Source organism: Phragmites australis, chromosome 1 (genome assembly GCF_958298935.1).
Source record: "Phragmites australis chromosome 1, lpPhrAust1.1, whole genome shotgun sequence".
Classification (NCBI taxonomy): Eukaryota; Viridiplantae; Streptophyta; class Magnoliopsida; order Poales; family Poaceae; genus Phragmites; species Phragmites australis.
In genome coordinates, this window is record NC_084921.1 from 29649868 (window position 1) to 29721554 (window position 71687).

Sequence of the window (71687 nt, forward strand, 5' to 3'; positions counted from 1 at the left end):
ACTCTGAATCTTTTTTTTTTAATAATCAGATGATAAATTCATTGAGATAACAAAAAGAAGGTGTAGGGTTTGAAATCTTCCTCTTTTATCTTTTTAAGTTTACGAGACTAATGATGTTATTGTAGTTTGATTATCCAATAATGATTATTTGTCCTGCCACCTTTGGCATCCATCGTTGATGGTACCAAGGTTCAAGATGAACCACCAAAGTTTGAGATATGATAGTAGGGCAGATTTCACCTGGGCAAGGGGGGAGAAGGTGCATTATATTTTTTAGGGTGCTCATCCTGAGACTATTGGAGCCGCATTCTTCTCTCTTTGCTTGGGTGAAATTTTCTCTGCATACATATGATTAGCCACCAAAATATTTTTAGAGATGAAGTCCTCTTAAATGATGTTGAGGTATATAAGTTTACATATTAATACATAATTTTTAATTTCTATATAAATGATGAAATATATGTGAACTATATGTGAACGATGAACTGTATGTGAACTATATGAACTATTTTTTAAGGTGTGAAATTATCATTGCCAGTTCATAGTTAAAACTGGAAGTGATAACACAACTATTCTTCAGTTTGAGTCACAAATTGGCAATGATAAGGAGTATCACTATCAATTCTTCAACCAATGATAATCTAATATTATCACTATCGATTGTACAATGTCGATTAAAAAACCAACACTGATAGAGGTTTTAAACCAGTGCTGATGCTGATTTCTATAGTAGTAATTGGTCATTTTCTGCCTCTTGTGTCTCCTACTATCTTGAATTTATGGAATTAACGTATAGTCATGCTATCAAATTTGTGAAACATTTTACTGTTTTTTGCTGTCAGCCCTTGTAATGATTCAACCTATTTTTTCTTCTTTTTATCAAATGTTTACTACCTGGTAGGAAATGGACCTTGACAAAATTGCCAGAGCTACTATATACAAGGCCACTATTGCAGACACTGATGTTCCTATGGACGTTCAAGATCACCTGATGAGTATTCCTGAATTTGAAGAGGAACATCTTGCCTACTACTATGTTTACTTGTGCGAGAATGTTTAGGTAGAAAGGGTGTTCAACAGATTAACCTTGTCTAATAGAATGATGTGGGTTGTGATATACATCAATAAACACCATTCAGATTGCCGACCGGTGTGAAATTTTGTTTTTGTGCTTGTGTTTGTGAAATTCTAGTTCAATCTATAGAGTTGTCTTTGTGCTTTAAGGTTGAGTCCTTGTGCTGACAGCTAAAACATTTCATCTATGGTTTTGCTAGTACAGACTTGGTAACATCCAGAACAATGAGGCGATAATCTGGAATATTATGGACCTGTGTTATTTGTTTGTAACATATATCAGTACTTAAAATATTGAATTGTATGCACTCTTGCATTTTGCCAATTGGTTTTTCTGTCCAAAGTATATTAGAACAGATAGAGTTTTTCTTTGAGATGCTTAAACATGTCCATGTCGATCCAATTATAAACAAAAAGAATATTACCAAACTTATGTAGCATTTACATTCGTCAAATCAAATTTGGTATTCATCTAAAAAGAATCAAATTGGGTCTTATTCACAAATTACACGTGCAAAAAAACTTGATAAAAAATAATATGTAAACCAATTTATGGAGTTACTCTCCAAGTTAGGGAGAAGATTATCAGAGCTAACAAATAATACCAATCAAACAAGATCTTGTATGAGCTCATACCGTCCAATACAACCAAACAAATATAATCTCATATCATCCCATGGACTTAACGAAACATGATACTTGTACCATCCCAATCAAAACGAACCATCCCATATATGTATCATTCAATGATAGCAACTAGGGATGTCAATCGGGTATGATAGGTATGGTTAGTGCTCGCCAATACATATACCTGTAAAATTTATTGTGCCCATCGGTATACCTGTGAGCACCCACATACGTCCATGCGGCGGCAAATCCACGAGAGCGCGTCCAGGATGTCGACGGGCGACAGAGCAGCGAACTCAGACTCGGCCCTGGCCTCGGTGACGACGTCGGAGAGCACGACAGAGGTCTCGATGAAACTCAGCGCGGGGATGGAGGACTCGAAAGTGGAAGTGTTGGCTAGGGCTTCCTCTAGGAATATAGACTGGGAGGCGATATCTCCATGGTCGTGAGAGCTGTGGCCGGGCGATAGGGAGAAGGGGATCGGGAGGAGGGCGGCGAGGAGAAGGGATCAAGAATTCAAGAGTGGAGCGACGCAGAGAATGGATTAGGACGAACTGACGATATGGATGGATGCGGCCGGAGGACCCATTTGCCAGGAGAATTTGGACGGATAAATGGTTGCCACATGCATAAGTAGACCCTCCCAATACCCATGCCCGTATACCTATCGTCGAAAAGTATTTTTCACCTATGAATATGCCTGTAGATATCAAATATAAAACATATCTAATCCTATTAGAGTATTTAACTATAGATAAACGGATAATGAGATATAATTATTATCCCTACTGGCAACCAAACCCAGCAGAATAGGATGCCTAGTATACGTACCATAGTCAACGAATAGTGCCTCTTGGGTCAGGAAAAAAAAAGCTCAAACACAAACCGAAAGAGGGAAAAATAGAGAGGAAAATTTGCCTCCAAATCCTTAATGGGTCAAACAATTAGTGACCCGACCGGCATAGCCTCGTCGCCTTCCTCCCGCATAGCCTCGTCGCCTTCCTCCCGCAACTACCACCGCCTGACCGCCTCCCTCCTCCCGTTCCCGCACGCGCAGAGCCGACACCATAGAGAGAGGGGGGCACCAACCGCCGCGGCGAGGATCACTCCCGGGAGGCAGGTGATCGCCGGTTCCGGCGGCGGAGATGGGCTCGTCGTCGCGGATCTTCGAGTACTTCGTGGTGTGCGGCTTGGGGCCGGAGATCCGGGCGCTGGACGGCGCCAAGGGCTTCCACGGCGCCGACGAGATGTACATGCCCGCGTTCCTCGACCAGTTACCGCCCTCCAACCACGCCCTCTACCCTCCCCCGCCGCCGCAGCTCCCCACCGTGAGTCCGCAGATCCCGCCCCTCCTCCCTCGCCAGCGCCAATTTGATCCGACTTTGATCCGCTTCGGGTGATGGCCGGTCAAACTCTTGCTGGGATGGATCGAATTGGTGGTCACTGTGAAACGTGCGTGTAGTGTCGGCATTTGGCTGGGGTGGCGTGTTGCTAATTTCATAATTTGGAAAGAATCTGATCATTTGAGGTGAGTTCGTGATGCTGTTGACCTGTTATGCAGTGAGCTTGTTAGCATCGTATGTGTCTCTTTCGGACGCACAGGCACAGTGCCGGAGCCAGAGAACTATATAGAGTATGAGCGAAATCTAGACCTCAGAGATTGTGCTTTTGCATTCCACTCACTAGCATTCTGCCCTGTGCCTCTGCCGCTGGCCTGGCTAGGGATGGCAACGGGGCCAATCCTCATCGGGGAATGCTTCCCTATCTCCGTCCCTATTTAGCTATCGGGAGGAAGTTTTCTCCCATCCCCGTCCCTATTTAGCTATCGGGGGAAGTTTTCTCTCATTCCCATTCTTGCAGGGAATTTTGTGAGGATTGGGTTCCCTATAGTGATATAAAATTGAATCATAATTGATTATTTCTATATATTAATAATATGTCCGTAGTATAAATAAGTAATTTATTGATGCATATGAGGATAATTAATACATATGGATTAAATATCATAGGTTAGACAAAAAAATATAAGAGTAATTTATTATTTCTCCTACGTAATGTAATGTTTGTACATTTACATGCTAAGAAAAACATGTATATGTGTGATATCGGGGATATAACGGGGAGCGAGGACAGGGAGCACCCTTCCGTCTCCGTCCCTGTGGGGATAAAATTTTCCCATACCCATCCCCTAACAGGGGAATTCCCTGCGGGTTACCGGGGAACGGAGCCCCATTGCCATCCCTAGGCCTGCCTGCTGGACTTGTGCTGCCGCTTGCCTTCTCAATTGCCTAGTTACCGTGTTAATTTGGATATTTCGATTTGATTGGGTTTGAATCACCTAGTTGCTGTGTTGATTCTGTCATTGGGTTCCTCTCCCTTCGGCAATTGGCATCCTCCTTTGTTGCTGAATGTCATGATTGGTACTCCTTTTAGTGAGGGAAAACACTGAGACGGCTAGGAGGGTGTCCCTTGTCACCGCTAACCTTCCCTGGCAAGTTCCCCGGCTTGTCCAAGGAGCGTATTTGCCCCTGTACTGGTGCCATGGTGTAAGCAGGGAATTTGGACCCAGTATGTCTTGGATTGACTGAACATAGGAGAGTACTGTTACAATGCTGGTGCTGCAATTGTGATCATTTGTTGGCTAGAGGGGCTTGTTGTTGGATCATGCACAATCTTATCCCTGCTGCATGACCATTTTACGTCAGCGCATATTATTTCCACCAAATTTAGCTTGCAGCCTCAAAGTGAAATCATGGTGTAAGCAATATATTGTCAAGGAAAGAAACACGTTGATAAAAGATGCTAAGGGGAGAGGTTTTTCTCTATGCAACCATTTTTATTGTATGTCTCCGACCTATGTTTGATGATAGCATACTACATCTTGGCAGCAAGAACATTTTCTTTTTGGGGGTGGGGGCTTATTGGATACCATAAAAATAACGAATTTGAATATTTGCTACACGACACAAAATTAAAGCGGTAGCAATTGAAAGCAAAGTGAATGTGTATTTCGGCCTGTTGGATGACAACAACACCTTATCTTCGTTTAATTCGCGAAACAAATCCTTTTTTGTGAGTTGTGAATCTGAACCTGTGTAACTGCAGTGTGTTTTGCCAGCGGGAGTAAGAATATACACTTTGGGGCTGGATGCAGATGATGTCTCAACCTATCCACGTAGTTATCCTATAGTTTTAACAGGTACATGCAACAGCCATAAGATTTATTTGCTCCTGTTAAAAACTGATATTTTGCAAACTTTTAACTCTAGACGAATCACCTTTTTAACTTAGTTGTCATTTCTTGTAGAGGGAGATGGTTCAAAAATTTATGTCAGTTGTATTGCATTTCGGGATCCAATTTGTGAAGATATTATTGAAGCTTACCAAATTCCGGTGAATTCTTTCGCTGATAAATGCATCTGCCTTGTGTCCCATTCTCCTAGTTTCCAAGTCCTTCGTGATGCCCTAGAGGAAATATTTGTTCTTTGTTTTTCTCCTGCAGGGTGCAGGTAAACTTCATTATTCATGTACTTTTATGCATGCTTGTTTCAACGACCTTACAATCTAGCTTTAATGTTATCTGATTTCAGAAAGCCTTTGTGGGACATAATATCTCATATGGTATCAAATGTTCCATTACCTACACCGGGAAAGAATCGTGTCTTATTTGCCATTGAGAATTGCCTTCTATCCGCGGAGGCTCCTCCAAAAGAATGGCTTCCCCATGCTGATGTACGGTTCCTGTTTTCCATTTGTTATTACGATATTCAACCTTGTTTCCATTATCATTCCTCCTTTAAATTAGATACATTCGTTTTGTATACATCTGACTGGTTATATCAAGCTTACCATGACTGCAGATATCCTTCCAGCCATTGGTGCAGTGCCTTGATGTTGATAAACTAATACTGCTCTTTACTGCTGTCCTGCTTGAAAGAAGGATACTGCTGCGATCAAATAAGTTCGTTGAGTTCCACCTGGCAACTTTTGATATTCTTCCCTCCTACCAGTTAACACTTATCTCTGCATGTCATTAGCTTCAAAAGTGAAGGAATTGTCATGTTGGAAACATTATCTTGATATGAAAGAGTTTTGACACATTCAACACCATTAATGATGAAAATACTATATGTTTGATGGACTTCGCTTTGATTCATATTGCAGGTATACCCTGTTGACTCTAGTTTCAGAAGCCATTTGCCATTTAATATACCCAATCAGGTGGCAGGTAGGTTAACCAAGTGTCTGGTTTTGTACTCCAAAGTTTTTTCTGTGGTCTCCAAAAATACATTGGAAAATAATTGCTGTAATTGAGGAGTTCATTCATGTTTATTTCCAAAAATTCGTGGTGATGTTATGTTCCTGATCATGCAGCGAATTTATCCAACTTATTTGTTGTGGTGCAGCATGTCTATATTCCAATAATATTCTCTAGTGGGGTTGACTACATCGATGCTCCAACACCCTACATGATGGGACTTCATTCAGGTGTCGACACATCTACAGTGACAATGGATGGTGTAAGTTGTAAAACTAAGATGAGGTTTCCTTTAACCATACTTTTGTCTTGCCTTTGTTCTCTTGGAGGGATATATTTCTTCTCATTTATTTTGTGCCAAACAAGCTTTTTTTAAATAGTTTTGGTCACCTAGATTCATTTTGGACTGATTCGTTTTCCGTTCACAACCGATATTTGAATGCCACTTCTTGATTCTATTTGATTCACAACATAAAAGACTGAGGTGACTGCAATGCACCTTAAGAATCTTCTGGAGTGAAGATGTTTGTTTCACATCCAACCTATTTCAAGAATATGTAAGCGCACTAGTATTTGGAGGCACTATGTTTTCTTCTAGATGTATTGACAATTTCCATGAAAATAATGTGCCTATTTGTAACAAAACATTTTTAAGAGTATCCATTCAAAGTAGTCTTCAGAAGAGAAGTGATTGTTTTTTATTCTGTAGCATACATGCTTACAAATATATGTTCTTATGTTGCATATATTTGATACATTTTCTGACCAAGATGTTGCACTATCCCTCAAAGTCTTTTTCTTGTTTGTTTGCCAACAAATGCATGCATTCCCTTTTTCTTGTCATGTGTCATGTTTTCTCAATTGTATCGCATTTATGCATTTCAGCTTTGTTACGCTAATGCATATGATTGCAGGTAGTGGTGGTAGATCTTGAATACAACCGGATAACAACGTCGGAAGAAATTCCTCCAATACCAGAAACTGAACATAGTTTCTTGCGTGGTGAGATATTAAAACTACTACAACCCAATGTCATGGGTATTGATTATATGAAAATCAATCTTGGCAGTATGGGTGACCATTCTTTAAGGACTGGCTCAAAATCATGGGGGCAGGAGCATGATTTTCAACTTAGGTAATTCTGTTCTGCTTTTCTATTCTTAACCTGCAGCTCTGTACAATTTCAAATTATCATCATGTTTCTGCAATCAACTAGTGAAGGTAGGCCTAGTAGGCTAACTGATGTGGCTAGGGATTTGGAATCGGGTGAGCAAAGGATGGAGCGTACTTGCCCTCCTTGAAGAGGCTCTGAGCAGCCGATTAGAGGGGGATTAGGGATCAATCTTTGCTTGATTGCAATGATGAAGCGCCTGGCATTATATAGTCAGCCTCCTAACAAACGATGGTAACAACTTGACTAAGAAACTTAATCTTCCAGCTAACTAAATGAATCTTAACTCTAACTTGGATGCTAAGCAATCTAACAAACTGATTTAAAGATAACTTGGCTTATCTCTAAGCCGATGCTGATGTGGATGGGGGGTTGATCTGCGCCTTGCGCTTCTTCTTGTGGCTGTACCCTTTGCCAATGAAAGTGTCCACAACACTAACAGTCTATTGAAGGTAGGCCTAGTACCTTGGATAGGAATAGATAATTAGAGATGAATAAGTTGCAGTTAAATTCTGGTTCCTGCACCATCATATGTATTTAAGTTAGACATTTGGACTAGTTTCTTCCGTTTCCTTTTGTGTTTCACATAGTATCAGATTCAGTGGATATCAACTGTTTTGTTACAAGCAGCGCTACTTTAGAACCATATAGAGTGTTAAAACTACTGCAAATTGAAAGTAAAATAAAATATTTCCAACATGAATCAGATTTCCTTAGAATTCTTTGTGATGTACTCCCTTCTGCTTCACAATATTTGACCATTTTCTTGGGAACCATTGTTTCAACTGTTGGTCTGTTGAGGAAATTTAAAATATAGTTGTTGTAATATTTCCACTCTCTCCATACTTCCATGCTGTGAAAAAGGTTAAGTGGTTTCAGCATGTCATTCAGTAGGGGCATGTGGGATCATTTCTCATTAACTGTTTCTTAGAATTGGTGCTTCCTTGATCTTTGTGCATGATTAGCTTGGACAAATATTGAGAAGCAGGGGGAGTATGCTATGGTTGTGAATTGATACCAAAGTCCATCTTGGCTTGACATAATATCCGTGTACAAACTTGATCCTTTGGACTATATTATTCTCCATGTGGTATCATGAAAACAATTTTATTAGTGATTTTCTGTTTTTATGCAGGCTGGTGTTTTTGAGATTCTTTGCACATATTCTGAGTGGCTACCGTAACTTCATTGTAAGCCATCATGTCTAATAAGTTTCCCAGAAGCTATTTACAGTGTTTGTAGTGGTAACTCGGGAGGTTTTTTGTTTTCCTCTTTCCTTCAGGATAACGCTTTACCAAGTGGTTTCAATTCTCAAGCGTTTCTTAAAAAGCGTTCTCGAGCAACTAATCAGCCTGTCGAGTCCATGTCGATGGTATGCTTACAGCATATGTTTACTCTTCTTTTGTTTCATTCGTTTGTGTTGTCATAATTGGTAATGTGTTTTTAGATATTTGAGGAAAGAATTGGTGAACTTGGGAAAGTTTGTTTTGGTTCCTCAACTGATGTTGGGATTTTATTTACATGGTACTCCCTTCGTTGTCTTTTATTTGCTGCTCTAGAAGTTGAAGAGTGTTCTTTTTTATTTGATGTTATAGGATTTCAAGAGGAGTCCTAGCTACATGTTCCTAAAGTGCAACTGCCTCATTTAGTATATTCTACATTTTACAAGCTTCAAACTCTCTGTCACTGGTCACTAATATTAAAGAGGGGTAGTTTAGGAGACAAACAGATATAATGAGAAAGCAAGAGACAAATTTAGTAGGAGCATATGTTCATGTTGGGCTTTTTTCTTAATGAGCGTGCACAAGTCTAAAATATCAAATAAGAACGGAGGAAGTACTATTATGTTCTTTCAACTTGGAGGATCGTACAATTTTGTCCATTGCATTAAAAGAGTTGCAAGATATACTGTCTGTCTCATTTGTCAATTCCCAGAAGGCTTGATTTGGAAATATATCTGAGGTTCAGGTTCAAAATGATGCCTGCATAAAATTTAGGCCATAAAATGGACCTTTTCCTGAAGACGAGGAACTCAAAGGAAGGACTTCAAATCTGCTACTTGTAGCTAACGTTTAGGTCTTAGGGTAATGACCATGTGAACATATCATAATTCGGCCCCAAAAGATAAATAGAGCCATAGCTACTTGCTTTTTACCTGGTGTACTGTGCATTTCCTGAACATGGCAATATTGTGCAAGCTGTTTTATAGCTCATTGACTTGTGGAAGTAAGGATATCCTAAGTCCTGACACTAATCTGGCCATTATTGACATTTGTGTTTGGATCCTTCTCTGTTCCACAAGTTCTGCTATCTGAATATTTGCGGTTGACACATATATTTTTAAAACTGCAATAGGCTGGAAGCTCTTTACCATATGAAATCTTGAATTTACTTAAATTTCATGTGTACATTAATCATTAATTGCTTTCATGATTGTTGATTGATAATTGCTCAGCTCAAATGAATTGTTGATACCTTAGTTCTTTTTGTTACTCACAATAGCCTATCGCAGTGGTGGATTTAGAAAATTTACCCTTTTGAGGGTCAAATACACTGTTTCATGTTTTAGTGGGCCGTTTCTATTTTTTTGTGGATTTATAATTAATTTTTAACATTAGAAGGTTGTTTGCAAAAATTTGTGGGGTCAGTTGACCACCCCACAGCTTGCCTCAGTCACTGGCCTACCTGTTTCGTACTGTGACAGCTCTCCTAGTACAAATTAGTTATGTTGTTTCTCATGTTCCACTTATATGGTTTCTTTCTAAGAGGTTAAGCTTGCACAACTAATTAAGGGTATCCTAACCATGTTTTATACACCTAGGAGTTATTATTTAACATTATTCTTGTATTTCCACTTTGATCTTGGCAAAGTACTACCTCCTGTCCAAAATAGATATTGTATTAGCCAAGTAGTTTTGGTTTTCAAATAGACGTTCTTTACTAATTCGAGGTAAGATTTTCCACCGAACACCCATATTGATCACTTATTGTTAGTGGTGGTGGAGAAATAACATATGATTAGTAGAGGGTAGACTATATAAAAAAACAGTACATTAACCCATTCCTTGTCCTATGTGCATGAAGCAGAAGTGACAAGAAAAATTGACTGGAGGGAGTACTAAAGTATCATGTTTGTTTGGCAGATTATGCAGTTTTTTGAGACTCAGGGGTTCTTGGATTATCTGGAGAGATGCAACAATGCAGAAGAAAGCGGCAACAACCTTCTTGATAAGTTGCAGGATGCAACCGGGAGAGGACAAAACCCTCTAACCATCTTTCCTTCTCAAGTTGCTGATCCTGAGATCATAACAATAGCCGATTCTGAGACTGAAGGTTCAGGTACTTATTCCTTTTTTTCCCTTTTTTTTATACACTTATTCTCTCCATTTTTTTATTGTCATGCTTAATTCTTGTGTTCTAGCTCTACAAGCTCTATATTTGCATCCAGAGTACACTACTTCAAAATAACAATTTCATCCAAAAAACATTAACCATCGTATGTGCGTGTGTGTGTGTGTGTGTGTCTATATCTATATATATATATATATGTGCATTAAGTATCATTTTACCTACTCTTGGGACCATTTGACCTTAAGCAGCATTTATGTATACCCTGCTGCATGTTTCTTATCGACTGGGCTAATGTTAGCATCCTTTCAACTGGGGAAAGGAGGACCCACTTAGAACTATGCAGATTATCATGCATGAAATAATTTATTGGATCTAATACTTCATCATGTGGAATTATTTTTTATGAACAACCAAGTTCGTTAGAGAAATTAATGGAAGGTACTAAATTTGTTTATTAATTAGGAATGCCTGGGGATCGATATAATTTTGAGATTCCAGTATTTTCTGAAAGATAATTTGCCATATATGTGTCTGCAGAACCAGGGAATCGACACTGCTATAAAAGGTTTCCAGCAAATTTGAGAACAGAAGAGCAAGAAGAAAAACGTAAGTCAATTTTGGCGTTAGCTAGTGGGGCTACTAAGCAAGTACAAAGGTAAGATGACATGCCTGCAAAGTTTCTTTGCTATTATTTTTTTCCAGTGTCTATGATTACAATGTCAAATGACATCCATTTTCAGTTCTCCTTCTGTCCAAATAAATGGGGGTCCAAAGGCAGAAAGTCTGAGTCCGAGAGAGAGGGCGGTAAGTCATCCTGCTATGTGAAATAATTTCCACCATAGTTTCTTTACATGCATGACAGAGTAACACTTCTTTTTTTTTTTGCTTACATATTCTCTTTATTTTGGTCAACAGGCTGAGAGAGAAAGGATGGTTCTGGATATAAAAGTAAAGCTCCAGGTAATTATCAGATTCATCTTTATTGCCCCAAAAGCTATTGCGGATTATGGAACTATGCTAGAAGCTGCTGAATGTCACAATTTTATTTTTTCTTAAAAAAATTCTCATTAAATTTAGTAACAACTAAAATATTCTGAAACTAACATGAACCAGAAGCATGGACCATGTCTAAGCTAGAATTTCAGTTGCATTATTTAAATTGGAAGTGTGAAGCAATCAAGCAATTATTACTACATTGCAGTTAATTTATGAGTATTTTTTTTAAAAAACTACAGGTTCTTTGGCATATGTATAAAAACTACACATTTAAGGTCATTTATCAGAAAACTAAACATTTAAGGCTACACGTTTTAAAAAAAACTACATGTCTTAGAATTTCCTTCACCTCCAATCCCACTTGACAAGGGTGGCCCACATGTGGATGTAGCAAAATATTACAGTTTCCGTTATGTTGTGTTAGGCCGACATGTTTGCCAACCTTGTCACATGGGATTGGGGTTGACAAAATTCTTAAACCTGTTGTTTTTTGAAACATGTGGACTTAAATGTGTAGTTTTTTTTATACGTGCCCTTAAATATGTAGTTTTTTATACATATGTAAAAAAATCTGTAGTTATTTTTTGAGATTTACTCTTATTTTATATATTTTTTAATTAGTTATAGGGGAAAGTGCTAAAACTTGATTCTGTTTAGATTCAAAAGGTTTACCTTTTGAGCTATTTGTTTGAGCTTTTCATTTGAATTTAAGAGTCTTTTATTGTTTCAACCCTTGTTGAACCAAAAGTCCAATCACATTCTAGGCTGGGGTAGCAAAAAATGTTTAGAATACACTAATTTCTATCAAGGTCATAATGGACCGCTATTACTGATATTGGGATGTTTGCTGTAGTGGTGTGAAGTTTGTAGTATAGTTTCTCAGGCCCAACATGGTGATAGATTCATTATAAGCTTATAGACTATGATTTAAAAAGGTCATTTTTTTTGCTGTTTCATTTTTTGCCCAACCTTTTATGTGGGCTTCCACAAAGTCCTCTGTTAAATAGAAAGGGCTGTTCTGAATATCACTTCCTACCATTATCGTGTAATCGGTTGCTGCATACAAAGTGCAAATGCTTGCTAATATATGTGTGCATTATAAGCATGTCACTACTAAAGTATGCATTTTGTCTCCAGGGACTCTGGCTTCGTCTTCTGAGACTTGGGGCAACTGAGGATCCCCTTTCATCATTTGAATATGGCACCATTCTTGGTATCTTGATGTTTCAATATTTATCTTTCTGCACTTCTCATGTCCTCCCTATAACTTTTTTTTTCTTTTGCAGCTTTGATCGAGTCTGATGCAGAAGGCATCGGGGGAAGTGGCTTTGTTGAATGCATCAGAGAGCATATCCATTCAGTAATCTGAATCTTACGGTTTTATGATCTGTGAATCTATACACTGCCACTTTTTGATCCACTTTATATCTTACTTTCCTACCTTGTAGGGTTGGCAATGCCGCTTAACCGATGAGCAGTTTATTGCTGTAAAAGAACTGGTGAGAATCTTATTTCTTATTCCCCATTTCCACAATCCTATAGGTATAATTACTAGTTTTCTCTTACAATTGGTGGTATCTGTTCAAGTCACTGGCATGCTGTATCCCAGCTACTAGGATGTAGTGCCATTGTGATAGCTCCTAGATAGGTAAACTGGCAAACCAGCTGGTGATACTCATCAGGTTTAATTCCAAGACAACGTAAAATATTACCTGTGTGCCTGGTGGCAAGGTTACCGGTAAATCAGCTTTTATCTGGTTTAATTTAATGTAAAATATTACCTGTGTGGTGGTTTTAGGATAGTTTTTTTTTTCTCGAACACGCAGGAGAGCTATGTATCATTGTATTAAAAAGAAAAAAAGATTTAGTTACAACACACACCCTTGCAGAATAGTACAGATAGCACCACAATCTAAAGAAAGAACAACCACATAGGCAAACTCAAGCATTATGCTCGATCCACAACTAGCTGCAACAGCCCTTTTGCTCCCGCATTGCACCAAAGTCTAGCTTCTTCGCAGGCCAGCCGCAGGAGTTTTTGGATATTGGGCATCACACCAATGAAAACACAATCGTTGCGGTGTTTCCAAATGAGCCAAGCGCCTAGAATTACCAGCAAATTGAATCCATCCTTCACTTGTTTGGTAAACATATTGCTTGTCCTAACCCACCAATCGTTGAACACCAAATCTTCGGGCTGTGGTGTCACATCTGGGATCCCAAACTGCCTAAACAGGAAGAACCAGACCCGCCTCATGAAGACACACGAGATTAGGATGTGTTGGATGGTTTCATCTGCTTAATCACAGAGTGGACATCTCTCAGGATGTGGCAAACCCCTCCAAGCAAGGCGATTAGCCGTCCAATATCTATTGTGTACTGCCAACCAAAGGAAAAAGTGATAACGTTTCAGAGCCCATGACTTCCAAATATGTTTTGATGGCTCAAAATGAATGGCGCCGTGGAAGAAGGCCTTATACGCCGACTGAGCTGAATATTGTCCAGAATCTGAAAACCTCCATCTATGTTCATCCCCGACCTCCAGTTGAAGTACAAACTCCGACACCAAGTCCCATAGGACAAGGTACTCTGATAGAGCTGTAACAGAAAGAGCACCTCAAATATCTTGGACAATATTCAGAACACCAGATACTGCCTTTAGAACACCAGATCCTATTTTCTTACAATTGCTGCCCGATAAGGAGCATTTTCGTTCTTATGCTATATCTTCCCTTATTTGATTTTCTTTGCCCATTTTTTTCTGCTATTCTTAGTGCACTAAGCATCTGTTTTTTTACAGGCTTACAAAACTCACATGTTTTACTTGCTGAACTAGCAATATGGTTATTTTATATTGTTCTGTGTTGTCTTCATTTTGAAACAACCTCTTTTTTCTCTGATGCAGCTTAAGACTGCTATAACTCGTGCCAACTCCCGAAATGACATGGCAACCATTAGAGATGCTCTTGAAGTTTCTTCTGAAATGTACAGGAAAGACCCAAACAATGTTCAAGACTACGTTCAACGACATCTATTATCGTTGTCAGTATGGGAGGAGCTTCGGTATGTTATACTTAGCGTGATATAATTCGATCAATTTCATTTCGATGTTCAGCTTAAATTTCAAGCTCATGTAAATCAAGTACCCATGCATTGGTAGGATCTTTGGTCCAACAATGTTAATAAAGTTTACACAAAAATTAATCTATAATCAATACCCTTTTTGTATCTGTCAGAGGACATATTGAATTAGCTGGTGGTCAAGTGCTAGTCAGGAGGCATGAAATCCTATAATTGTTCTATTGCTTGTATCGTTGACTTTAATAGGTGTTGGCATTGCAAAGGATAACCAATGAGTAGTTGCCAGTTTCTTTACTGGGATGGGCTGCTTTTCCAAAATTTGGCCAGTTTATGCCGTAGAAACCCCCTGCTCCGTGGTCCCCATTTGAAGTAGAATGAGTATATTATCGTTTATTAGAGCAGAATGTCTCGGTGTCAGCCCACCGGTGAGGAGGTTAGGGCTCAAGGGTTCATGTGGGCATTAGGTTTAGAGGCAAGGGCTTGGGCAGCAGGCCGGCCTGGCGGTGGTGGCGGCCTCGTGACCACGGTGGCTGAGGACTGGTTGTGGGTAGGGTTAGGGTAGAGGCGTCAAACCGACAGCCCGGTACCACTGGGTTAACGTGGCGGCGGGCAGACGCCAGAGATAGGAGGAGATGGGGGGCAAGGGAGCTCGTCGGCGCTGCTTTCTTTGAAGAGAGAGAGGAGCTGCAGCCTTGGCTGGGAGGTAGAAGAAAGTACCTAGGCTGTTGGATTTGAATCCAAAGGTCGCAAGCTGTTGACTGAAATTGTGAAGAATTTAGAATTTCAGTCAACTGACAAGGAGAAAGCCCCCTTATTAGACATGCCCTAACCCCCCAACCATAAAATCTTAGAGAGAAAACACACATTCTTGATTGCGCCATGATGGGAAGGTTTCGCCGTTTTCTCAATGATACTTAGCTCAAAGAGCTCGCCCTCCTCGGCTGTAAATACACATGGTCGTACAAAAGGGACTCGCCAACCTTAGTCAAGCTGGATCACGTGTTTTGCTCCACGGATTGGGAGCAGATGTTTCCAAATTGTCTACTACAAAATGCATCGACGGAGGCGTCTAACCATTGCCCTTTGTTGCTCAGTCTACGGGATAATGTTTTTTTTCTTACAGGCAAGCGACGTTTCCATTTCGAGTCGTTTTGGCTCAAGATGGATGGGTTTTTGGAGACCTCACGGGTTTTGGCTAAAATGGTAGCTCGACCATGCCTGATCGAGACACTCTGCGTCAAATTCAAATCACTCACCAGGGCACTGCAAAGTTGGGGAGAGAAGAAAGTTGGTCATATTCGATCGCAACTGCAATTGGCTAAGGAAATCATACACCAACTGGAGATTGCACAAGACTAGACAACTGTTAGATGATGAACTTTGGCTTTGTCCCAGCCTCAAGAAACACCGCCTCGAGTTAGCTTCCTTAGAGCACACAATTGCTCGGCTTCGCTTGCAGTTGGGATGGCTCAAAGGTGATGCAAATACAACCTATTTTCATCTCCATGCATGGCATCATAAATGAAAAAAATTCATTCCAAAGTTGATAGAGGGTGATCAAGTCCTCACTAGCCATGAAGATAAGGAGCAGGCTGATTTTGAGTTTTACTCCAATGAGCTAGGCTCGGCTGAGCAACGAGAGCTAACCCTCAATCTTAGTGAATTGCAGCTCTAATCTTTTGACCTCGGGGCCTTAGATGCCCCCATTCACCGAGGAAGAGGTGTGGTCGACCATCAAGCATATGCTATCGGACAAAGCTCTCGGGCCGGATGGTTTCACGGGTAGATTCTACAAAGTTTGTTTGGGAATCATAAAAAATGAAATCATGGTGGCCTTGGCAGCAGTGCAACATGGAAATGTCAGGAACTTGTGGCTTTTAAATAGTGCCTTCTTGACTCTTGCCAAAGAAAGAAGGTGCTATCCCTGTCCAAATCAAAGACTATCGGCCTATTAGTTTCATTCACACTTTTGCCAAATTGGTTGCAAAGCTTATGGCAAACTGGCTAGTAGGAAGGTTGCAACATATGGTGTTCCCAAATCAGAGTGCTTTCGTGAAGGGTTGATGTATTCATGATAATTTTTTGTTGGTAGAACAGATTGCAAATTTTCTACACCGACAGAAAGAACCTCGCGTTCTTTTGAAGCTTGACATCTTGAAGGCCTTTGATTCCGTTTCATGGCCGTTCTTATTGGAGGTCATCCTTTTCTTGGGATTCGGCCCGGTTTGACGCACTATACTTTGTGGTTTGCTAGCTATATCAACCACCATGGCATTTCTTAATGGCATTCTAAGAAAGGAGATACAACATCAGTGGGGATTGCGGCAGGGGGACCCTTTGTCCCTGATGCTATTCATCCTCGTCATGGATGTGCTCAATGCCTTGATCCATAAGGCCACTACTGAGGCCACTACTAAGGGTTTACTACAACCCCTCTCCTCCAGAAATATTCAGCATTGAGTGTCCCTTTATGCCGACGATGTTGTCTTGTTCCTTTGTCCAGTCGTTACAAATATAGACATGATTAAGGAGCTCCTACGGGTGTTTGGCATTGCCTCCAACCTTAAAACTAATATTCAAAAGAGCAGCGTCATGCCGATTTAGTGCACTGAATTTGAGCTAAACATAATCACGGATCACCTCTCGTGTGAGATTAAAGAATTTCCATGCAAGTACCTTGAGTTGCCGTTGTATATTCGGAAACCGACAAAAGCAAAATTGCAACCCATCATTGATAAGACTGCAGATCAGTTGCCTGGATGGAAGGCTTGCTTGTTAACCGTGCTGGACGGTTCGTCCCGGTCTAAGTGGTTATGACCTCCATGTCAGTCTACCATGCTATTGCTTTGGACTTGCTGGGTTGGGCCATCAGAGCAATTGATAAGATTCGACGAGCTTTTCTGTGGAGAGGGAGAAAACAAGCTAACGGCGGACACTGCTTGATAGCTTGGCTGAAAGTATGTCGACCACAGGAACTCGGTGGGATTGGAATTCATGATCTGCCTAGACTATGTTGGGCACTACGGATACGTTGGTTATGGCTTAAAAAAACGCAGCCGGAGAAGCCATGGGCGGACTTCACCATACTGATCCAGCCCAACGCCAAAGCTCTCTTTGCTATCTCGGTGGTCACCATGGTCGGCAATGGTAGCAACACCCTCTTCTGGATGGATAGATGGATCCATGGGCAAGCAATTGCCGATCTAGCACCACACCCCTTCGCCTTGGTCCCTAAGCGTTTGATTGCAGCGTGCACGGTACAAGAAGCTCTAGTGGACTACCGGTGGATCTAGGACATCCGAGGGGTGTCTTCTGTTGTGGCCATCTCGAAGTACCTCGATGTTTGGGATTTAGTTGCTGATATTGTGCTCTAGCCTAAAGTACCAGATCAACACCAATGGAGGTTTTCAAAATCAGGTTAGTACTCGGCAAGGTCGGTTTACAAGACCTTCTTTCATGGTGCCATTAGTTTTGAACCATGGAAGCATGTATGGAAATCTTGGGCACCTCAGCGCTGGCAATTTTTTCTTTGGTTGGCCATACAAGGTTTTCTTTCAGCAAGAGAGAATGAGGAAAACCGGTCAAAGAACAGTAGTAGATGCTATTCGTACAACCAGTGTTGGATAACAGATAGGCTAGCTCGACGAGGGCTACCGCACCCGGGAAGTTGCTTGTTATGCGACCAGGATGATGAGACTATCCAACATGTCCTCACAACATGCGTCTTCGCAAGGTAGATATGGTTCTTCCTATTCCCGCGATTTGGTCTCCTGGATGTCACGCCATAGTCTGATGATGAGGTGTTCAGTGATTGTGGGTATAAATAAACAAGAGGCTCTCCAAACCTTTGAGGGCTGGTTTCAACTCTCTAGTGATACTCGACGCTTGGCTAATCTGGAAGCATCGCAATGATTGTGTTTTTAATAGCGCGACGCTGTGTGTTCCGAAGGTGCTGCGCCAAGCTGTAGATGAGGCCCAGCTGTGGTGTGACAGCGGGGCCAAAGGGCTTGCTCAGTTGGTCATAAGTCGTGCTTAGTGCGTTTTTTCAGCCTAGGTGGTCGTTGTCCTTTTTTTCAGCTTAGGTGCTTAGGTCGTTTAAGTGAGTGAAAAGGGGTGGTGGAGTGTTGTACATGAACCTTCTTCTTAATGCAATTATACGCAACTCTCCTGCGTGTTTGAGAAGAAAAAAAACACACATTCAAAATCTAGCAAAAACAGAGGTGAGTTTTTCCTGGATACTTTGTGGAAATGTGGAGCCTCCCTGGTAATGTTTTATAGTGTGGTTCTGGTTTTCAAAGCCCTGGTTGTTTATACCTTTTTCTGTGCCCAGCAGAAGCAATGACCTGGCATTTGCACTCCATTTTCCATGTCGTTCTCCCCAAGTGTTCCCTCATGGGCTTGAAGACACATTAATTTGTCATGTTGTCCAGCTTTGTTAACACCAAGTAGTGCTACTACTTCAGGAACTACAATGCTAAACTGAACAAAGTTGAGGCTATATATGAATCAGATAGAAGTTTGTGGCTTAACACTTGACACATAGCATGAAGTTGAGGGACTGCAGCTGCAATTTTTTGTGAGGGAAAAAAAGAATGCTATTCTGATAAAGGGAACATAATAAAAAGAATCTGCATGAAATTCAAACTAATATGTTTATCACCAGAAGCAAGTGCAAAGTGTACCAGCTATTACTCTTGATTTGTTGATTGCATATGATTTGATTTTCCACACGATCACACTAATTTAGAAGTTTGTAAAAATCCTACTCGTGTTTATTTCGGTTTATTTTCATGTTATTCATTTGAGTTTCTGTTTATGACATGTGACTGTGCTTCTCTTGCAGCTTCTGGGATGGCTACTTTGAATACTTGATGGAAAATTATTCCAACAAGTAAGTTAGATTTAAAATTTGTTCTGCGCATTCTCTGTCTCAAACACTATTGTGTGGGTAATGAAAGAATCATATTCAGTTTACATTTACAATTTTATGCACAAAATAGTATAAGGCGAGATATTTTATGCAATCTAAAAATATCAATAGTAAGAGACAAGTTTTGTGCACAAGGAGGCTGTAAATTTCATATTTTTATCTTTCAAGCACCTTCCAGACTTGAAAAAACATGTAAATCACATACAACATTCTGAATTTTGGATTAATTTGGTTTAAAAGAATGACGGAAAATATTTTAATAGTAGCAATACTCTACTATTTTTTTATGGAGAAAAGTTTTAATACAGTTGCAAAAATCAAATCCCTTGATCTTATCTTTTGTTTCTTCTGTTTTTCAGGTCAGCAAATTATGTAACATTAGTTACTGCACAGCTTATTGTCATGGCAACTCATATGGTACTTGATTGCTTGCATGTTATGTTCTTTCTAAAAATAATTGAATTTGACTGTCCCTAACTTTTATATTGTGAATAATGAAGGCTGGATTGGGATTACCTGACATTGATTCTTGGAATATGATTGAGAAAATAGCTGAGAGAAACAACTTGGGTTATAAGCAGCTTGTAAGTCAAAATGGAATGCTCACTGTTGAGAATTGGCTGCTTTAAACACCTATTTTCTTACAATTCCTTTGAACTTTCCTCAGATCAAACTTAGAGCATTGCTTACACATCTGCAACAACTCCGTATTGGCTATTGGGGGGTCACTACAGGGAAAAGCCAACCACTGCAATCATATGGCATGGCTTCACCTCGTGGGCATGATGTATCTGATGAAAGCCAACAACCTGCTGAAGCATCTGTGTTGGGCCGAAGTTGGGTGCATAGCATGTTTAGCAGAGACAGAAGCTTAAGAGCCAGCTCTTTCAACCGAGCTAGTAAGTATTCAGCTACTACCATCTTTTCCCATTTGAGGACCTAAAGACGATTAAGCTTATCTTAGGGTACACAATAATGCAGACCTCCATATTACCACATTTCTAATCAGGGGTGACGCTACTTTGCATCCCCCCCCCCCTCCAAAATCCAAAATTACTACTAAAAACAGCTACAATAAACAGTATTTTTGAAATTTTATGCGTTTTCAACGGTAGTGCACCTCCTTCATTTAGATCCTAGCTTCACCCCTGTTTCTAATATATACATTATTGCTGTATAATTTCAGATGATTCAAATGCTGTTGCTACCACAGGCAAAACTGACATTTCTGCTGCACAAAAGAAAACTCAAACAAATATGAGGACCCTTAGAGGGCATACAGGTGCTATTACTGCTCTTCATTGTGTGACAATAAAGGAGGTCTGGGATCTTGTTGGTGATCGTGAAGATGCTGGCTTTTTCATCAGTGGAAGCACAGATTGCACGGTTAGCTTGAAGCTTATACTGTCATAGTGATCCTTTTTTTTTTGCAATTCTTGCTCTAGCATCATTGTTCACTTTGTTATCAGTCATAATAGCACCTTTTTAGGGGCCAAATTACCTGTTCTAATCATACTACTGTTCTAATCATACACCAACTCCCACATGCATGATCTATCATTAAATACAAATCGACATATTCCATATTTGCAACTAGTAGTAAATGACATTGATAATATAAATTTTGTTGGAGGGGTACAATTTAGAATCTTAGATATCAATGCCATAATGAAAAGTGGAATTACAAGAGGAAAAAGATAGTAAACATCCACATCAAAATTGTAGAATGACGTGTAGTTAAGAACAAAATTTAATAGCTAGAATGAAATTTATTTGGCAATGGAGAGAGTATAACTTAATTGGGGGTTGTTAATTGTGCTTGTCAGTTGAAGATTTCAGTGACATTTGCATAATGCTTGTTCATTACCTTCATGTTATCGATACCAAAGCCTATGTTTATTGTTCATTTGAATTCAACAAAAGTTCTTGCGCACTTTATGTATGATTTGTTGTCATGCTATATGGTTAATATTTCATGTTCCAACCATTCCTGGGTTCTAGAGCTAATAGCTATGCTGCATTACTATAAGATCTCTTGATCTATCTTTGATGTGGACATTGAGTTAGTAGTTTGTTTTGTACATTTACAGGTCAAAATTTGGGATCCAAGTTTGCGTGGTTCTGAACTTCGAGCAACACTTAAAGGGCATACTAGGTAGAATCTGTAATCCAAATTAGTAGATTTAATGGTCAATTGCACGAAATACTGCATTATCATGTTGATCCTGTTGCAGTTATTTCTTGTCCGAGACACAACAAAATTTAAAGGAACTATCAAATTATCTCTTTTCACTTGTTCAAGCATGTAAATAATTGCAATTATTTGGAGAGACTTATAAATCAGTGCAACTTGAACCATCCATCTTGTAAGTGCACTTTTTCAAGAAGTGTAATTAAATGGGGTTTATATTTAGTGGCTCCACCATTATATTGAAATATTGTAGGTGCCATTTTGCCCCTACCAAGCATGGTTGTGTTAATGGCTAAAGTTGTGTTTATATGATCCAAGGAGTATACTAGCTTGGTGTTATGGATCATAGGGCAAGACTGTCAATTTGATAAACCATCTTCAATTATAAAGTGTTCGCAAGGCGCTCTGTGGTTTCTGGCTGATACATCCATAGTGTACTTCTGTGACATAAACTGACTTGATGTAGATCTTCAAGGGTGTACCTTTTTTGGTTGATCTTTTATCGTTCTTGAGATATTGTAGATTGTCCAGTTCTGTCACACTGAATTTATCTATCCACATTGGGTGTAGATCAACTACAGTAACTCGATTTTTTCAATATTTGCAGGACAATTCGAGCAATTAGTTCAGATCGTGGTAAAATAGTTTCTGGAGCTGATGATCAGTCTGTCATAGTCTGGGATAAGCAGACTTCTAAGCTTTTGGAGGAACTGAAGGGTCATGAGGCACCAGTGAGGATCTTATGAATAAAAGTAGCTTCATTTTAATGACTCCATTTCCACTCCTTAGTAACTACTAAGTGTGTCCATGTGCAATTGATATAGGTTAGTTCTGTCTGGATGCTCTCAGGAGAACGTGTACTTACTGCATCACATGATGGTACTGTAAAGATGTGGGATGTCCGGACTGATACCTGTGTTGCTACTGTGGGTCGTTGTCAAAGTGCCGTTCTCTGTATGGAATATGATGACTCCACTGGAATTCTGGCAGCTGCTGGAAGAGATGTGTATGTTCCTTTTTAACTTCAACAACACATTTTGGATGCTTAATTTTTTTAAAATTTACTTGTGAAACTTGGGTTGCAATTTATTCTGGAGAGTTTATTCCTACCAGGGTGGCACATGTCTGGGATATCCGTTCCAGTAAGCAGATGTTCAAGCTTCAAGGGCATACAAAGTGGATAAGGTAATGTCTACGTTTGAATTGACCTGTTGAGCTCTCCTTCCCTAATTCCTTGGCATTGATTCTAACATAAATTCTTGTTGATTAAAGATCGATGAGGATGACTGGGGAAACCATAATAACTGGGAGTGATGATTGGACAGCTAGAGTGTGGTCCCTTAACCGCGGAACATGTGATGCTGTGTTAGCATGCCATGCTGGCCCCATACTCAGTGTTGAATACTCACCTTCAGATAAAGGAATTATTACTGGTATGTAACTATATCTCATTTTAAAAACAGGACAGCCTAACTCTGGCAACACCGTATCCAACATGCCTACATGTCACATGTGGTGCTGATTCTTAATTAACATGCCAGGTTCCTCTGATGGGCTCATACGATTTTGGGAAAATGAAGGTGAGGGTTTAGTGACTGCAAAAATAATTTCAGTTGCTCTACCACATTGATGGTTTTGTGCCTATCTTAGGGAAATTTGTACTTTTGTAACTTATATCCACACATGATAAGCATTCTATTTATCAGTAGAGACTAAAAATTGCGAACTGTATTACAGCACTGTCTTTCATAATCGCTGTGGTTCCCCTTCTTGCAACTAATTACCCATTTGACGATGGATGCAAAATTACGTAGAGTTAATAACTGGTTATTTGGTATTAGTAGGTTGCAGTTAAGCATAAATGCATTGTACCAATGACTTTGTGACACGTTATTAATATTTGCAGTTAGCATCCAATGCATTGTATCATGGAGCATTATACGTTTATGCCTAGTATGACCAGGGCTAGAAAAACCAATGGGAACTGGCAGGTTCCCACCCAATTTAAAAGCCTCATTTTTTTGTTGTTTTTGCATGATTTTGGAATTACTCAACGAGATATGTTGTTTGGGATATGATTTGTAGAAATTCTAAGAAATCTAAAGAAAATTTGAACTTACCGAAATCAAACTGTTAAGGGTCCACTAACCCAGCAAGTTACCGGGAACTGATGGGGTCAGGAAAATTTCCAAATTCGAAAAGTTTAACCCTGTCTGTGACTACTAGTGTTCAATCTTTGCAAGTATTCAGAGTAGATGCTTTTTACACTATTATCTTACATTTGTTGAATGGCCAGTTTATTCATTTATGGTTTTGAAGTCTATATAAATACTATCATTTAGCTGCTGTATATGAATTTTTTTAAAAAAGTGGTGAAATGGTGATTGAAATTCAAACTTATGTCCTCGTGTCCTCGATTGCAGGAGGAATAAGATGTGTTAAGAATCTGACACTTCATTCAGCATCCGTTCTGTCTATTAATGCCGGTGATCACTGGCTAGGAATTGGGGCTGCTGACAATTCTATGTCTCTTTTCCATCGACCGCAAGAAAGATTTGGTGGTTTCTCAAATGCAGGATCAAAAGTTGCAGGATGGCAGCTTTACAGAACTCCCCAGAAAACTGCTGCAGTGGTATACTTCTCATTTTAACTTCCACACATTACTTTGTTTAGCTCATTCCTTGCCAGTACGTTTCCAGTATTAATCAAAGAGATATGGTATTGACTTCTAGGAAGAGTATCCAGTGCCTCCCCCTCTTGGGTACTCCCCTGCATTTTGCACCATAGCGAAAGTGGGACTGCAGTGTAGAGTAAGATTAGCATTCATCAGTGACACATTAGAAGATCAACAGATAATAATAATAATACACACCAAGTAAATCTGCCTAGGTTTTGGGACGAATCACCATCAATGACGTCCCTAGACCTTTTTTCTTCTGGGAATACTATTGTACTAAATCAATAGTAAACCAACCATGATCGTAAATTCATATTGTAATGTATATATGATGTTTATGTTTGCTTCACTAAGTCAACTTTTTCAAAGCATGATTATATTCCCACAGTAAGATCTGAGGTGCTTGATATACTTGTACATGAACTTGTGAAGGTAGAAGGCTAGACATTGCAGGTTATAGGATCGTGGCTAGCCAAGGTGCACATCAACTCATCATATGAGAAGCCATCATGTTGAAGTTAAAACAGAATTGTTATAATATTACAATAGAGTGTACTTTTCCTTCTTCCTTTTTGCCATATTATGAAATTTCCCCTGTTGCAGGTGAGATGTATAGCATCAGACCTGGATAGGAAAAGAATCTGCAGCGGCGGTCGCAATGGACTTCTTCGGCTTTGGGATGTGACCACAAGTATCTAGTCACACTAGGATATATGTTCATGTAAAGAGATGGCAATTGCCTGTGATGTTGTATGCCATATTTGTCCCTGCTCTTTGTTTGTTCCATCACTTTTTTTTCCCCGTCTCAAACTGTCAGGTAGTGTACATTCTCGATTTGTCATGTAAAATTTTGTTTATATTTTAGGGTTCAGATCACACTACCCGACAAGGCACGGTTTGGTTCATGAAACCGATCATTTTGTAAGAACAATGAGAAACTCTGGAAGTTTTGTGTTATTGCTCATGCAAATGTATGATGTAATACAACACTCCTTTCATATCAACTGCTCACGAGAGCTTTGTTTCCTATGTACAAAATTCCACAACTAACTTATGCCAAGTGCTTGCAACTCACACTAGGGCAACCACTGTGGTCAGATTAGGGCAACGCAGGGCTGCTTGCTTGCTAACCAAAACCTAATAAAAAACTTCTAATCCCCCATGCGATCTCGTCTTTATCTTCCATAAGCACACGCGAACTCGTCCATCGCCAGCGCCGGTATTACCGCTTCAAGTTCAACAACGATTGCATGGCGATGACTGAACCGGTCGCTTCATCGCAATCCGCTCCTAGCTAGGCTGCGACCACGAGCGGGGCCGGGGCGGCGCTGGAGAGAGACGAGGTCGCGTCGTGCACCGCCTTCGTCATGGCCTCGTGGAACGACGCCTCGTTCCAGCAGTCGCCGTCCTGCAGCGATCATGAAGACACAGACGTCAAGTTACTAATAATTGCGTGAAGAAATGAGGATGCATAGTTTTCAATGAATTCCGTGAGCTGCAGTGCAGTATGTATGTGAGACGGTACAGACTTTGTGCAAGGAGATTTCGTATAGCTGTCGTCGAGGATATGGCTGCTACTTGTTTTGTGTCTGGTCCAAGATTACCTGGTTCAGCTTTTCTCACATCCCAGCTAAGGGTGTACACTAAGGATAGCGTGCGGTCTATCTGTTGTCTAGAGATAAGTTTTGGACCAATTCCTCCGTAGCAATCCTGTGGAATTTTTTTTTTTTAACACCGGACCTCTTTTTTACTCGGGGTTTTCATTGGAGACCAATAGGGGATACGACGCCGAGGATCGAACCCCGACGGGCTTGACTCTACCACTGAGCTCCTTGCCCGTTCGCTATGAAATTCCTTTTTTAGATAGTGGAAGTACAACTTAATTTTGGCCTCTTGCACTAACACAATCCATGGAATTCCTGCGTTCTAGACGAGACCTAACTCAATTCGGAGATGCTATGGCACTTGATGAGCTACAAGCAAAAGCAACGCGAAGAGCTCAGTGTTTACCGTGATCTGCAGCTTGATGCTGGCGATGGCCTTGAGCAGCACCTGCGGCGAGTAGGTGTCGGCGTCGACGGACATCACGCTGATCCCACTCATCCACCTGAGGCACTCCAGGACGTGCAGCACCAGGTCCACGATGTCGCACTCCACCATGACCATCACCGTGAGGTTCACCTGATCGTCAGACGGCGCCTTGCTGATCTGGACCTTGGCTCTCCGGTGCGCCGCCATTGAGGCGCTGCTGCCGCCATCCTCGCGGGGGACGTGCCTTTCCAGCTTGGTGTTCTTCTCCTCCAGCTCCGACACCTGCGCCTCCAGCGTCTTCAGGTAGCTCGCCGCGTTGATCAGCACCGTCGTCTTGTCCTTCTGCAATGTACGTATAGTACAAGGTGGTTGAAGTACGAGTAACGTTGTTTTTTGACAAAGAAAAAAAGAAAACAAAAAGAGAAGAAGGTTGCTATGATGCTATAACGGTGAATTTAAATTCTCATAAGTTAGCACCTGATCTTAATTTCCATTTGGATTATGTTGGAAATTGTGTATATTTTTTCCTTCCAAATTAATGGGACGTCAATGACAAAGGCCGTCTCAAACACTGCCACTTTCATGAAAGGATGGTTTCACCTAGTGTCTAATCTGCTTTGCTTGTCTGATTAGGACAGCCCAAGTTGGCACCCCTGTTCTCTGCAACAAGGTTGTTTCGTGGCAACCACTCAAAAACTAGTGTAAATGATGTGGCTTTGTTTGTCTTTTCCAGAATTCAATATTCCCCATCAACTTATTTAGGTTTTTGGACTTTTCGTTCTTGTTGCATCTTCCTCGGCACCTACCGCTGTCAACTTGCATTTTTGTGTGGAACATGTTAGACATGACAGATGACAGCAAGGTCCCCTTCCAATCGCCTTCCTGTGCTGATGTCTTTCCTTGTAACGAAGAACTGTCGACCAGCCAATGCACTAGACTTTCAAGTCCTATTTTGCAAGTGGGCAAAAGTTTTGCTATCATAAAAAATATTTTAATCTTTTCATACGTACTAAAAACACAAAAGGTATCGTTTTTTAGGAGTGCCTAAAGATAATGTTCCAATAATATTATTTAGAAAGGATTGTTTTTCTAGCACTAATTTGAAGTCCCTGAATTAGTAATTGTAGTTTTGGGTTTGGCAGCATATATATTCTGAAGCAGTACAGAGATTCCATATGCTCGCTTGTTGTTTAATGTTCACAACAGCACCATACAATGACCAAAAGCATTCTCATTTGTTAGTAGCAACTTTAAATTAATTTTGATGAAAGCTTTCTCCTGCTCCTGCAATTTATTAATTCACCAATCCTAGCATGGTATTGTTTGTCAGGCAATTAGCTCCACATGCACCTCCTTCAGGATGCTTCCATGCATTGTACTGTACCCTTTCTTACAAATCCAATCTTATGGTGCTTCTAACCACCTTCCTTGTCAATGTCCTTGTCATGCAACTAAACAACACTATCCTTCACAAGGTTGGACATAGTGGCAAGACTTCCATTCTTCCAAGTCACCTTTGAAAATTTGAAAAATCAGAGGATCTATTCTCTGCCTCACAAAAGAAACAGGACTTCGTATCAGCCCTTTTCGACCGTCCGATAGTAAACTAAACATCAAGAAATTCTGACTTACACGCAAGCATCGGTTCTAGATTGGACTGCCTAAAATAGCTTAGCTAATGTTATCGATAGCGATAAATCTATATAAATACAAACATCAAGTTAAATTGAAGATGCATGCCTTTGCTTGAGAGTCGGCAATCCCCCGAAATTGTCCACAGGAAGAGGGAAAGTCCTAGAGATAATCTCATCGGTCGAGTCCAATGAAACAGAATCTACAGTCTACACCACTTATTTTTAGTGTGCCATATTATAACTGTATATATTAATATTTACGTAAATATTACAAATGTTATAATTTTATAACAAACACGACCATTTTTTTTACATTGGACGCTAGAGTTGTGTAGCAAATACGTATTATCTGTAAATCTAGTGCAGGCAATTAGCTAGTTGTTAATCAACAGTAAAAGATGGAAACTAAAGTTATATTGCTCCTAAAGAAGGTTAATTCGGATCTCTAAATAGGAGTAGTAGATAGTGTCGAACTAGTGAGAAAATGATACTCCAACATTGTGGCTGTAGAGATTGGAGAGTGAATGAATGGATCTCAGCATACCTTGGAACACGGGGGGAGGACGGACCTCAGCATCTGGAAGCTGTCATTGAGCTTCTCCCGCCTCTTCCTCTCCGACATCATGTGGTACACCTGGTTACCATTGCTGCCGGCGGCCGTCCTCACCTCGTCCTGCTGCTGCCGGCCGCCGCTGGTCAGCGACGTGGTCGTCTCCTGCGCCACGGCGAGGCTGGTGCTCTTCACCATCAAGTGCCCGTCGTTGTCCCCGCGCGGCTGCACGGCGGCTTGCACGGTGGTGGTGTCCCGGTCCGGAAACAGCGGAGGCGACGATGATTCGGAGGAGGAGGGGGACGCCGAGGACAGGACGGCCATCATCGCCCGCATGATCGCCGCGTCGTCGTCGGATAACGGGTCTTGCGGGGCAGGCGCCGCGGGGTGCGACGAGAAGGCCAGGGCGGCGGGGTCGAGCGCGAAGAAAGGCGAGGAGCCGCCGCTGTCGATGGAGAGGGAGCGCTTGGATGACAGCGACGACGATGAATATTGCGTTGGGTCGTGCTGCTCCTGCTGCTGCATCAGGTGGTCGTCCTGCTCCAAGAATAAGGCACTCGTGTCCATTCCCACCATGCCATCCACCTTGGTTGCCGCGGAGCCCGTGAGATCGACGTCGGCGACGCCGAAGCACGCGCTGTCGCCCTCGAGGAAGCTCACCGCGCAACTGAGTCGTCCATCGATCACAAGTTCACAAGAAGGAAATTAAAAGGTTAGCAATTGCACGACTCATCAACCGTTGAGAAGGTCACTGGACTAAACGCATCCAAGCACTAGCACTAGACGACGTACTCGGCGAGAGCTGGCCAGAAGGGGTCATGGTCATGGTCATGGAGGTTGCCAGCACGGTGGAGGCCTGCGATGTCGTTGGCCTGCAGCTGCAGGTCCAGGCCGCACCACACTTCATCCATGGATCGATGACGATAACCAACCAGGCAAAGAGATGAGAGGAAACCAATGGAGCTAGCGGCGGCGGGCGGTGAGAGTGTGTTGGCGACGAGCGAGGCAGACTAGCTGCTGTTATATACGCAGTGCAGGCGAGGAGGAGGAAAGAGCAGATGCAATTAAGTGGGTGGTTGATTTAGTAAAGAATGGAATAGTCGAAGTTGCGGGGTCAAAGTCGCGGGTTGGGTGCATGTGCGACGCGGATATATAGGACCGAACGAAAAGCTCGAAATTGGCTGAGCTAGTTTAGCTCTGTGTTTGTTTCAAACTCTAACGAGTTAAGTCTGAATTTTAGCTCGTTTAGATAACGAGTTAGCTCACGACCTAAATGAGTTGAGATTATTAATTTGCTTATTGATCATCTTTATTTTTGATAAAAAGACTTCTTATCAATCTACTTAGCTTTTTATTGATCAGCTTATCGTTATGATATAGCTCTTATCTTTTTCCCCTCTCATTAATCATTCCTTCAAACTTTGTATATATAGATAGGTGTGTGGAGAATATTGTTTCATATAATTTTTTAGGAATGATTTATTCCGGTAGCAGAACATATATAGGTGGATATATCTGCTGTTGTACTTCATATGAATTTTAAAAAACATTCAGAAGAGATTCCGCTTACAACAATTATATCTCTGATTAACATGCAAAGAAGAACTATATTTCTAAATGTTATTGTTATTGTTATTATTGTGTATCAATGTATTTTTTAAATAGATGTTTATATTCTTTTCATTCTAGTAACATGCTGCTTTCTTAAAAAAGTAACGAGATGCTCACACGTTAAACGAGTTAGCTCGTGAGTCAAACGAGCTGAGTCGAACCGAACTAGCTGTTCTGCTTCTTATATTAAACGAGCCGAGACCAAATAAATCGAGCTCAAACGAGCCGAACCTAAACTACCCGAGTTGGCTCGTTATCCAATCCTAAACATGGGCGAAGCTGCAGGGAACGCCGCTCAAGTTCGAGAGCACTAACACCAGTTTCGCAGAGATTCTACTCCTAGCTCTAATATACTATTAGCTTTAGCTTTATAGAATTTTGGAGCTAGAAATATTATGTTTCAAAATGTTTTAAAGCTGAAGGTTTGCCAAATATATCATAAATTTACCTTGACCGGCACCCAAAACGTCCTTAGGATGGGGCTCGTCGTCCTTATTTGTTGGGAGATTTAGAAAGAGCGCAACGTCAGAACCTTTAATAGGATAGCACCACCGGTGCATGGTGTTGTTGGACAGATCGATCAAAGAGGAGGCTATCTCTTGGGATTTTGGGATTAGGCGGTCTAGTCCGTAGAGAATAGAGCCTTCTGTAGCTGAGCTCGGCTATTTCTATTGTTTTTGTTTTGTTCATCTTATCCGTTAGGTACTCTTTTTATTAATATAATTAGAAGCTCTTCTATCAATTCATTTTAAAATAAAAATCTAGAGGCACTTATATCAGATTAACGGTGACGGATTCACTGGCGCGGCGTACCGACGGCTCTGATTGGTATTTTGCGCCAGCCGTAAGTCCGTCTGGGTCCTGCCTCCGAACCAACGGAACATATCGATTATGGAGTAAACAGATAGGTAGATAGATATCAGGATATCTAATTCACTTGTATTTATAGATTTCTTAATTTGTTGGTCTACAGTCTACACTACTTAGCAGAACGTTCAAAAGTTTAACAAAGCCCAACGAGCCGTGACGAAACTGGGGTCTTACATGTCAGCGGTCGAATGAGTAAAAGAATTCTTCTTTATTTTCTGGTTGTTGCATACATTGAGAGAGAATTCACGCCATTGTCGTCGCATGCGCCTGGTATTGCGACTACGACCCGGTTCTGGTACTTCAATTCAATACGTAAAAAAGAACATGGGTGATCCATGATAATCTTTATGGATGATGAGTTTTATATTTATTACTTTGAACATATTATTGATGAGTCGTTAGGCGATAGATACATATTTGTCATTAATATAATTTTAAGTGACAGATAGTAACAGTGACATGTTACCTATAACTACATATAAGTTACGGGCTATAACAGTGATCCGTTATTTATAACTGATGAACATGTTTCGTATTTTTAGACACGAAAAAAATGAATATATATATATGTATATATATATATTAATCAAAGAGCCACTCTAATACAGGGTCCATCGCATATGCCTAATCCACATCATTTTCAAACATATTTCGGTTTTTCATTTCATGGGACTCGAACCCACGCTAGTGCCTCGCGTGCGACTCCTTTACCATCTCAGTTATCACGTGCTTATGATAGAAACTGATTATATTATCACTTATGCCAGTCATAGGTGACGTGTCACAGTTATGACCCATCACTGATGATATTTTTTCCGAAATATTAATCCAGAATGCTTTTAGTAAAAATTGTATAACTTTTACATATGGACTCCGATTTTGATATTTTTTTATTCTACAGATATTTAAAAAAAGTTAGATCAGTTTCTCCCCCATTTTGTTGGATTCGGAGAATTTTTCAAGGTCAAAAACGGCTTGGAAGATTGAGTTCTTGCTCTGAAGTTTCTGCACTATTTTCGGAATATACGTTTGTGTCTATAGCCGTCATCCCTTATATCGAACTTGAGCAAAATTATACAATAATTCCTATTCTAGTGTTGCTGAGGTGAGAAAAATAAGAGAAACATAAAAAAATTTAGCATCATATGCATATATATATATATATATATTCCCAAGATTTTATATTATATATATACACCCCTGATGAATAGAGAAAAATAACATAGAATACACACACATATATATATGAGTATATGTTTATACTACTATACATATATATACACACACATGACATAAATCAGAAGTACATGCATATTTGCACCACATGAAATGATAGCTATATATATCGATCATGCACATCTATGAAAAAAACCAATAAATATCGTGTATATATATCTACATAAATCTAAGGATATAAATAACTAAGGGTATATATATACACACAATACATGAAATGATAGCTCTATGTATTGATTAAATCATTGGTGACTGGGTATAACTTGACTCGTTACTAATGACTGGCTAGGATGATTCAGTCTAGCACTGTAGTTGCACCATCGTCTCATGGCGCATATTCAGTGGCGGACCCAGGATTTGACGATTGGGTATTCAGTATTAAAAAAAATGTTCAATCCAAAATACGAGAAGTCCTTAGTAACGTAAATTTTAAAGTATAAATTATTCATAGTAGAGAAGTTTCAACTAATTAAAAGAAATTATAAAGCATTTAAAGAAAATTACAATTTAACTTTGTGTTTCTTTATGGCTTGAAAGCATTTAATGATGTCACTATCCTTAACTTGCACAAAAAATTCACGCTCAACTGCTGATTGCCGAACTGGGTAGTCACAACATAAAGATCATAAATACCTGATGTTTGTTGCTATGTGGGCTCTTTTCAGTTAGGGAAAAATACAAAAATCCTCCTAAAAGTCACTTGGATTTTAACTTTACCCTCCAAAAATTGTTTTGTTGCAAAAAAAAAAACCCCAAAGATTTGATTTTGTTGAAAAACACGCCCAAAAATTTAAAATTTTAAAAAAAATCACAAAAAATTCTAAAAAAAACTAGAGACAACTATAAGACCTTTTGTGAAATTTGTTTTCAAAAATAATATCATTTGCATCATATTATATGGAGAGTAAGTTTGAAAAAAAAACGTACAACTCATTTATTAATTCGAGTTAAATGCATAGTTAATTATTTACTAATCCAAAACTTATGAAACAAATTTTTTTAGTCTTCTTACATGATCCTCTATCTTGTAAAAATACATGAAATCTTGAAATAGTTATTGTAACGTGCAGGATTGAGTAAATGTATTGCAGATAGATTAATTCATAATTAATCCATAACACCCCAAAATTAGTGAAACCACTTTTATTAGTTTACTAAAACAATTAGTTTACGATTTGCTGAGTGGTCTGATAGATTGAAGCAGCAAAGATATATATACATAGTATAGTTGCTATATACTTAATTTTTTTGCAAAAAAGTTGGGTATTCAATTGAATACCCATGCATCATGGTGGGTCCGCCCATGCGCATATTCCATCTTGTAGAAGCAACCGAGTATGGATGTTGTTCATGTAAAATTTGTGGAACAATAGTAAAAGAAGAAATGGATGTTCTTGTGAATTGTTTCATCCATCCTTGTCTTATGTTATAGTAATGGCTAAGGTTCAAAATTACTGACCACCTCCATCTGCATGTACAAAGTCATCAGCTTCCGTCAAACAAGTTTGTAGAAAAACAATAGGGTTTAACATCTGTACAGTGCACCCGTGGAAAGAATAGCAGTGTTCTGTTTCAGTTATGTGTAGCGTTGGTGTTGCATTTAATAAATATGCAGACATTGATGGCACCTAAAATTATAGAAAATTTGTTGAATTGCACAAAAATGTTGCCCCCACGTCCATTCAGCTACACTGAATTTGTTTGCTCTGATCTCTTCACCTGAATGTTGCACAAAAATATTGTTTTTGTGTCATGAGTCAGTGAGTAATCTATTACATATATTATGTGGCCAAGAATTGGAGCAATTATAGGGGCTTAAATTATTGTAGCTAATGTTCATGTGGGTCCCGTATGTGTACACGTACATGTACATATGTATATATACGCATACATATATGTGTCCATGTATATACATACATATAATTTTTTTCAAAATTGCAGAAAATAGTGAAAGAATAATAGTTATATTGATAAATCGACTGAAATAATATAAAATGCATAGAAAAATATCTAAAACTAAAAAAATATGAAACGAATTTAGTTAGGTTCGTATCACTGTCATCTATATGTTAAAATTATGTGTGTTCATGAAAGTACCATTGTTTTTCTCATAATTAAATGAATGTGTTAAATATTGATAAATTCATAAATAAATATTGAGATATCTAAAAATGATGAATCCAATTTTTTAGTCTTCTTTTGTCATGTTCTGTAAAAAAAAAAAGGCACAGCGTAGGTGCGCCAATCCACCTTGTAGATAGGGTGTGGAACTCACATATAACTCCAAAGACAAAAAGACACCTAAATTTTCTTGGTATTAATAGTGCATATCATAGCTTAACTTTTTTTATTTGTAAATCTGCAATGATTCTCCTCAAATGCAACTACCTACAAAGTTGGCAAATTACATAGAATATAGAGTTTGATGTAAATATATATGCTTGCACCACTTAAAAGAGATAATTTGTAATTAGGAATAGAATCTACTTATATCAAGTTAAGTTAACAGTATTAGAAAGATATATTCATGCTAGATATTCTGATTTGGTCTACAACTAAGTGTACTATAGTTTGACCTTTAGATATGGATACTGAAGTAGATTTTTATGCTTGGTACAACACTGGAATCAAGTTAGATTTATAACAATGTATAATAAAATAAATAAAAAGGAAAATGCATGGTTGAATGGTTCATACAGATACATATCTCTAAATATATTCAAGTTTTGATACAACTCAGTATGGTCACCGGAGGTCATCAACATCTAGACAGTGTATATTTAGACTAATTTTAAAACAAAATTAGATGTTTGTTAGGTCCAATTGGATTTACCTGCAGATCTACAAGGATTCTCCTTACGTGCAACTACCTTCTAAACTGACAAATTTCATAGAATATAGAGTTAGATGTAAATATATATGCTTGTTAGCTAAATCAAGTTCACATTGAGGTATGGATACTGAAGTAGATATTTAGCAATAAATAACAAACATAAATAAAAAAAGGAAAATGCGTGGTTGCAAGGTTCATACAGATACACATATATAGTATCTATTCAAATTTTGATATATCGAAGTATGGTCACGGGAGTGCGTGTGTAAGCAAAGCGCCTGGCTTAGCTGCTGTTCAGCAGACTGAGCTGTAAGAATATGACAGTCCGCAGGCAGAGGTGTGTTTGCAAACATGACAATAATTCTTGAGTCATCAATATGATTCTTTTTTGCCCTCAACATAATACAGTAATGACCACATCTAAATGCGCACATTTACAAAACATAGGTTCCTTTGGACATGTTGACCATCGCAAATATAGTGTGTTTTACAGCAAGGAAACATCAGTATAACATCACATACGTAGCATCATATCAATGTAAGTTCAATAGTAATTAACACTGAAGACGTATCAGTGTCGATTCTTAAACTTTCGTGCACGAACAACAGCTAAGAAGATAAAGAACTGACACTGATAATCACTATCAGTATCAGTTCTTGGCTAGAACTAATGATTGCTACTGTCATAGTTTATTTTAACAAATTTATAACTTTTTCACTCAAAATCAGATGGAAAAAAACTTTATATGAACATTATAGCTCTCGATGAGATCTACAACTTTGTAGTTGAAAACTTTTTAATTTTAGGTCATTTAAATGCCCAAATAATTACAATAAAGTTGCAGCAGTGGTCGATGACAGCTCACGTTAAAAAAATCATAACTTTTTCACACGAAGTCGGATGGGGAAAAACTTTATATAAAAATTGTAGCTCTCGATGAGATCTACAACTTTGTAGTTGATCAATTTTTTATTAAAAATCATTTAGATATCAAAATAGCTATTCAAACGTTCGATCAGAAGATGTCAAAAGTATTTATTTTGTTACTATACTCACGAATAGACGGTAGCTGAGATGGTTAGAGGGGTCATACGCACAGGCTATGAGATATTGAGTTTGAGTCTTGGTTGTCATATGCGAGCGATTATCACGTGACTTTACAAATATTGGACGCGATCGGGTGGACAGCCTCTAGTCGGGTGCCTCTGATTGCAAAAAAAAATTAAAACTTTTTTCGGCTAAAAAACCGACTATCAGTGCCGGTTGGTAGCTCTAACCGACACTAATAGTAATTTTTAGTGCCGGTTCCATACCCGACACTGATAGTCAGTGATTATCAGTGCTGAGTAATCAGTGTCGATTCAAAATCTATCACTGATGACGATTTTAAACCGACACTATAAAATATTTCGATGCATTGTACGGTGGGAATAGAAACTAAAAGAGAATAATCTTTTCAGCGGCAGGTTCACCCTCGATGTTACTGCTATAATACTATTTATTAAGACAGCAAGAAAAAAAAGTCTTCATAACTATAGACACCGGCGATTCAAAGGGCTCAGGTTTCGTTCGCACGGGCAACGAATCAAATAAGTGCAGCCGCAGCTAAGGCTAGGCTTTGATTCGCTTGAGCAACGAATCGAATCAGTGAAGGAGGAAGAACGGCTAATCGATCTCAAACGCCAGCCGATCTGAAGGGTAGGTTTTCATACACACGACCTACGACCTACCTATCGAATCACTAAAGAATAATCCCACATGGCTGCTGATCTAAAGAGATACGAAACAAATCAACGAAGGAGGAAGAACGGCTAATCTCAAACGGCAGCGGATCTAAAAGCTAGGTTTTCATACACACGAGCTGCGAATCAAATCGGTGACGGAGGAGGAACAGCAGTTTGAAGTTTTAAGAGATTCACAATCGCGGTTGGGCACTGGAACTCACCTTCAACTACATAGTGGCTACACTTCTCCAGTGAAATCACGATCCTTCTAGACAATGGGCTCCGAACGGGAAAACAGGCCCAATAACTAATCTCGCAGTCCAAGTTCCTGGAAGCCTCTACAAACGATATACACATAGAAACGGTCATCTGCAGCTATCCAGTGCTACAGTAAGTACGTAGCACCGGAAATTGCACTTCAGCAGCTACCTCATCCAGTGCTACAGTGCCAAACAGTGACGCTACAGTGCCAAACAGTGACGCTACAGTGTTGCGGAGGGAGAGCGGGGCTGTGTTTTTCGGATTACTGTAGCAGCACGTATCACTGTAGCAACACTGGTCACATGGACTGACCGTGGGCCTGAGGCAGAAAAACGCGCCGGGTACTGTACCAATACTGTATCAATAGGGTAGCTACTGGAGATGAAAAAATAAAGGATACTGTAATAATGATAGAGGATACTGTAATAGTATTTTGAGGATAAAAATTTAAGGTAATTATTGGAGATAATCTTAGACGGTAGGAAAAATCACTTCATATTTTATAGCGCTGCCCAGATTTCGACACTGGACCAATGGGAATGTAGCAAAGCCACGGCCTTTAGATGTTACTATACTATATATTATAGAATAGATAAATCGATCACCACCACAGCACAATCTGCCATCGTGTGCTGTCTTCCTAGGCTTCTCCGACCTGTTGCACAAAATCGGCCAGGCTTGGTACATACGTTTGAGCTGTCTCCAAGCCACCGCCGCTCAAATGCGGAGGAGCCGGCTCCTTTTGTTTTCCTTTCGAATTTTGAAACCCTGCGCTGATTTCGTGGATCGAGCATCACATTTCGTGGTTAGAGTAGCTCTGCACACCGCCATGGATGGAAGGTCGACGCTCAAATGCGGACACACTCCGATCCAGCACTGCCGGTGGCGCTGAAGCACGGGCGCGACGGTTTGAACGAGTAGCCTTCGCAAGTGCATCTCCCAAAGTCCTCTGCGGTGAGATCCGAGGAGAGAGAGGCCCTCGCCATGGCTTTCCTATTTTCTCTTTCGATGTAGAATTACGGCGTCGACGATGCAATGCGTCATGGACTGGCGATCGTGCCTCAGCCTCCAGCCGTTCCTCCGCTTCAAGCAGTTCATCCATTGAGAATCCGGCCTCCAACGCACTCTGTGCGAAATCAACTGACGACATAGATCCTTGGTCCGCTTCATCAGACTCATCGCTGCCCTGGAGCGCCCAGAGTCGGGACTGCACATTGGCTCCCTGTCGGCCGTCAATGCAGGGGGATCGGAGGCAATCCCCAAAGCCCGAAGAGGATGTCGCCCTCCTACGGACGACACGATAGACCACCCTTCCTCTAGATGCTTCTGCTCCGGTGTACACTCCAACTCCGACGATCTCGTCGGCACCGGCGTAGTCGCCGCCGGCGCTAACGTGAAACGCCTCCGCTCTCTCATGGTTGTTCTTACAAGCCATGCATTTGTTCCCTAGGCCCTCAAACAGGTAGATAACAAAGTAACAAACTCGAAGGGAGTCTCCTCTCTCAAATGAATTGTTGATCATCTATCTTTTCGGACTTGATCCTTGCATGACGATGCGCGTACGCATGCGCATGAGGTGAGATTACAACAAGATTGGCGCTGACAGTCACTGACAGGTGTGCCGTTTACATTTGACACCGATGACGACGAGTTCAGAGTTCTACACGAAGGAATCAAGAGAGTAGTTATTGCATAGTTTCCACTCTCTCCCCATAACTAAATACTTTGAAAGGGGAGAAACGTGGTTGTATCATGTCATTAAATAGGGGTATGAATGATTATTTCTATTTTTCTTGAAACTAATAATTCCTTGGTTAGTCCAAATGGTGCCACCTCCATTTTCAACGTGGGGGCTCTGGCGGCTCCGCCACGGAGCAAGTGCGTGGTATGGCATCACAAGAGGAGCCTGGAAGGGCGAAACACGGTAGCATCACCGATCGGTAAAAATTGGGCGAGCGACTCAAGTGGTAATGGCCCTGGGGAGGAGGCTCATCCGTCAGCGACCATAAACAGTAGCTATAGAAACTTCGTGGCATGAGAAATGGCCAAATATTGGTCCCTTTTTAGGTGGAATTTTCCTAATCTCTCTTAAATAAATAAACATGTTTATTTAAGAAGTGTGAAGTTTTGGGAGGATAATTGGTTAGGTTCCTCTAGTCTAGCCATTTAGTTCTGGGACTTGTATATTCTGGTTAATGAGAAGTCCAGTACTGTTGCAGATCTGTGGGATGGACTAGATCTTAGATGCACTTTTAGGAGGTGTGTAGATGAGAATCTGATGAGGAAATGGGAAGAGGTGTGTCAAATTGCTTCTACTATTAGATTTTCAGACCAGGAAGATGCTCTAGTGTGGCAGCTTCATTCCTCTGAAGTGTACTCCTCACAGTCCTTGTATAAGGTCCTTAATTTCAGGGGTTCTACCTGTTTACACTCCATTAGTTTGGAAGATTTTTGTTCCCCCTAGAGTTCATTTTTTTCTTTGGCTGCTGTCTAAAAATAAAACCTTGACTAGAGATAATGTGGCTAAAAGGTTGAAAGTTGAGGATGCTTCTTGTCTTTTCTGTTGCGAAAAAGAATCAGTAATTCATCTTTTCTTTGAGTGTGTGGTTGCTAAGTCTATGTGGGGCTGCATTTCTGAAGTGGTCAACTTGCAAATAGGCAGTAGTTATGAGTCCATTGCTTCCTTATGGTTAGACAATAGGAAGTTCGATGTGATTAATATGATTTGTGCAGCAGCTCTATGGTCTATTTGGAAGCTAAGGAATAGTTTGTGTTTTTAGAATGGTGTTTGGTGCAGTATGAAGGTTCTCTGGAGGAGGATGGTTTCTATGCTCAAGAGTTGGAAAATTCTCTGTCCTACTCGATGCCTCTCGCACTTCGAGCTGGTGCTTTGCAAGATGATGGAAGTCCTTTCAAGACCAGAGAGGGTGCTTGGCTGAGGAGTAACTCCCCGGAAGGTGCTGGAGCTGGGCTTGTGGCCTGTCAGCAACGTGCGGTGGAGCTGGGAACTCTCGAGCCTAAGGAAAAGGAGGTGGCAAAGGGTGGCTGTGAGTAGATGACTGAAGAAAGTGTTTAACTTCTGCCTTTTAGCTAAAAAAGAGTTGTAAATGGTTGGCTAAGTAGTCGCCTTTTGAGCAGGTTTTCTGAACTGTGAATGTTGGACACAAGGCTGTAAACGTTCGGTCTCCCTTAATGCATTTGGTGACTGGGGCTAGGCCCTTGAACTCTAAAAAATAAAATAAACAAACATGTATAGCATAGCACCGAAATTTCATTACTTTATTATTATATGAACCCAGTGCAGCTGAAGGTTCCCTTGGTTTGTTAGTCTATTTACTACTCCATCCGTTCTATTTTATTCAACCTTTTTTGGTAACTTTTGATTATTACTTCTACAGCTTTATATTAATCTTAGTAGTAAAATCATTATATAACAGTAACTTTCTTAGAGACAACTAGTCTCTAAGCTTGTTCCGTTGTGTCACCAGGTCTATCTATGAACTATGAAAACGCAGTTTCACGATCATAAATTTGCCAGGTGGTTCACGAGAGGTATACCAAGCAAGTCAGCATTTACTCAAGACTGTTTGGAATATTGATCGTCTGCCTACATGGAACCTGACATGCCTATTTGGTGTCGTAAGTACATCGTACCGTTATTGGTGTACTTCTCGTGTACCATGAACCCTTTGGTGAGGTATATCACCAATAGTTAGATGCTGAGCAGCTTAGCTTGGATATCCCTTTTTTAGAGAGTTGTTACAGTGCTTGAGGGAACCTCAAGTTCCTTCTCCTCCAAAATGTTTTCACGGTTGATCTTGATAAGGGCACTTTAGGAACATCATTTGTTCTAAAGGACACTTTAGTAATTGATCCTTTAGCTAATTAAGCCCTCGTAGCACCTCTCTGTCTCTTCTTCCGCCAGTCTTCCTCATCTCTGAACCAATCTGCATCGAGCTCTCATCCTGCTCGAGAGCTCCGGCCGATGGTTGTCTCCTCCACTGCCTCCTTCCCCGGTCATCCTCATCGTGAAGCCGATGCGGCAACGGTTGCCTACCTAGCCGATTCCCGTGGCGAACCCTAGCGGCGGGCAGTGAGGCGTGCGTGGGGTGTAGCAGGACAGGCCTATCGGCTCTGTCTCCCACCGTTGCCACCCTGTGTTGCCTCCATCGGTTGGCATACATGGCCGGCCCTATGCCGGTCGACGATGATGGCCATCCGCCTGCTATGCTGAGGTCGCACAGTGGAGGTCTAAATCGACCTCCCCGTTGCTGAAATTGAGGTCCTCGTCAACAAAACCGAGATCCCCGATGACGGAAACAAGCTCCCTGCTGCCCACATTGAACTCCCCACCGCCGAGCTCCAGCTCCATGCCACCTAAATCTAGCTCCCCGCCACCTAGATTGAGCTCTTTCCACCCAACGACCTCCCCGCCGCTAGAGTGAGCTCATCACTCACCCGTAATGCCCTCGCCTGCTCAGCTTGCCCACCACATGCTGCGGCATCACTCTATCGTTGGTGGGTCACCAGAACTCATGGTGGCCGCAGAGATGGAGTCGTCGCGTGTGCTAGTGGAGGTGCGCGGCGGCGTCTACGCAGGCGAGCTCACTTTTACAGTGGGTTGCTTCACGGAGGGCAGTGGGCTTGGGCTCGTAGACGCTGCCCGCTCTGTCGTGGGTGGGTCGCCGAAACTGGGTGACTTCTGGAGCCATGCATCGGCACGCAGTTGACGCCGAGCACACGACAGCGAGAAACACTAAGAGATAAGCCCCTCTCGTGAATTCAACTAAGGATATGCTAGTACTAAATGACCCTCATGTCTAATTCCACAAGAGAATGAAATTACCAATATACCCTTTAACTTTATCTTTCAGTTGGTACCTGGCCCATGTTTTTTAGTTCTGGTCCCCAACTTAAAATACTTCTCATTGGGTACCTCTTATTTTTTAACCATTGGATTTGAGCAAATGAACGGCTCTCATTAATCCCAAGCATTGTAAAATCTCTCCTTTTTAAGGTACATTTTATATGAACACCACGCTCACACCCCACTCATAAAGTGACACGTACATCAAACTTTTTTTTTCGAAGAACCTTCGAAAAGGGTAGAGAGTTCCTACAATTCACTTAAGAAGAATAGAGTTGACCCAGTTTATGAGGAAAATCGCATCCAAAAACCATATAATCGTACAGTTTATTAGAAGAAAAAACTGACAAAACCCTAACGATGATCGAAAGCTACCGGGACAACTGCCTAAGGCAAAGCACCACCACACACCAAGACATAGTGATCACCTAGATACATTCAAGAAGGAGCATACAACTTATCATCGTTGCCGAGCTACGTCACTACGATGTAGTAGCTCTGACTTCATCAAACAAAGAACTCCTCTCACCCAAGGCAGACAACCACTACGAAGCATGAAGCAGCATCGAGGTGGCCAAGGACGCGGAAGGAACTCAAAGACGTTGTCTCCAAAGAGCGCACGACATTGAAGATGCCGCCACCACCCATCAAGAAATCCGGATATGGGTTTTTGCCCACAAAGTTCCTCTGGGAAGAGGGGGAGGCACCATGATGATGCCTTCAAGAAAGTCAGTGGCGCCCAAAAGCGTTGTCATCATCGACACTAGAAGAAAGCCGGGCTAGGCTTTCACCTATAGCTCCCCATCTCACCCATCACGCAAACACGCCAAGCCACCGACACCACACTCAAACAATGCCCCATGTGGTCACTGCCATCCACTAAGCATCCCACGGGCTAGATCTGAGAGAAGGAGATAGATCAACAAAGGGGAGGAGCACAGCGAAAGCAGAGGCCATAATGGGCAACAACATGAGGTCAGGAGCAGTGGAAGTGGAATGCGACACGAGCAAGGCACACACCAGAGCCATAGGCCTCGCAGAAGCGCACTGGAGCACAGTGGCAACAACTGCCGAAGCAGAGCAGCAGTCGCAACGCCAGCCCAACAGCAGTCGCGGTGACTAACGGTAGCCCAACCGTAGCGACAGGGTGCGCACACAGCATGGTTACCGATGACGCAGTGCACACACAAAAGGGTCGAGGACGCGCACTCCCAAGACCACTTGCAAAAGCATGCACGAAGGCACGCATAGACAACACAGGCGGCAGCACAGCCCCCCCGACCAACAGCGAGAATGACAGCGTGCCTCACACAACCCAGAAGTAGAGCGCAAGAGCAGCAGCGGGCTCGGTGATGGCTCGAGCAGTTTGACGACCTAGAAGGGCAAAGCAGCGCGCATTGCCGAGCACCAACGTTGCACATCGCCATAGCGCCGCCACCAATGCGACCCGAGCCGGCACACAGAACGCCGAAACCCATCCGTGCATGAGCCCCCTGAACCCTATGACTAGGTCACCACCACCCGGCCGCCTCGGCGTCAAAAGGCCCCTGCTGTTGCCCGCGGGAAGCCGCCATTGTCCATCGTCACCGCCATCAACACCACCGTAGGCCAACACAGGTGCAGGGGCATCGGATCTGGTCCGGGGGTCACTGGATCTGACCAAGAAGGCGGAGGATCCAATGTCGCCGTAGGCCAACACGGCCAGCCGCCACCGTGTTAGCCACCACTTTTGCACCGACGGGTTGTAGGCAATCGACGCTGGAGGATCCAACGTGCTGCAGGAGTGGGCGAACGTATGCACACTATAGAGAAGCTAATATTGTTCAAAAGCTGACACCAACACACATGCGAACACAGGGAACACAAAGATCGATTTGTGTTGCAATCATGCCGCAGCTTTTCTGGGTTTTTCTTCCTTTTATTGTTTGCTAACTGAAAACGATCATGCCGAAGATTCAGCCACGATCTGATCTCGCCGTGCCATCCCACAGACTCGAACATGCTTACTCAATCACATCGTGGACTCTTGCATGGCTTCACACGAACGAATCGTGGGTTCATGCACTAATAACATGACTCAAAACAAACAAGCAAGGAAAACTAACTAGATAATTGAACGTGACAGGATTAAGCTAGGACTCGAGCTAACATACTCCCCCTTAAGCCTGTCACACGTTCTTGGTGTCGATGATGCTGGTGCGAACGCACAGGTCCTGAAAACGAACGCGTCCCGGTGGCTTGGTGAGCATGTCCGCCAGCTGCTGATTGGAGGAGATAGAGTGAGCCACCATCTTGTCATCGTTGATGCAGTCTCGAATGTAGCGATAGTGTGTGTCAATATGCTTGCTCCTGTCATGAAGAACTGGGTTCCTGGCGAGAGCGATGGCGGACTGATTGTCGATGTAGAGCGTTGCGGGCTTGATGTCGTGGTTTAGCAGGTCCGCGAGTAGGTGCATCAACCACACACCTTGGTAGCACACGACTGTGGCTGCCATGTACCCCACTTCACACGAAGAGAGTGCCACGACCCTCTGCTTCTGTGACAGCCAGCTCACAGGGCTCTGGCCGAGGAAGTAGAAGACTCCCATCATGCTTTTCTGATCATCAACGTCTTCAGCCATGTCGGAGTCACTGTAGCCGACCAGCGAGGGTTTGTCATTGCTCCGCTTGTAGATGCACCCAATAGAACGAGTGTCGGCGATGTACCGTAATAGATGCTTCACATCACTCAAATGCTCAGTGGTTGGTGCTTCCATGAAGTGGATCACATAGCCCACAGTGAATGCGATGTCCGGGCATGTGTGGACTAAGTACTGCAAGCTTCCAACCACACTGTGGTAGAACGTGGCGTCCACTAGAGGATTGGAACTCTTCTTGCTCAACTTAAGTCGCGGCTCCATGGGAACATTGCAAGGATTGCAATCCGTCATGCCAGCCTTCTCGAGGAGCTTCTCTACGTAGGCCGCCTGGTTCAAAGTGATAGAGAGCTCGGACTGGTGCACCTCGATGCTGAGGTAGTAGCTTAGTAACCCCAAGTTGCTCATCTTGAACAAGTGCTTCATCTTCTCCTTGAACTGCACAACTTCTGACTTGTGCGCGCCCATGATGACAAGATCATCGACATAGACACCGACGAGGAGCAGCAGATGTGCCAGTACCGCGAATGTAGATGGCATGCTCAGAGTTGCTGCAGCGGAGGCCGAGTGACCACAGTGTGCAATCCAACTTGGCATACCAAGCCCTCGGAGCCTGACGGAGCCCGTACAAGGCTTTGTGTAGCTTGTACACCTTATGCGTGCTATCGTGAAGTTCAAATCCCATAGGTTGTGCCACATACACCTCCTCGGCGAGATCACCATTGAGGAACGCTGACTTGACGTCCATGTGGTGCATCTCCCAACCGTGGTGCGCAATGAGGACCCGCACCGACTCCATCCGGGCCACAGGCACGTACACTTCTTCAAAGTCCACGCTAGCGCGCTGAACGTAGCCCTTGGCCACCAAACGCGCCTTATGCTTGACAATGGCACTGTGCGCATCCTTCTTCAGCTTGAATACCCACTTGAGCCCGATGGGTTTATGTCCGTGTGGTAGGTCGACGAGTGTCCATGTTTTGTTGTCCTCGATTGAACGCAGCTCCTCAAGCATCGCTTGCCTCCAACTCTCAAGTGGCGCAGCATCACTGAACGTAGCCGGTTCTTCCCCGGCAGCAAGGTGGAGCTCACCGACTGTAGGGACCGGTGCTGGACCCTTCTCGATGACATTGTCCACAGCTGAAAACGGTGGGGCACATCTTCTTCATCGTTGGCACCCAATGTGGCCATGGCACCGGAATTCAGGGTGGCGAAGTTGATGTCATGCGCTGCAGCTGATGACTCTGCGTGTTCGTTCATCGATGTTGCGCTTGGGTCACACAGCATGCGTGGCGAACTCGGTGTGTGCGGTGAGGATGAAGCAGAAATAGTTCACGTGCCTTGACCCACCTGCACTGTGTACTCGACATCAAACACGTTGCCCGAGGGTGGCTCATACTCCTCCTCCATCGCGTTCCAATCCCAGCACGTCGCTTTATCGAAAATGACAGCACACGTGACATGAACACGCTTGGCCACCAGATCGAATACACGATACGCCTTCGTGACTTCTTCATACCCAATGAGCACCATTAGAGTGCTTTGGTCATCGAGCTTTCCGAGGTTGGGCTTCATCATCTTGACGTGCACGATGCAGCCAAACACCTGCAGGAAGTGCACCATGGGCTTCTTGCCGTGCCATGCCTCGTATGGTGTCTTGTCATTGATGCTGCGCGTGGGAGCCCAGTTAAGGAGGAAGACAGCAGTGGTAACCGCCTCCCCCCAAAACGTAGTCGGCATCGCCTTCGCCTTCATCATGCTTCGCGCCATGGAGAGCATGGACTGGTTGTGCCTATCGACAACGCCGTTTTGTTGCAATGAGTACAGCACTGTCAAGTGACGATGGATGCCCTGGGACGCACAATACTCCATGTAGCTTGCCAACGTGAAATCTCCACCCTGATCCGTGTGGAACACCCGCAGCCGGCGGCCTGACTCTAGTTCATCCCTAGTCTGGATACGCTTGATCGCCGCCGCCGGGTTGTTCTTGGCAGGTAACAGGGCAACCCACATGTAGCAGGTTAGATCGTCGATGAGGAGCAGCATGTACTTGTTCCCGCCAGGTGTGACCGGAGTCACCGGGCCACATAGGTTGCCGCGGACCAGCTCGAGTGGCTCATTGGCGCGATACTTCGCCGCTTGCGGGAACGACATTTGACGTTGCTTGCCGGCAAGGCATGCATCACACAACTAGTCGGTGTGGGTGATGCTCGAAAGGCCACGCACCATGCCCGAATGTGCAATCTTCTGGAGCGACTGGAAGTTCAGATGGCTGTAGCATGCATGCCAGTGCCAGACGCATCCTCGTAGCTGATCGACATACAAACAGGTTGTGCAAGGGTGAGAAGAAGTATGTACAGCCTGTTAGTCATCCTTGTTACCTTGGCGAGGAGTTGTTGTTGCCGGTCCCAGATGCGCAGCACACCGTCATCGATGAGTACTTTGCACCTGACCTCGTCAAGCTGCCCAATGCTCAGTATGTTGCTGCGAAGGTGGGGAATATGATACACGTTCGTAAGTGCACGGTGATCTCCGCGTTTGGACTCAAAGACGACAGTCCCACAGCCCTCGATCTCCACAATGGAGCCATCGCTGAAACGGACAGAACCGACGATGGCGCGATCCAGCTCTGCAAATGCCATTGCGTCACTGGTCATATGGTTGTACGTGCCGGTGTCGAGGTACCACACCATGTCACGAGGACCGTTGTCAGTGTTGAGGTCCACCACGACGCGTTTCTCGTTGAGGAAGACGCGCTCGATGCTGCGTTCCTGTTCGGGCAATGTCGCTGGGGCCATAACCGCCATGAGCAGTGTCGGTTCATCATCCTCGACTTGCGCGAGGTGTGCCATCTTCCTCTTCTTCTTGTGACAATCACAAGCCCAATGGCCCTTTTTGCCGTAATAGCGGCACTCATTCTTGCCGATGGTGTCGTCGTTAGCACCCGCGCCATCATCCTTAGCAGGCTTGGTGTCGCGCACTGCCTTCCTTGCTGCGGTCGCGCCCTCGACCGCGATGTTGTGTTGCACTGCCGGAGCCAAAGCCCTCACCGTGCCACCGCGACTTCATGCGAGCAAGCCACTCTTCCTCCGTGAGGAGCAGCTTGGTGCCCTGCAAGCTGGGAGGAGGAGCAGTCACATCTCGGCGATGCTCCACGGCCTTGAGCTGCCCAACGAGTTCCTCGACAGAAAGGGTTGACAGATTAAGCAGCGTCTCAATCGAGAGCGCGATCTGCTCGTACTTCGGTGGAACAGCCTGTAGAATTTTCCGTACCACTGCCTCCTCTTCCTGGGTTTCGCCGAGCATGTTCAGGTTGGTGGCGATAGTGTTGATGCGCATGGCGAATTCGTTGATCATCTTGCCATCGCGGAATGCCAGAGCGTCAAACTCCTGATGCAGCGTTTGGGCTTGAGCTTTGCGAACGCGTTCGACGCAGACGTACATCATGCGGATCGCTTCCCAAGCAGCCTTGATAACACGAAAAGATCGTGGGTTCATGCACTGATAACACGACTCAAAACAAACAAGCAAGGAAAACTAACTAGCTAACTGAACGTGACGGGATTAAGCTAGGACTCGAGCTAACACACCGGAGCAAGCCGCTGTGGCCACGGCCATTCAGAGAACGAGACAAGAGGAGCCCCGCCGCCACCGTCATTGCGGCTTCCGGCAGCCCGCTTAGGCGGCAGCGAGGTGCAGGGGAGGAGGGAAGGGGGTGACGGCTCTGGAGCACGGCGTTCCACCTGAGTTGCCCATGAGGGCGACGTGGGGGTGCTTCTTCCTAGATACATCAAACATTTGGTGCTTGCAGTAAACAGAAAATGCATAGGTTTGATGTTTAGTTGTTTTGAAACCAAACGGCTCCGAAATCTTGTCAAAGTTGCTAAATTTTGGCAAGACCAACTTTGGCTTTTGTCCCATCATCCCATGTGTTTCTAATGAAGTGCTAAGACCTAAACAAATTGGTGTCATGATGCAATTTTCTTCAATTGTTAGCAGCTCATAGGTTTGGTCACTATAAGAGCAGCCATAGTGTGAGCCTGGAAACGGTGCTTGAAGGAATATTCTCTACCAAGCACTGATGCCCTCCACTGCAGATGCTGGTGCTTGAAATAAAAAAGGCAGCACCCGGATCCAGTACATGCACCGGTGCCAAATGAATATAAAACTATTTCTCTTCCAGCAGCTGATGAATGACCGTTGGGCTCATTTACCTATCAATGGTCACACACAACAATCAACGGTCACACACCACAAGAGACCGTTGTCTCATAAATCTCCTGTATAAATTCATACAACCAGTGAAGACCACATAGCTACATCCTGTAGACATGGAGAACTTCTCTTCACCAAGTTTCATAAATTTGCTCAACTCCTCTAACACTAGTTCTGATCCAAATGATCCAAACCTGCAACACCAGCGCAATTTCCATCCACACCACTATTCCATGAACTATCCACCCCAACAGATGCCCCCAAATTTCCCTGGTTACCCACACAATTTCAATCCCTTTGGAGGCCAATCAAGCTATCAACACTGCTCTTCAACACCAGCAAGCTATAATGGAGGTCCCAATATGGGAAACTACCCACAAGAAGTGCTTGGTGGCTTTGCAACCAATGGTCCATCATCTGCAATTGGATCGATGGCTTTCTTTGGAGCTAGTGGAGGTAGCAGTTCACGAGCTAATGAGAGCAGCATGATTGCTTCAGCTTCTCTAGTGTCCGGAGCGCAGCTTGGAAGTCCTGTAATTCAGATTGCAGGGGAGAGTGAGAGCAGCTCAGATGATAATGAAAAGAAAGCAGGGTGTCAACTTTGGACTGAAGAGCAGAACCTACGACTAGTAAGTTCTTGGTTAAAAAATTCAAATGATCCAGTTCAGGGCAATTCAAAGAAGTATGAGTGGTATTGGAAGGAAGTTGCAGATGAATACAACAAGCATGCACCCAAAGAGCAAAGAAGAACAACAACACAATGCAAAAATCATTGGACCAAGACTATCCCTTTGGTTAATAAGTTTAATGGAATCTACAATGAGATGAAGAGCACATATGCTAGCGGCCAATCTGAAGATCAGCTCATGAAGAAAGTTCGTGCAAAGTACATGTCAGTTGCGAAAAAGAAAATGCCATTTCCCTTTGAACATTGGTGGAGACAGGTGAAGGACCAACCTAAATGGGGTACAGCTTACCCACTTGAAGAAATGCACAAGAGAGCTAGGCTGAATGGATCAGGAGATTACACTTCTTCAACTCAAGACACTAATACTCCTAGACCACAGGGGCAGAAGTTAGCGAAAGCCAAAAGGAAGGGCAAAGGGAAAGGGAAGTCACAATGTTCAGAAGGCAGCAGCTTTACAGATGAAAATTTGCAGCTATTCAATGAACTTCAACTACGGAAGTCGATTGTTGCAGAAAAAATGGCTGATGCCACACTTGTTCAAGCTGAAGCTGCAAAAGCTCAAGCTGAAGCTGACAAAGAAATGGCTACAACTGAGAAGGAGAAGGCAAAGAATGAAAAACTGGAAAAGTACCTACGGCTACTTGACAAAGATAGTTCAGATTTTGATGAGATTGCCTAGGCACGACATGAACAAGTGGTGGCTTACTTAGCTGGAGAGCTTTTTCTTTGAGAAGCTTAATTTGTACTTTACCACTTATTGTGTTGCTAGAAGTAGGTTTCCAGTCTCCAGCATAATTTGTACTTTACTGCTTATTCTGTTGATGATTATGTATGCGAATTGTATGGAATGAACATTTATGTCTTTTTTTTTCTAAATTCCTACATCAGATTGCATTTATTAGGACACATTTAATAGGGAAGTTGAGAGTAAGCTGTTGGGAACACATTTAATAGGGCAGTTAAGAGCTAGCTATTGGAAACTCCCCTCTATACATAGAGGATTCAGCCCACCACGCCCAGACCACTTCCAAACATATTTTTCACTATACTATTCCTGCCAGGAAACCATGGAACCAAACTCCTAGACTAATGTCCCTGAAGATCAGGTTGGTAACACCCAAGAGTTCTTTTGGGATTTCATCAATGATCCAATGGAAGCTCAGATCGAGGCACAAATTCGAGCTCAGGTTGAGGCACAATAGAGAGGTATGTCTAATCAGCATCACAGCTTTCCTAGAAGGCATATAGAAAGAGATCGTGAAGCTGCTAACAAGCGATTGATAGCTGATTACTTCTCCGAAAATCCGGTCTACAATGATGTCTAGTTTCGCCGAAGATATCAGATGAGACGACACCTATTTCTACATATTGTGCAGACCCTTAGTAATTGGTCTCCCTATTTCCGTCAAAGGAGCGATGCATTTGGAAAAGTGGGCTTCTCACCCCTGCACAAATGCACCGTTGCTATGCGGATGTTAGCATATGGAACACCTGCTGATTTGTGGGATGAGAATCTACAAATAGCTGAAACCACAATTATTGAGTGCATGAACCATTTTTGCCAAGGTGTGTTTGCAAATTTTGGTCAAGAATATCTAAGAAGGCCCACAAGTGAAGACATCCAACGGTTACTTCATATAGGTCAAGCTTGTGGTTTTCTTGGCATGTTGGGAAGCCTAGATTGCATGCATTGGCATTGGAAAAATTGTCCAGTGGCATGGAAAGGGCAGTATACCCATGGGGATCAAGGAGTATCCACCGTCATGCTAGAAGCCGTTGCCTCACATGACCTTTAGATATTGCATGCATTTTTCGATGTTCCCGGGTCAAACAATGACATCAATGTCCTAAACCGGTCACCTTTGTTCACTGAAGTACTGCAAGGAAGAGCTCCAGAGGTTCATTTTACTATCAATGGGAATGAGTACAACATGGGGTACTACCTAGCAGATGGTATTTATCCAGAGTGGGCTACATTTGTGAAAAAAAATCCCATTGCCTCAATGTGAGAAAGACAAATTGTTTGCAGAACATCATGAAGGAGCAAGAAAAGACATCGAACACGCATTTGGTGTTTTGCAAGCTCGCTTTGCCATTTTGAGTAACCCGGCATGCATGTGGCAAATGCGATCACTTGCTGATATCATGTATGCATGTATTATATTGCATAACATGATTATGGAAGATGAAAGGGATTCTTATAGAGTTTGGTACGACCACGACTACGAGGGCGAGTATGACCAGGACAGCTCATCTGCACCATTGGCTGGATACGGACATGGGCCAATTCATGGATTTTCCAGGGTATTGCAGGTAGGAGAAGATATTCGAGATCGAGATATGCATCGTCATCTCAAGGAGGACGTTGAGCATATATGGCAGAAGTTTGGAGGAGCATCATTGTCTGAACGAGGAGATCAAGCTTAGCAGCATTTAGTTTGTGTGCATTTTATCATGGTACGAGTGTAATGGCTAGAATTAGATTACAAATAGCTTAGTTTATATTTCTACTTTCATCTCATGCATTCCATTGTTTGTTTGTACTTAACTTATTCAATTTAATCTCATGCATTTCATTACTGGTGCAAGAATCGTCCTATTTGAAACCACAAATCGATAAAAAAAAATCGAACTACTTATTACCCCAAAAGAATCAGCACAAACCTGAGCGCTACTTCTCCACCGACTGTATCAGAGTCTCGAGGACCTTGCTGGGCTGGGGGAGGAGCACTGAGGCATCGCATCCATGGTGCTCTGCGCGTGCCTCAGCTAGTCGTCAGGCACCTCCCCGTGGTGCTGGACTCCGCCTCCTTCGTCCCCATGGCAGCACCCTTCGCCATCTGGTTCATCCCATGGCAGCGCCCTTCCCGTGGTGCCAACTCTACATTTCATTCCCATCGAGCGGCCACCACCAGGCACAACACCTCCTTCCGATTCTGCCAGATCCGTGAGAGAGAAGTGATATGGGACCAAGATTTGGGGAAAGGGACCTCGATTTTGTGGGAGGTGCAGAGATCAATTTTGGGGAATTTTGCTAGGGCTCCTAATGAGGGAACAAAGCAAAGGAGAAGGAGAGTTTTCTCGCGTGAAGGCATGGGAGGGATGAAGCGGTGGTTGAGAAGACCTATATTTTTTTATTTTGCATCAGGCCCAGACGTCGAAGCTATACGTTGTGAGATAGAGACGAGTTAAAGCACCAGGCAAGGTTAAGGTTACCGACCGGAGTTCGGTTACCGAGCTCCGGCGGTAACCGAATTATCGTGATAACCGCGGTTACCGGTCAAAAATTCAAAAAAATTCGGAGAAAATTCGTTCGACAAAATTTGAAATTTAGCCAAAAATTCGAGTTTTTGCCCGTTCGGTAACCGGTCGGTGTGGACCGGTTACCGAGTGGTGTTTGTCACCAGGTGAGTAGGCAGGGGTATGTCACTATCTGTGTCCTCCTCGTCAAGTTCAGGGGCTGCATTTGATCTCCCGGTCTCCAAATTGTCCCCATGCTGTCACACCACATCTTTATCTGTCATCACTTAGTTTGCAATTTTTCTGTAGGAAGAAGAAATCTCGATGGTTAGCCTACTAATACATATGTCCACACGTGTTCAAATCGCTACTCAACTCAATTGAACAAAAATTATCAATGCTTACCCAACTAATAAACTTATTTGAACGAATATTAGCACCATGTACACCTAAATGGCCGATTATCTAGCACGAATATTACCATCATTCGCATGTACACAGACAATTCAATGTAATAAGGTCTATAACCCAGCGAATGAACCGAACTCATCACCGAACAGTGCATTTTACACAAAAAAGCTACTACATAGTCCACAACCGAACTCATAACGCAATGCATCGTTGAAATACCACGAAATCTATCACTACCGATCGTATTACAACGATTACCGACTGTTATGCACACAAAATCGAGCTACAAGCAGCGGTTACCGAAGAGATAGCGACGGTTACCGAGCAAGCGACATAGTCTGGCGACGAGCTGGGGCCGCCGGTCAGTTACCGCAACAATGCGGTTGGTAACCGAGCTCCCGACCACGATAACCGAAGAAAAAGCACCGGATTTGTGCCGGACCTCACCGGATTTGCTCGGGCAGTCACCGGCGCCGCGCGTGGAGCTGCTGGAGTTGCGGTGGGGAAAGTGTGCAGCGCACAACTAGCTCCAATCCGACGCCACCTTATCCACTGGCCGTGGGCTGCAAACGGGCTGGCAGCTACTGTTTATTCAGCCCAGAACACAGACGAGCCCATTAAAAATATATCCGAAGTTTGCCTATCAATTTGGATGTCCAAACGATATTTGTTTCAAGTTTGGTTTTCACAGATACTCTTAAAATTATCTCTAGTTTTTTATCAGATTTTTTTTTTTAGATTTTTGGATTTTTTTTTAAAATCAGTTTGATTTTTTGAATTCGAATTTGGTAACCGTTCGACTTCCGAAACCAAGCCACACCAAGAAAATCGGTAACCGCAATTTTTCATCGATTATCGTCGCATTTTTAACCGTGGCACCAGGTAGATGCGGCGGAGAGAGAAAATTACAAGCTCCATCTACGCTGTGGCTGGCCTAAGTTGTTCTGTCCGCGCCATGTCCAAAGCTGCTGGTACAGGTACACCAGTTCCACTTGGTACCAGCAAAGCATCGCCATGGTTATTGCATGCACTGGATTCATGTACGATCTGATCGACTCACTAGTGATGATACGATCTGCCTTTTCCAAGAAACGATCTGCCTTTTCCAAGGATCTTCAGAAGTGATAAGGTTACAGGCCATTGCCAGGCGTCTGCAACAGATTGCTTTTGCTGTTCAACGTACGGTACGACAATACCTATGCTTCACTGTTATGAGATGCCTACTAATCTTAAAGAGTGATGACACGAGTGCAAAGCAAAGGTTACCGTGCTCCTGTGGGTCTTCCACGGTGATGCATGCGCCTGAAAGAGTCGTGTAATTTGCGTTTCTCCGACGAATGAGTTTTCGACAACGGTGAGATCTCGAGCACACGAGGGTGTTAGGCCGAGATCAGAATCAAGACCAGAAAGAAGATGTCTTCTTTTTTCTTGCGTGATCATCCTGTGGTATCCCTTTGGTGGTGTCGTCAAAAGGAGATCCTAATATCGCTGTTAATCTTTTAGCCACATTGTATTGTACCGTGCTTGTGCTTCTAATCTCTGCGGCTCTGATGCAGCAACTGCAGGCTGATTTTCCAGTGATAAGTTGCCAATGCTTCAGGCACAGTTCTTTCTTAGCAACATGGGTTTATGAGATGAGGGAGTGCTTACGAGCAAGGTTTTAGTTACTGTTGGGTGTCGGTAACCAGTTCCAACAGTAACTAAAAATGCACGGTTGTCGCGATAACCGTTTGAAAGTTAACTAAAATTCACACAAAGTTTATTTGCTAAAATTTAAAATTTGGACAAAAAATATTAGATTCTCCGTTCGGTAACCGGTCGAGTCGAATCGAATCGAATTGGGTACCGAGCAATTTTCTCCATTTATCGAGCGGTTTTCTTGAATTTTTCGTATTATCGGCAACCGTTTAGTTTTGTCGGTAAACGTTCGGTTTTCTCGATTTATCGAGTGGTTTTCTCGATTTTCAGTGAAGTTAAGAAAAACCTAAAAATTGGCTCAATCTTATAAAATCAATAACTAATTCATCTGAGCTTCAAATCAAGTGAAACAAATTTTGTTGGTTTCTTTGTAACATGGTCCACATGATAAAGGTATTTATACTCATAAAAAGTTCAAAATTATCTGTGAGAAAATGTTTTTGTTAAACCAAGTTAAATGCATAGTTTACTATTTGCTAATCCAACAATCATGAAAATAATTTTTTTTAGTCTTCTTACATGATCCTATGTCTTTTAAAAATACATGAACTCATGAATTAGTTATTGTAACATGAATGATCGTGTAAATGTGTTGCGACTAGATTAATTCATAATTAACCCATCACACCTCCAAAATTAGTGAAACCACTTTTATTAGTTTATTTATACTACGCTTTATGTAGTAAAAATAATGGTAGATATGAAAAAGTTAATTACAGTGCTCTTTCTTAACATATTCACTTTATGCTTGTGAACTTTGTAAAAATCATGGAGAAATTAATAAAACTCTAAATGAAGTGAAATCAATTTTAAAGATCCTCTTAAGATACGTCCTACACAAAAAAATATGTGTTTGCATGTTAATCATTTTCTTAATATGAGTTAATAACTGAGCCGCAAACTTCAACTTTTTTTTATTTTTTTCAAACTACCTCCCTATAGAATATGATGCAAACGATATTATTTTTGGAAAAAAAATTCACAGAAGCTCTTAGAATTATCTCTAGTTTTTTTTAGGATTTTTTTTGATTTTTTCGAATTCAAATTCGGTTACCGTTCAGTTTCTAAAATCAAACCGGAGCGATAAACTCGGTAACCGTGAATTTTGACAGGTTACCGTCGATAAATTGAACCCTGCTTACGAGCGTTTGTCGTCAGCTATCGCATCCTATCTGAATTTGTACTTTTGTAGCGATAGGTTGTCTGTTGTCATCTCCACTACCTGTTGTTTCCAACAAGAAGAATCGGAGCAACTTCAAAAGTCTGTTCTTCTGACCTTCAAGTCCACAATCATGATCCATCTGAAGAAAAACAACTCCAAATGCTCATGGATTGTGTTTGGACATGACCTTCTAGAGCGTTCATGATGGGAGTAGGCTGAGTTCAGAGCGATACTGGATCCGGCGCCCTCTGAGGGTCCCAGATACTGTAGCAGTGGCCCCTGTGTATGTATATGTGTATATATGTATATGTATACATGTAGGTATATATGTATACGTATGTATATATACACACATATATATATATATATGTAATTTTCTTTTTCGAGAAATTCTAGAAAAATTGTCGAAATGAATATTAGTTACATTAATAAATCGGTTGAAAAAAAATCTAAAATGCAAAGAAAAATATCTAAAACTCAAAAAAATATGAAACAATTTTTTTAGGTTAGTATTACTTTCACCTACATGTTAAAACTATGTACATGCATAAAAGTACTATTGTTTTCTCTATAATTAATTTAATGTGTTTAACATTAATAATTTCATAAATAAATATTGAAATGTACAAAATTTGTAAACTTAATTTTTTTAGTCTTTTTTGTCATGCTCTACATAACAAAATAAAAACGGACACGACGTAGACGCACCAATGAGACTAATCATTTCTTGTTTAGGAGCACCCTCTTCTCAGCAAGGTTGAAAGCAAACAAAAATTGTACAACTAGCCCCCTTCAAAAGTACTATGAATTGGATGTACCAGCCAAGCTCATGGCCGTAGATCAGCACTCAGCACCTGTCAACGTTTTTACTCACCTGGAGCCAAGTGCTCTCATTGTCCTGATGAACACTAGTGGTGACCAGGACATCAGTAGTCAATTTTTTTATTTTTTAACCCATGTAAATCTAATATTTTAATATTAGTCTCTCCTCAACTAAATTTTCAGGATCTGGCTCATCTGGTCATGCCAAGGCCCATGGCATGACAAGAAGAGGTTAAATGTTGAAAATTTAGTTAGAAAAGAGTTAATATTAAAATATTAGATCTAAATGGGTTAAAAAATAAAAAAAATTATCCATAGCCTCGGCCCCTTGTTAGAGCTGCATCGAAGCTGCAGCACAGCTAAAACTCGGAACTAGATCGTGTGCCTGTGCCTGATGGACTTACTGAAAATTATCCGAGCACAAGCTGGATCCATCTGTCATGTTTTTGAAGCATTTCAGTGTTTCTGTCTCGGACAGAATTCGGTTCGTGCCTAAGCAACCAAAAGCAGTTATCGTTTACCTCTTCGTCAGTATCTGAACGTTGTAAGCTTCCTTTGTTTTCTTTATTTAGTACATGAGATCAAAGGATTTCTCTTAGCATTTCTTATCACAACAAGTTGCAGCCTTCCAACTCGTATTCCATCTTCACCTGAGAACCGAGACTGAAGATGGGACAACAAACTCAAACGATGAACTCAAAGTTTTGCCTGTGGCACGACCGTGTTTGACCCCCTCTATATTATTTGGGAGTGGGAACACCCACCCGATGAAAGCCCTACTTTGGCCTCATGTGGATGTCAACATTGGTGATACCCTCATATGTCATTCTCTCGTTAGAGGTGGTGTTGTGGTGCTTTACGTCTTCTTTGGGTGGTTTTCCAAGTGAAAACGCATTTTAGTTTTTTTCGGATGGATGACGGCAGTGACTTTGACGTCATTACCTCTTAGGGCGTTGTTCAAGAGTTTCCTTCCTTGTGTTTTTAGGTGGCGATAGGTTTAGGTTCGACATTGAGCTATTCTGTAGCACAGCGGACCATTTAATTTAGCTGGATAGGTAGTAAGATGTTGCGGTGCCTAAAGATAGGATTGGATTGACATCCAAATCCAAACACACGAATAAACGAAGTCCAACTAAAACAAGGCATATATCCATCCAAACCCACCATGAAGTCTACAGCATCCAATCTAATCCATTCCAACTCCGGCAAATCCAAATCCATCTAGCATCATCCAATAATAGTGTGTGACAAAGCTGCAGGGGTTTGACTGTTAGCCTAAAACGAGCAGCCGTTTTCACAATACCTTCACACTGATTCACATGATACTTTCTCACAATCCATGAAAAAAAAAAAAGATAACTTTTTACCTATAAGATATTTTACACAAAGGTCCTTGGTGTTCTAAATCATTAAAAAAATCATACCTATTTAATAATAAGTCATTAGAAAATACCCTTTATCCCTCCAGCATAATACAAAATTAGTGTTATAGAATGCCCTTGAGATCAAGTAAACCAGTATGATTACAAGTAAACATCAATAAGATTGAAGTGTAGACTAAACCGGGCATAACTTAAGGAGACTTGTTGCCGGTAACCATAAATTAAATTTGTAGGTGGCAAAGCTAGCCATAGCACAACCCATACATCTCTGTTGAATCGCTAGGCCAAAACAACAAGAACAGCTTACAGGCTCAGGGATAAGCAACACCATAACTAAAACTTGAAATCCTTCATATGTATCAGAGTTCAGAATCCTTACAAATCATATAGATGAGTACTAATTCACTGGTCTATCATAATTCCTGCACCAAATCACACAATAATTAACGCAAGGAACATGACTGTAATTATGAGACATTTCTGGTGACAATATTGCTAAAGTGGCCAGCTCCCCCAAATCGGTCTATCTAATTCCAATTAAACATAGAACACAATTGACATTTCTGGTGATAGTATTGCAAAGTGTTGTGACGGGCCGCAAGGACGTCTCCGCCACTGCCTAGTTGGGAGAGGATGTCGATGCCCTTGCTGAGTCCAACGAAGCTTAATGGATTGTTGGATATTTAGGGCTACCATCCAAATTAGTCAAGAGTTTATTGGATCTCGTGCTGATGGATATCCACGTCCAAATGAGGCCATCCAAGTAAGTCCAAAGCGTGTTGAGTCCAATTAGACTTTTGATTATGTAAATCCAATCCTACCATTAGACGTGACTTAGATTTAATTTAGCTAGATAGATATTCAATTTTTACTAATTAATTGAATGCTCTTATCGGCTAGTCTTCTTATTAATAATTGAGTATTATTGTCTGCTCTTCTTAGATATCTGCTACTTAAAAAATATATAGTGATTTTTATATCAGATGTTCTGCTTTAGTCCTACAAACTATTCTAAACTTTATATAAATTACTTTGTTCGGCTCCTGCGTTTTACCACTGCTCGCGCACCCGCTAAACGTTATGCAGCCGCTGGGTAGTCGGCTCGTAAAAAAGAAAGCAAGAAAGCAAGAAAAGCTTGAGGCAGGCTGATTCGATCCCCTTCCCTGCTGCTTTGTTTTTCTTTGTTTTTTAATTAGCCAATGCACCCTTAAAGCGGCGCAGGAGCCACCGAGGCAGCAGCGCAGGCTTTGGTCCGTTGATTCGCCATGGATTCGCGCTTCGGCTTCCGCATCTCCTCCGGTGACGTGGTAGGTTGTTGCAGCGCGCCCCTACCTCGAGTTCTTGGTCCCGTGATTGAGCTCTTCATCTCTGGATTCATTGGGATCAGCGGTCGGGGAGCTCGCTGTCGCTGGGGGAGCACCTGTGCGCGGTGTTCTTCCCCTTGGTCGCCGTCGCCGAGGCCATCTTCTTCATCCTCACCGACTGCCTCGCCGACCTCTGCCCCGCCTCCCACAGCCGCGCGGGCGCCTCGTCCTCCGCCGCCGCTGTATTCTTCGCTGCCAAGAACAACAGAAGCTACCACCATCGACCCTTCATCCACCGCCGCGTCGGCGCGGGCGGATGGACCTCCCTCGACCTCCGCCAGCTCGCGCGCCTCGCCGACGAGTCCAGATGCTGTAAAAACACTATCTTTTATTCCCTCTTTTGTTTGCCTGGTTCCTCCGGCATTACCTCGCAATGCCGTTTGATCTGACTCTTTTTCCGCCGACTTTTTTTGGATTGAATCGAGCAAGTCTCGGTGAACGAGGTGGAGGCGCTCTTCGAGCTCTACAAGAAGATCAGCTGCTCCATCATCGACGACGGCCTCATCCACAAGGTGTGGAACCTCTCCTCTCCTCTGCATCAATTCATTCTTGCGCTCTTGTGTTGATCTTGCCTTCTTGGGTTGGATTAACGTGAGATCAATTTCCTTCACCATGTTCTTTGATCGAAAGTTTTCTTTCGATACGACAATCAAAGGAGTGAATTTTTTTAATAATGCTTTGCACTTAAACCAAGCCGTGCTCTTTGCGTGGAGAATCGGGCTTCAATCTGAAAGAAATGGGTGTTCTTAGGCCCAGGACAATGCCACTTTGACAGCTCTACATGATTTATTCTAGAAAAGAAAACATCTCTGCATGATTATTTGGTCTTCGTGGGCGATGTGCAACTTAGTACCTAGATCGATTTGAAAGTGTTGCACCGCACGCAGTGGATTTTTTTTTTTTGTCAGGGGATGTATTAGTTAGATATTGTTATGTGACAAGTACACATGGGAGCATTATAAATTTTGTTTGACAGCCCATAGGATTTTTTGCCTGTATTTTTCCATGTCGCTTTGCAATTGAACCCTAGAATAATACCCGTGTCTCAGAATGCTTGGCTGTCATGTTCCATCCTGTGCCAGCCTACTGTTTTCCTTTGATTGGTGAAGCCTGGAATCATTTCTTTTATGAAGCTAATACAGTAATAATTTTGTTTTTGACTCATGCAAGTCAAAATCAGCAAAATATTATTCAGGTTATTTTTAGCAGCATCTGTTATCCGTTCATGAAGACATGTGGGGTCAAGCAAATTTAGTTGAATAAAAAAAACAGGGAGTAGTAAACATTTGAATGCCCTTTCGTGTACAATGATTGGAATGGTCATACAAAAATTTTCTTAACTGTTCCTCTGTTGAATGATTCTTCAGGAAGAGCTCCAGCTGGCATTGTTCAAGACTCCTAGCGGCAAGAACCTTTTTCTTGATAGGGTGAGTCCTTTGTATTGCTCCCTTTTAAATGCTGTAAGTTCTTGATTTATTTACCATGTCATACACAGTGTTTCTCTATTGTTCTTTTGATTATCCTCGAATTTTTCAATTGTATGCTGCTTTCTGAGATAATCACATGAGTATCTCCATGATCCAGGTTTTTGATTTGTTTGATGAAAAGAAAAATGGGGTGATAGATTTCGATGAGTTTATTCATGCTCTTAGTGTTTTCCATCCATTGTCACTTATGGAAGACAAGATCAATTGTAAGTACACTAATTGCAGAAAGTATCTTCTTCATATTCATGTTTCAGCTACATTTACCTTGGGGCCTATCTTTCTGTATTGTTTCAGTTGCATTTAGGTTGTATGACTTGAGACAAACTGGGTTTATTGAGCGTGAGGAGGTTAGCTAAATTTTTTCCCTTCATTTATCAGTATCTTTGATGTGGTTTCTTTTCTATTATATTCTCAGTAAGATGGCCCATTGGCATGGCTTGTCTTATAGGTTAAGCAAATGGTTATTGCTATTTTGATGGAATCTGATATGAAATTATCAGATGACCTTCTTGAGGCCATTATAGATAAGGTAGGCAAATATTTTGCTGGAATTTCTGTAGTTATTTCTTTTTCACTTATGCGGATGTAACTTTGGACTTATTTTCCCAGACATTTAAAGACGCTGATGCCGACAGTGATGGAAAAATAAATCAAGAAGAGTGGAAGGAATTTGTATTGCGCCACCCTAATCTATTAAAGAACATCACACTACCCTATCTAAGGTCTGTATTAAGCTTGTGACCTTTTTGAAAAGTAGGTATGACAGGATGTCAAACACACTATTACACAAAATCCTTGCAAACTCTTATCTGCAAATTACAACAGAAGTGGTTTTTTTTAGGGAAATACGCCCATAAAGGGCTATAATTACCAGTCAAGGCTTCAGAAGTCACCACTTTTACATTACTGGTTTCTTGTTTATCTTAAAATTCAGGGACATCACAACTGTCTTTCCTAGTTTTGTCTTCAACACGGCAGTTGAAGATTGAGCAGTACTGGGGCTGCTTGAGTTGCACAAGATTCCTAAATCCTGATGACTGGTGGCTGCTGATTATGTCGACGTTCTTGTTGATATTGCTGTCCCAACGCCCAATAAGAAACAGATGCAACTCACCATGAGCACTTGCTGAAGAAAATCACCACTAATGGCCGTAGGTTAAAGCAACCATCTGAGATTCAGTTTTGCTGCAAATCAAGGCCCATTTTCGATGGTGGATCGGCAATGGATCTTCCTATTCTAATTTCTACTTGCCATTTGTGTCGAGCAAAAGATTGAGTTCGTAACTGTACACACACCATTCCTTCAGTTCTGAGAAATTTAGAAGGTATATATGTTAGATTGTACGAGGAGATCCAAAAGTTCCGGTATGCCACTTAGCATTACTACAGAAAAGGTCATCCATGACCTTCTCTCGTTACCGGTTCGAAAATAATCGACAGTGATATCACTCTCGGTTCTTTCTAAAAATTGATAGTAATAACCTAATCGGTAAAAACTGATAGTAATAATCAAGTATCATTGTCGGTTTAATTGAAAAATCGATAGTAATGTTTGATTATCACTATCGGTTTTAATCATGAACCGGTAGTGATAATAGATATATTATCATCACCGGTTTGTTATATTAATCGGCAGCAATAATAAAATGCAGTCTATCTTTGAAAATTTATAATTTTTTTCATATAGAGTTGGATGGAGACAAATTTTATATGAAAATTATACATCTTGATGAGATCTATAATTTTGTAGTTGATCAATTTTTTATTTGAAGTCATATATATACTCAAATAATCGTTTAAAGACTATTGATGAAAAAACCACGCACTTAGGCCACAAAGTAAATTGCTATATCTGATATAACATTAGTAGTAATAATTGAAAAAGTTACACATAGGACTATAAAGTTGAAAAGAGTTTAATAACTCATATTGATGAAATATATATGTAACGCTAACTTTAAGATGTAGCACTAAGTCTTAAAAATTTAGATAAATTGAAGAAAGTAAATTTTTAATCAAAAACTTCATAGACCTTGTCCACAGTCTTTTGAGCTTTTTGGGGTTAAGAAAGGTACATGTGTAATCATGTGTATTTTTTTCAGATACACTTTCTAGTTAGCTTTGAAAGTAGATGTTGAACGTTTAAATCGGATTCCGTATGTAAAAGTTAAAAATTATAGCTCTCGACGGGATGTATAATTTTGTAGTTGATAACTTTTTTTATTTAAAATCATCTATATGGCTAAATAGTTTGAATTCCATAAACTGTTCAGATATGTAAATTGCTATATTTACATGTTTCACTCTCTTTTGAGCACTAGCATCTGATATCCATTCTCAAGACTGGATCTGGATTGGGTCATTTGCCACAAAGCAAAGGTTACACAAGGTTTTAAATTAACCTAGCTAGCCCCCCCCCCCCCCCCCTAGATCATAGCGTAGCAACGGGAAAGGTAATACGGGTCAAAATAGTAAAACACGAGTCAAATTAAGATATCATCCCCTTTGCAAATGATCTCCACGTGTCCCAATAAGTGGGCTCACATGGAGCAACATAGCCTAAATTAGCTAGGTTAAGAAGAATGCCACGTAAGGTCACAATCAACGACCAAATACGTGCGGTTATATATGGCCACAACCAAGATGTTCACCAATTGGGGCTTACGGACCGTTCATTTATCCTCCCAACCAAGAGTCTTGATTCCTAAAACAAACAGAATCTCTTGAGGGACAGTTATCCAGGATCGACACCGCAAAGGAGTGGTTACAGACATGCGACCTTTGCCAAAGATATATACGCAACTAAACAACACAGACTGCATGGAGTAGTTTAAAGACCTATAGAGAGGTTTTGACTTCTACAGTAATGATAACCCATTGCAAAATGCCATCTTTCTAGAGAGGTCAGAGGATATTGCCACGATCCAATGTATTCTTTGTTGGGAAAACTGCAAATACCCCACTACAAGTGACAACTTACAAGTGTCCCATATAAATAAAATAGTTGTTCTTACCATCCTACAAGTCTATTTCTATTGCAAAAATCTCCATTTTAGGGTTATAAGTTGATGCCATGTTAACATATTTGTCGTGATGTGATCTAGAGTGCTCCATATAGGTTGCTAATATGGAAAGTTGGGGATGAGGAAGAGTCCAACGGTGCACTAAAGTCCACTAAATTAAATATGTCATTGCAATTCCATCCACAAATAAAACCGGATGAGAAGTTTAGTGGGTTGTAATATATCGTTAAACCCTCTCAATCACCTCCTATCTATGCTATCAGGGCACACCTTTGAGACTCAGTTTTGCTACAAACTAAGGTCCCCCTTCCTGTTGTCTCTAGCGTCCTCGCCAGTGGCAAGGGAGAAGGGGACAATCTCTCTTCCTCATTGTTGATGATTAGTAAACCGTCAATCTTACAAATATGTAATTAATGTAAAGGATGCTCCCTCTTGCTAAATTAAGCACTAAAAACAGAGATTGTACACAGGTTTAAGCCTCTCGAAGGATAATAACCATACGTCATGTGTTCTTGTATTGATTTTTCGAGACAAAGTATAAGGGTTATGGCTAGCTTAAATGAGATCTAAAACTAGTTGAAAGGTCATTGTGCGTCGCCTAGTGAGTTGTTGATGTAGAGATGGCAAGGAAGCGGGCGAGAACCTGCCTCCACGTCAAAAGAGACAAATTTGATTTTAATTTGAATTTGACATAGATAAAAATAAAAGGAAATTAGGTATTACAAGTATATTACTTCTTGAATTCATATATTTATATAGAAATTCAGTTAATTACATCTTGGTAAAGAAAACACTTAATTAAGAATTTAAACATGAAAAATATAAAAGAACGATTACATCATATGGCTATTACAGAAGTATAAAAGAAAAGTTTTCAATCTGATGTCGATGGGGAATGCTTGATCACTTGGAGATAGTTTAAAGTGGCCATGCATATAGATTCGTTAAGAACCCACGCATGCAGCTTGCCTGGAGAGTTGTACATGATTTGTGCATGATTTATCATTATTTTGCCTCACTTGTATTGCTTCTAACATGCATACCACACATGAATATTGATCGGTTGCATGTAGCATAACCAAAGACAAGTTGCTTCTTTGATGTCTATTTTTAGTACTAGCGTGGCTAATGTTTATGAGCTTGTGTATTTGAGACAAAGTATATCTTTTATATACTCATGTTTCTATCCGTAACATGGTATTCTTCTTTAGGACCCATGCACGTAGATCGAAATCAGAGAAAATGTATTGAAGCAAATATATATAACTTGCTTTATCCTGTATGCAACATATGATTAAATTTTCTTTTGGCTCGACTTGTATTACGATAAACACTATATGGTAATCATAAAAATAGAGTCCACATATGTAGCGTAAATGAGACGAGTGTTTGTTTATTCTCTAATTTGTATTACTACTGACATGCCGTCGAGTTGAACACGTGACATAACCAAATAAAGATGGTTTGTTAAATTTCTTTTAACATGTATGATGCAATTTGTAGCATGGTATTCACGTGTATGAGTACGAAACTCAGGTACTAGTGCATCTAATATGGAATTTGATAATGCAATTATTATGCTCGGGTCTCAATTTATATTATCGTAGGGACCGAATGAAGATTTTAAGACTAAAGCATCTCTTCAGGCCGTATCCACTAACTAGATCGAACATAGAGGCATAATCCCCGATATGAATGCATATGCACATGAATATAAAAAGCTTGGACAATATTGGGCATCCTATGCTTGTATCCGACACAAAGAACCAAGCTTAGGTGATGAAATCATTATACTCAAGCCTTTGTTTGTATCATTGTATGTACCGAATGGAGATTTTAAGACTAAAGTCTCTTTTAGCCCGTATCTGCTAACTACACCAAATAGAGAGGCATAATATTCAATATAAAAGAGAGAAATAAATAGTAACACGAACATCGTATGGTATATGAGAGGAAGGGAAATGTGCTCTTATAGTTTGTATCGCAATGACCAAACCAAAGGCAACAAGCGGATGGATTTTTTTTTTCCGAGATGAAGAAGCTAAGACTATGTTTAAGGGAATCCCTTCATAGTCCAGATTCCTGTTGTGAAAGGATTTTCATTTCCTTCAGCGCTCCAACGATTTCTCTTTAAAGTTCCATCACGAAAGGATTTCTAAGGTCATTTCCTCTAAAATAGGATTCTCTCTTATTTTCCTTCGTAATTTTTCTTAAAGAAAAGTTATTGAAGATGAGAGAAAATAAAAAAAATAAGAACAGAGAAAGAAATAAAAAATAAACAAAATAAAGAAAATATGGTTAAAGATAATCTAAGCGAATGGATTTGCTCACCTTCGCAGCGCACCACCGCGTGCAGCACTCGTTTCCTAGCACTACTCTCCTTTCTCTGTTTGTTCAGCAGTGTGCTTGGCTTGCAGAAGGTCTCGAGCGGCGGCCTATCGGTGCTCCTCGCCCCTGGCCAGCCTTCCGGTCCTCCTTCAGCCTCCCTGTGGTGGACTCGGATCTTATACATTAACGATGAATTAGTGCAAAGGACCACGGTTTACATAGCAAAACGATCCTTATGCTACAGTAGAATACATTAACTAATCATTAATTACTTCCGTTATAGTATTCCAATGCACGGTAGGGAGGATTTTGTATATAGCATTTTACTGTAGCGATTGATCCGTAATGTTAGTTGCTGATCGGACAACTAAAATGTACCACTACTACGGATCGCTATAGATCCTCTGTGGTGACTCTAAATCCTCAATCCCCCTGTGCTTTCTCCTGTCTGTGTCCGCTCGCCTCTGCAACCAAGTCGTTGTATTTATAGAGCAATTAGGAGCAGCGGTTTCCTCTGTCTCCCCGCTTTTCTTTGTTTTTTTAATTCTCTAATTAAGCCACCCACTGCCCCATCCCTCGGCTGTTGCGCGTGCATGCAGGCGTCGGCTTAACTTGTCTGTTGCACACGCCTCACGCGAGGCGCGCGGCAGGTGCATTCTTATTGGGAAAATTGTGAGCATATCATTCTCTTTTCTGCTTTATTAAAATACCACTAAATTGTTATTGGGATCGTTGTTAAGGGTCCTTGACGGTCACATAGCTTTGCTGGTCCATGTCCATAGGCTCACGTCTTCCGAAGACCGCTTTCTGACTTTCAGACTTTGGAGTAGTAACTACCTCCCGTAGTCATGCCTCCCGAAACCTCCACCTCCCGGAGCCATGCCCCTCGAAGCCTCCATCTCCCGTAGCCATGCCTCCCGAAGCTCTATCTCCCGTAGCCATGCTTCCCCCCGAGCCTCCGTCTCCATGGCTCGGGCAGGCTTCTCAAAAGTTACGGGGTAAGCCATCGGATCCCAAGAAAGATCTACCAGGAGAATAACGCCGGTTATCCTTTGCCTATAAGGAAGTGACCGGCATTAATTAACTAGGTTAGTGAGCGTCGTCCTAACACCCCAGTACAATAGAGATTATCCTAACACCCCTGACATTACGACGCTGGACCGCAATTGGTGACTGGCTCAGCCCTCTAGGTACAGGCATCTCAATAGTTACCATGGTAGATATTTATCTCCTATGTAACGTAAAAAGTAGTTATCCAGGATAAGGCCATGGAACTCGGCCTTATCTTGGATATTTTGCATATAGCGGTAACTTGTACGCTAAGCTACGCCCAACCCTATAAATAAGGGGTCATGGTTGTCTGAGCAAAAGGACACGCTCAATACAGCATGTAGGAGCACAATCACAAGTCTTCCTGTAATACTCGTCCTAACCCAGTCCATATTATTACTATCAATACATTTGTGGTATTCCGTCCTCTCAAATTTTGTCTCCAATCTTGAGTTTCCTCCTTAGAAAAAACTCTTGCTGTATTTACTGGGGCAAGACGATCTCTTGCTCAAACAATTGTTATAATAACATATAAGATATGATCCCATATATTACAGACACATCAATAATATTATAGCAAGATGCAAATCTTCATAATAGTATGAGAGCAATTTTCCTTTTTTAGTTGACTGGAAACATATGAGCCTGTTGTGCCTGAGTTGTGGGCCCCCATTATTTCATCACGCCTAGCGGCAGTCCTGACCCGTATGGGGGAACTACAAACGGCAATGCGGGTCGAGCGGCAGACTACCAGCACGACCGCCCCCGCTCCCGTGATGACCGGCGCCATTCCGATCCAAGCTCTACGGGCCGATGAACCCTTCGACCTTTGGGCCTTGCACGTTCAGCCTGCAGAGCCCTGGAGCCGACGTCGTGAGGATCCCATGCAAGACTACGACTCTCCCCTGTAAGCCGACCTACAGAGGACGCCCTTCCCAGAGAGCTTTCAGACCCTAAAGTTACATAAGTTTAGAGGTGATTCAGACCCTGATGAGTTCGTCCGGTCCTATGCCCTCACCATATAAGCTAACGGGGGTGGACCGGCCACCATGGCTAAATGCTTTCCTCTCGCCTTGGAAGGGGTGGCCATACGCTAGTTCTGGGTACTATACCCTGGCGCTATTCATGCCTGGTCCCAACTCTGAGAGCTATTCCGCAACAACTTCCAGGGCACCTTCATTGAGCCAGTAACCTTCAGAAGCCTGTTCACTATCATACAGGAGCCAGACGAAACACTCCAAGATTACTTCCGAAGATTCTCCTAGACCAAGGCCCAGATTAGGGGCATATCAGACTCTTTGGTCATCGATGCCGCGACCCAGGGCCTGGTTGAAGGTTTCGGACCCCTGTATGATCGGCTGAACTGATGTCCCATACGCACGGTGGAAGTCCTCATGAGCAAATTCGAGGAATATGCGTGCATAGAGGAGGAAAAACTCCGCCGTAGGCGCTCACGAGCTACCAAGACTTCCCAGGTCAACCTCGAGAAGTCACCCTCGGAGGCAGGACCATCACACGCTCCCTCTCCCCCAGCGAAGAGGGGCTCCAAGGAGGCTCATACCTCCGGGCCCCAAAGGGGGCGGCAGCGGCAACGCCAAAACATCAACAATATCAGCCCCAGCTGCGGGGCTCCAAACCAAAACCACCCCAGGGGATGCGGCTGAGGACGCTCCGGAGGCATCCCGGAGTGAGGCCGCGCTCCGAACCGGTGCTCCGAGGAGGAATTCTGGTGCACTCTACACGGCGCAGGACGGGGACACAACACCACCAACTGTCGGACCCTCACTACATTCCAAGAAGAATAACTCGGTAGGTAGGCAGCCTTTGCCTCAACTAAGGGGGCCACCCAGGAGCGGTCCGAAGATCGCAGCATTCATCAACAGGCCCCTGAATGGATTGATGCTCCCGTGACATTCACCATCGACGACTCTGAGGGGGTGAAATTTCCCCACTCCGATGCCCGGTCATCTCAGCCGACATCACCGAAGTCAAGGTCCAGAGAGTACTGGTCGACGGAGGCAGCTCGACGGACCTCCTATTAATACATGCCTTCGACCAGCTCCGAATCCCGTGGAGCCCCCTCGATGCCCTGGGCCAGATAGAACTCCCTATCATCTTCGGCGAAGGCCCCACAGCACGGATAGAAGTAATCACCTTCAACGTTGAGGACGTACCTTACGCCTACAAAGCCATCCTGGGACGAGGAACCCTGAACAAATTTGGAGCTGTGCCTCATTACAATTACCTCTGCTTGAAAATGCCTAGACCCCAGGGACTGATAGCTGTCCACGACGACCAAGACCTAGCTAGGCGCATCGAGTACGGGCACCCTGCTTCACTCCCCGGTCGCCACATCTATGCAGTAACCCAGGAGGGCTCCAAGGACCCTCCGTCGGCATATCTCGGGCACCACAGCCCTCCGAGGCTACAACCAGAGGGAGACATAAAGCGTGTCTCCATACACCCAGACCAACCCGACCGGGCCTTCCAAATAGGGGCGTACCTTACCTCCAAGAAGGAAGCCCAGCTCCTGGCTGTCCTACAGGGTAACATCGACACATTCGCATGGTCACCGCAGGACCTTTCGGGAGTCGACCGTTGCATTATTGAACACTCTCTCCAGGTTGACCCGAAGGCCCGTCCCGTAAGCCAGGGGCTTTGCAAACTCTCCCCAGAGCAGGCAGAAGACGCAAAAGAGGAGGTCCAAAAACTCCTGAAGGCTGGTGTTATCCGAGAGGTAATCCACTCCATCTAGCTCTCCAACACCGTCCTGGTCAAGAAACACAACATGAAGTGGCGTATATGTATCGATTTCACATCGCTAAACAAGGTGTGCCCTCGGGACCCATACCCCCATCCTCGCATCGACCAGCTAGTAGATTCCACCGCCGGCTACGAACTGCTGAGCCTGGACGCCTACTTTGGGTACCACCAGGTGTGGATGGCGATAAAGGATGAGAGCAAGACCAGCTCCATTACCCCCTTCAGGGTATACTGCTACGTCTAGATGCCCTTCGGTCTTCGAAATGCTGGGGCCACCTTCTCTCGCCTAGTACACAAGGTACTGTAACAGCAACTGGGCTGTAATATCGATGCGTACGTGGACGATATCGTGGTGAAAAGCCGACTCAAAACCAACCACGTTGTCGACTTGCAAGAAACGTTTGATAGACTCCGGGCTACAGGCATACAACTAAACTTAAAGAAATACGTATTCGGCGCAGGAAAAATGTTGGGATATCTCGTCTCCCGGAGAGGCATCGAGGCCAACCCTGACAAGATTTGGGCCATCGCAAAGATGTCACCTACCACCAATCCTAAAGAAGTACAACGCTTGGTCGGCCACCTCGCAGCCCTCAGCCGCTTCCTCGCCAAATCCGTCGAGAATAGCCACCCCTTCTTCAAAATACTGAGGGACTCTGAACCGTTCAGCTAGACTCCGAAGTGCCAGGCAACATTCGAGGCCCTCAAGACACACCTTTCCCGCCTCGAGACACTCGCAATGCCTTTCCCTGGCGAAGGGCTGCTCCTATACCTGTTTGTCTCTACCTCTGCTGTCAGCGCCGCCCTGGTACGGGAGGAAAAGAGTGACAATCACTCTGCTTAGAAGGTCGTATACTATGTCTTGAAGGCCTTAGTCGGGGCCAAGATGAGCTACACTAGCTCGAAAAAATAGCATACGCCCTGTTGATGGCCTCACGCAAACTCTGGCACTACTTTCTCGCCTACGACATCACTGTCCCAACCTCGTACCCAGTTTGCGACTTATTTCGCAACCGGGAGGCGATGGGATGCATCGTCAAATGGGCGGTAGAGCTAGCCCCCTTCATGGTAAGGTTTGTGGCCCGCATCGCAATCAAAATCCCAAATCTTGGCAGACTTCATCGTCAAATGGGCTCCGGCGCCCGCCGAACCCACCACTACCCCTCCCCAAGACATCTGGACTATCTACACCGATGGAGCATATGGCTTCATGGGTGCTGGAGCCAGCGTGGTCCTCATCTCCTCCACAGGCCAACAGGTCCAATTCGCTCCTCGCCTGGACTTCAAGACAACTAACAACATAGCCGAGTACGAAGCCATCCTCTTAGGCCTCCGGAACGCCTAAGCATTGGGGGCAGCCAGAGTCATCATCTAGACCGACTCTCAGATCATCACGGCCACGTCAACAAAAGCTTCTAAGTTCGACATCCGGACATGGCAAGATACC

At 42.4% G+C, this 71687-nt stretch overlaps 4 protein-coding genes across 6 annotated transcripts; 3 read left to right on the forward strand and 1 right to left on the reverse strand.

The window, feature by feature from the left end:
- Positions 1-2645: 2645 nt before the first annotated feature.
- On the forward strand, positions 2646-25313 carry LOC133914712 (DENN domain and WD repeat-containing protein SCD1-like). 3 transcript variants are annotated; one of them, XM_062357759.1, is made up of 31 exons: positions 2649-3029; positions 4807-4900; positions 5009-5210; positions 5292-5433; positions 5562-5662; positions 5866-5929; positions 6108-6221; positions 6874-7094; positions 8266-8320; positions 8413-8502; positions 10274-10469; positions 11019-11136; positions 11222-11285; positions 11397-11441; positions 12615-12690; positions 12764-12837; positions 12926-12976; positions 14383-14540; positions 19402-19449; positions 19848-19905; positions 19989-20072; positions 20156-20387; positions 20675-20874; positions 21579-21643; positions 22287-22410; positions 22504-22685; positions 22793-22864; positions 22952-23112; positions 23221-23259; positions 24103-24311; positions 24960-25313. In XM_062357759.1, the coding sequence occupies exons 1-31, from the start codon at positions 2847-2849 to the stop codon at positions 25053-25055; spliced, it is 3618 nt and encodes a 1205-aa protein (XP_062213743.1). In that variant the 5' UTR covers positions 2649-2846; the 3' UTR covers positions 25056-25313. The 3 variants fall into 3 exon arrangements, with proteins under 3 accessions (XP_062213750.1, XP_062213743.1, XP_062213746.1); XM_062357762.1 differs by lacking the exon at positions 4807-4900 and having other exon boundaries at positions 2894-3029; positions 5145-5210; XM_062357766.1 differs by lacking the exons at positions 22793-22864; positions 22952-23112; positions 23221-23259; positions 24103-24311; positions 24960-25313 and having other exon boundaries at positions 2646-3029; positions 22287-22431; positions 22529-22668.
- On the reverse strand, positions 25293-29692 carry LOC133914732 (putative transcription factor bHLH041). The gene is made up of 4 exons (XM_062357769.1): positions 29364-29692; positions 28566-29238; positions 26367-26729; positions 25293-25764 (listed from the first exon to the last, which is right to left on the reverse strand). Exons 1-4 carry the CDS (start codon positions 29480-29482, stop codon positions 25651-25653), a joined length of 1269 nt encoding a protein of 422 aa, XP_062213753.1. The 5' UTR covers positions 29483-29692; the 3' UTR covers positions 25293-25650.
- Positions 29693-48938: 19246 nt separating this feature from the next.
- On the forward strand, positions 48939-50189 carry LOC133883967 (glutathione S-transferase T3-like). The gene has a single exon (XM_062323382.1). The coding sequence runs from the start codon at positions 48939-48941 to the stop codon at positions 50187-50189; it is 1251 nt and encodes a 416-aa protein (XP_062179366.1).
- Positions 50190-59295: 9106 nt separating this feature from the next.
- LOC133914740 (calcineurin B-like protein 9) lies at positions 59296-62489 on the forward strand. Its single transcript, XM_062357773.1, has 9 exons — positions 59296-59532; positions 59613-59901; positions 60019-60101; positions 60957-61016; positions 61174-61282; positions 61371-61423; positions 61525-61605; positions 61686-61798; positions 62011-62489. Exons 1-9 carry the CDS (start codon positions 59491-59493, stop codon positions 62063-62065), a joined length of 885 nt encoding a protein of 294 aa, XP_062213757.1. The 5' UTR covers positions 59296-59490; the 3' UTR covers positions 62066-62489.
- The last annotated feature ends 9198 nt before the right edge of the window (positions 62490-71687 follow it).

Excerpts from the sequence above, each read along its gene's own strand:
- LOC133914740 (XM_062357773.1), top strand. The coding sequence starts at position 59,491 with ATGGATTCGCGCTTCGGCTTCCGCATCTCCTCCGGTGACGTG. Across the intron at positions 60,102-60,956 it reads ACGACGGCCTCATCCACAAG|GAAGAGCTCCAGCTGGCATT; the intron begins GTGTGGAACCTC and ends ATGATTCTTCAG. Across the intron at positions 61,606-61,685 it reads TTGAGGCCATTATAGATAAG|ACATTTAAAGACGCTGATGC; the intron begins GTAGGCAAATAT and ends TTATTTTCCCAG.
- LOC133883967 (XM_062323382.1), top strand. The coding sequence starts at position 48,939 with ATGGAGAACTTCTCTTCACCAAGTTTCATAAATTTGCTCAACTCCTCT.
- LOC133914732 (XM_062357769.1), bottom strand. The coding sequence starts at position 29,482 with ATGGATGAAGTGTGGTGCGGCCTGGACCTGCAGCTGCAGGCCAACGAC. Across the intron at positions 26,730-28,565 it reads TCCTCCCCCCGTGTTCCAAG|AAGGACAAGACGACGGTGCT; the intron begins GTATGCTGAGAT and ends CGTACATTGCAG. Across the intron at positions 25,765-26,366 it reads GCATCAAGCTGCAGATCACG|GACGGCGACTGCTGGAACGA; the intron begins GTAAACACTGAG and ends TGATCGCTGCAG.
- LOC133914712 (XM_062357759.1), top strand. The coding sequence starts at position 2,847 with ATGGGCTCGTCGTCGCGGATCTTCGAGTACTTCGTGGTGTGCGGCTTG. Across the intron at positions 5,211-5,291 it reads TTTTCTCCTGCAGGGTGCAG|AAAGCCTTTGTGGGACATAA; the intron begins GTAAACTTCATT and ends ATCTGATTTCAG. Across the intron at positions 11,286-11,396 it reads TGAGTCCGAGAGAGAGGGCG|GCTGAGAGAGAAAGGATGGT; the intron begins GTAAGTCATCCT and ends TTTGGTCAACAG.